Consider the following 72,089-nt stretch of genomic DNA (forward strand, 5'->3'; position numbering starts at 1 on the left):
AAGTAATGCTGGCCTGCGTGGCCAGTCACTTTTGCAAATTTCAGCCTTCCTTTTGGATTTCTCCGTCACTTTTTTTTTTCCAGTTGCCTCCCTGCCCATTTCCCCAGGCACAGCAACAGCTTTTCTCAAAAAATAAGTGGCATTGTTTAAGAAGACTCCACTTATCCTTCTCCATAGCTTTCTTTGAAGCCTTATTTTCATGTGGCACCTAGAAGAAATCTGCTAAGTCACTGCTGCTGGAAAGAGCTGACAGGGACTGTTTTACAGGGACTTTCTGTCACCTCTGTGCTCTTACACCCAGCGTGCTCACAGCTGGTCCTCTGACCTCCCTCCCGATCACCCATCAGTGGCTCACCAATTTTGATGCTTGTGATCAATACCTGCTTGTATGCATACACTACACATAAAGCAGCAAGGCCCTGCTACAGAAAGCAAAGAGAAGACACATTTAATTAATGAGTACATTATAGTGTCTTAAAACATTAGTGAGTGTTGGTTCAGCTCCTGTTGTTTGCAGTAAAAGACGGCTTACTGTGTGAGCAGCAAAGTGGTACAAATTTGTGCAGGTGGAGGTATTAGAGTTTTATAGAGTTTCCTTTGTGCTCTCTCATGTGGACCTGAAAAAAGACTTGGTGCATTGGTAGGGTTCAGAAGACTTTTTAAAACTGATCTGCCACTACAGCCTTGGACCCAGAGGGGCTTGTTAACAGGCTACATTAAATGAGATTAGATTGGGAGGCGTTTCCTTTCCATAGGGAACACTTTATCTCCAACATCAGAAGTGTTTCAGCTCTAATTTCTCAACCACTGACACACCACAACTCAGCTGTAGCAACATTTTGCTTGGTCCTTCCTGCATAAGCTCATTCCTATTTCTGGAAAAGCTGTATGTACCAGGTAGACATCCTTGCAGACAGTTATCCTGGGCTGGTGAGACAGCAGGGAGAGCACATTTTTCTGTCAGCAAGCATGTGTTTGTTTCTGCCAACACCATATGCTATATTCCTTTTTTCAGTGCAAGAGAATGTATTTGTAGATCCTCTGCCTTAATTTGCATTTTAGAGTACTTTCTAAGAACTCTTTGTATTTGTGGTGACTGGGAAGTGACTTCTTACCAGATCTGTTCCCTTCTTACATGACAGTTGCAGTCCCAACCTTACCAGAATCTCTCCTGGGGGTTTAACAAATTCATGAACAGTTGCTACTAATAAATTCAAACACATAATAAAGACAAATAATAATCTACCTAAATCAAAGGCAAATATTCTCTGCTCTAGCAGGACTAGCAGGCAATTGAGGTTTCACAATACTTTGCAGGGTGGGGAAAGCCTAAGAATCAGTTCTAAATCATATTAATTAAAATGAATTGATTAAGTAGCCGGAAGGACCCTAGAGTAATTCCCTGTAAAAACATCCTTATCCACATTTGACCAGCTCTGAATGAGAGTGCAGCTAATCCTCCTAATATAAATATAATATGGAAAAGAAGCTTCATTAGCTCCATTGCCTGGTAAGAGTCTCTAAGCCTGTGGCAGAAAATTTAATAAAAACCAATAATCTGAGGAACTACTAGGTGGAGACTTAAAGTATTTTCTTAATGAATATCTTAATAAATCTCTAAGTCTGTGGTAGGAAACATCAAAGAAATATATTTCCCCAGTAGAGAGTCTGCAAGATCTCCCACACAAACGGAAATACGTGTGAACTGATAACTAATGTTAACATCAGACACCAGGCAGCAGGAACAAAGAAAAGCACAGAAAAGTGGGCAGGGACAGAAGTTCTGCCCTGGAACATTTCTGCTATCTGAAAGTAATGTAAGGCAGCATAAGGCGATTCTCTTCATGTATTGTATGACAAAGCTGTTCAAGATTTGCTAATGCATGCTACCATACAAAGGTACAAAACTTTCCTAAGGCTAATCGATAACCAATTTAGTATAATTTTAGAATAGATGATCTGGCATTAATATCAAATGTCCCATTTACATTTTAAATTTATGCTGATAATTTCTCATAGTCCAGAATTTTTAGAAGTATCAGTAGATGACCAGATTTCTTTAAAAATCCCAGTCTTAAAAGCTATGCAAAGACACTAATTATTTTACTCTTTCACGTGCACAATTCATGAGATCACTGACGTGCCAGCACAATTCATACTAGCCTCATCTGCCTGAGGAGAAAGAAACCAGACTGCAGACATGTAGAATTTGCAGTCTTCAGGCACTTCATCATGTGCAGTGCTATGAGAGTTCTTACAGCACTTCTCCACGCTACAGGTTTTCCAAGGAGCAGCAGGGACTTTCCAATTTGTGCAAAGTGCTACACTAAAAAAAAAAAAAAAAAAAAAAAAAAAAAAGGAGATTATTAAACTCCATACCTTTTCACGTGAAATTCACAGTGAAAAGTCTGTTTTGATACCCACACTGTCTGTAAAATACCTACTCAAATGCAGCATTCTGCTTATTTCATGGTGTTTATTATTATAACACACAGATCATTTGCACAAAAAGGCAATATAAGAAGAACTTTTGTGTAATAATATACAACAGAACTGTAACCAACAGGACAGAAAAAGGAATTCAAGCTTTAAATGGTGGATAACACAAACATGTAAAGAGAACCTCTCCAATAAACAGTCCTTTGTCAGTTGCCTATATTGTTTAAGCTTTAAATAATATTATTAATAGTAAGTCAAATATGGAGCAAAGTGTAAGCAGCAATGTAAATCTGCATCAAAAAAATGCCGAACAGAAAAAAACTAAAGTATGAAAGACTCAAAGAAACAGCACCTCTTAGTGTGACATTCTGTCTCCTGCAGCAGTCCTACGTGCCTAATTTCAGCATCCAGCTCATGTTTTTTGTAAGGAGGATGGAGAAAGTGTTAAAGGCTTGGTGGAACGGGTTGATGACCTCAAGTGCAATAATGCTCAACAAAAGCATCATCTCCTTCAAGCTTCGAGGTACAATTGGTCCTTGGTGGGCCAAAACTGTTGTGTAGCAGATGTTCAAAGTGACACAGATGCTAAAGCAAAGGCTACTCACAGTTTCTTTCCAGTAGCCAGACACAAAGCCCAATGATGCCAAGATAGCATAGGAGAGCTTCCATAACATGGTTTTGTATTTTTCCTTTAATTAATCAACCTAATGCAGCTGAGTTTCACAGCCAATAATTGTTAGGCACATTCAATTATTCTAACACAATTGCTCTGAGCCTTTTGTTTTCACACGCAACATCAACTGCAGCTTTTCATTGCTCTCTCTGGCTGTGGCCTTCTCTGTCCTCAGCTCCATCTGCAGCCCCTTTGCACTGCATCTGCATCTCCATTGCTGCTGCACATTAATGGGGGCAGAAATGGGAGTACTAAAAATTTTAAAAATCCTCACTAAGTCCTTAGGGTCTACACATCTGTTATCAGTCTAACGGTACCCACAGGAGAAAACTGGATCAGGGATAAGGGCTGTCAGCAGGAAAAGAGAATTTCTCAGTTTTTTTGATGACACTGCCTCTGCTGTTGTGTGTTTGGTTTCAGGAAGATAGCTCTTTCTAATGCTTGAAAATTGACACAAAAGCAAGTGAATAAAAATGCTTATGAAACTTGTTATTTTTTCTAACTAAAAAGCAACAAAAGCCTTCATATTTTGTCTATCATGCTTTATTAGCTGTAAGCCTTGTGTAATCCAATATTTACTTTTTGATAGTGTGTTCAGTTTGAGTGCTTATTTCTGTAGAGGCCACTCATGAGCATTTTTAAAAACATGGTGTATAAAATTAGAAAATATAACCAAAGGCAAAGAAAAAACTCCAAATGAGAACACATGCTTTCACTTTTTGAATTTTTTTCTTCTAAATTTCCTTCTAAATGTTATTTCAAGGGAGCTGGGACATTAACATTTATGCAAATTTTCATCTGATAAGGAAATTACTTTTCAGTGGTTTTCATACTAGATTACACAGCCTCTGGAAAAGAGAAAGCAAAGCATGTTTCAAGTAAAATAAACTGCATTGCCTCTATACAAAGCAATTCAAGACATTTGCATTCTATACAGATGGCTGAACGCACACATACATTACAAAGCAATAAGTTATATTCATAGGAGATATTAAATTTATGCATACTTTATGAAATATGTGCAGTCTTGTAGTTCATAACTAAGCTTTTTGCCCACATGCATTCGGAAACTGATATGAAGTGGGTCATGTCTTCAGCTGTGTTCAGAGTGCCCTATGGTAAAGCCTATGATATGTAACTCTCTCTGTCATAGTTTTTATAAAAAGCAAATACTGTGTGGTCTTTTTAAGATATTTTTAAAGTGTGTGACATGGTAATAGATCACCACGCTTCCTGTATCAATTCCTGGCTTGTTCTAGACTACCAGCAACTGGCCCTGAATGCACATTCAGAACAATTAGAAGTGCACAATGATTTTTTCTCCAGGAGCAACCAACTGAACTGGAAATGCCCTTCTGGAGTTCAGTGCTCACCTATCTTTCATAGGGCACTCCTTGGAAATGAGATGGGTCCACTTGGAGACTCCTAACAGCCGAGTGAAGGAAGTGTTTCACTGTTGTAAAATTGGAATTTTTTTCCCTCACATCATTCAGCACAGCCTACCTCTTCCCTGAAACGCAACACAACACTTACAGGGAGAAACACACCCAACTTTCCCTAAGAGCAACACATTTCCTTCTGGACATCAATAAATTATGTTGTTCCTACAGGTTGCCCCTTTCATGGCAGATACAACACCAGTGAATATCAGACCAATGGCCATGACTAACCATTGCTCTTTCTCTATACCTTCAACCTCTGGCATAGATAGCAAAAGTATAAGCACTTTAGGCATGAGATTGGTCTGAGAATTATCTGGATTTCCTATTATCTTCTCCTGAATGAGTCTATGGCAATAAGACATTTTTCTTCTGAGTTTTCCTCTTATTCAGTCTGCTACATGAGTAATCACATGGCACAGGGGAGACAGGCCACTTCTCTGTTAGACTTATGGTCTAACAAAACTTGAGCAAGATGTTTAGAGTCATCTCAAAGGATGACTGTGGCCATTAAGAGTGTATCCACAGCAGGTTCCCTCTATCATGGCAGCAAGGAGCTAGACAACCACAGAGGGCCAGCCAAATGAGCAAAGGCTTGGACCACCACCTGAAGAGGTGTCCTATGTGCCTAATCAAGGTTACTTATGAGGAGTAGAAGCCCCTTTCTCCTTGTTACACCATCTTAACAGCCTGCCTAATGTGGCACCAGATGATGCTGACAGGTCTGAGGCAACAGTTAGTAAGAACAGAAGAATGGGGCATCATGTGCACCCTTCTGCTGGCCAGCCTGGAGGCAGGGCAGGCCACTGAGGGGCCCTGGGCTGAGGCTCAGGTGCGGTGGGACTTGGCCGGACAGACATCAGCCATTTAAAATTTAGTCATCTAGCCTATGCTGGTCATCTAGAGTTGGTCTGAGTGGTGAGAGATGGGGCACCGTGTCTCATGCAAAAGAAGGTGTCCGAAACAGGAGGTATGGTGTGCACTGGATGTGGTGCCATCTCCGTGGATGGTGGAGGGAAGATGGCAGCTCACTGAGGCTGGGCGCCTGTTTTTTCAGGGCAACAGCTAGGAGAGAGGCACCCCACCCCTGGGGACTATGCTCGACTTTGTTGGTGACCTCCAGGGCCCGTAGGCCATCCATTTCTACCTGCTTTGGCTTGGTTTTAAACCAGTCATAAAACACAAATATAAACATCACTTTTTTTTTTTTTTTTTTTTTTGTAAAATTCCTTGAACCCTTTGGACAAGAAGGCTTGTTCAATGGACAGGTGTTAGAATCATCCTTCTCTGCCTCGCAGTGCGGAGACTGGTGTCAGATCTGCCACTGACTGCAAAGCAGCGGCAGGGTGGTGGTGAGCAGCAGTGATACACCCACCGCCTGGCTGCAGACCTGGGAGGGCTGACACAGAGCACAGGTCCACCCGCGCCAAAGCAACATACTGGAGAGACCTGAGGGACTGACTTGCCTTGAAAACACAGAGCAGCACTTGCAATGAGATGTTTAGCATTAGGCAGGCATTTTACCACTGAGCATAATTAATTTACATTAAGATAGATTAAAACTTTTATTTAAAAAGAATTCTATGATCAATTCTCTTTAATTTGTATTCACTTATGGTAAAACAGTCACGCTAATCACAGAAATCATCTGAAGTAGCTATTTCTGTAAACAAGCAATTAGGCACTTCCGAAATGTTTTGGATGTGATTTTAGTATAAAATTAGATATACTCTTCACTGATAATTTTAGCATTAAGCAGAGTTCTATTCAGTCTCTATTCTTAAAAGATTTTTACAATTGCAGTGATCAATTATTATGAAGTGCTAAGTAGACATAAATACTCATCCAGTCGGCCAGAAGTGATGGACTTTCCAGGAAGGCACTCTTCCCAGAGGGAGCTCTTCCATCCCTTTTGTGGCATGACCTACACAGATGCCCTACCTGAGTGAGGACTCATAGGTTAAGTGTGAATCTGCATCCAGCTCCAAAAATTTTGAAGTATCGAGCTGTTCAAAGCAGCCTGGCAAATAAACTTCAGGCTTCCTAGGGAAATTATTACAGAGGAGAAATAAGTCATAGGAGATCTGTAACCTGGACCCAAGTTAACAGCACTTGGGGTGCCTGAAGTGACATTTGGAGATGTAGAGTGCCTCTCTTTCCAGCGGTCCAGCAGGATTCCACACATCCCAGCACCCCTCCCACCCAGCTGCTTATAACCCCAGCTGCAGGCAGGATGGCAGGAGTAAACCCTGCCAGCTCTTTTGGGAAGAGAGAGAGAATAGGGACAATTCGGTCTCTCCAGAAGAGATGCGCAGGCACACAGCTGGTGCAGGGCTACTGGCTTTGGGGAACAGTCAGGCTGCAGCCTGTATGTAGTGGAATGAAGCTGGGTTAATTAGCACGGATAATATACAACTGTGGGCTGGCTTCAGGGGCGGTGGGTTGGCCGATGTAGATAAGGCGCAGCTGTGGCTGGTGCTGTTCAGTGGTTGAGAGCCAATGAAGGGAGAGCAGCTGAGGGAGAGGAAGCAGAGAGAATGTATGCCTGGGAGGAGGAGAAGGCAGCAGAGGGACTGGTATTAAGAGTATGTTGGTATGAGATGGTAAAAAGACCTTGTTGCAGCTTGATAGTTTGGAGAGTGCTGTGACATCTGTGTATGCGAGCTGTATAGCTCATGTGCAAGAAATGCTGTGTGCAAGGGAGGGCTGCAGCAAGAGCAGCTTGTCCGGCTCATCATCTATCTCGGAGACCCAGCTGCAGGCTGGCTGAACTCTGGTGAGAGGTGACTGTACCTACCCAAGGTAAAATACATTTTATAGCCCAACAGCAAATTTTCTATTCCTAAATAAGTATCACTTTACAGAAGACCCAAATCAGCTATCTCTTTACATGCATGTTTTTCAGGCTTAAAAGTTAGTATCATGTATAAAGATGGTGTCATAAAAATAAATAAAAAAAGTTAAAATGGAGTAGGAATAGCACAAATATTTCAATAAAGGTGCAGAAAACTTTCAGGTTTGAATAATACCATCTAAATATTTCGTTGCCTCCTTGAACTTCTGCCGCCTTCCTCTTGGAATGGGCAATATAAGAAATCTCTAAAGGTTTATTGTAAATGATACAGGCCCATCACTTGCTGTGGTTTCCCAGGACAGAGAGGATAAGCTACCCTGTTACCATCATGGTACCCAGCACTACCACTGAGCCAAGCAATTAATGCTCGGGGGATTGCTTACTGCTCAGATAAGTAATACTGAATTCCTTGCCTTTAAAGAAGGCTGAAAGACATTTTTTTTTCCCCAACTGAATACACACAGATAGTTTTCTGCTATAAAAAAATATTGTATTTTGTCAGAAAAATGAGCCAGAAGGTATATTATTTCTACCAAACCGTGCATAAACCTGTGATCTCTCTGGTTTTTAACTATAGCATTCATTCCATATAAATCAAGCTCATTGGGAGAATCAGGATTACACACACCAATAACAGATTTCTTGTTTTCTTGCTGGGTAAATAGACCTTTTGATTTTTTTTTGTTTGTTTGTTTAAAACAAATTAAAAATTCATTACCTTATATATTATTTTGTGGGGTTTTCTACTAAAATAACTATTTGTGTTCAACAAATATTTCTATACATATTTGTGTTCAACAATATAACCCTTCCTTTCCACCATGTGGCATTTATTCTAGCTCACAGGTATTGTTGCCATGCAGCAGAATCACATACCTTTGATTTTTCATATTTAAACATTTCCTAAAAGGCAATATTTAGAAACACTGCAACACAAATTCTCCTCATAGCCAGAGCTGAGGAACTCTGGATTCTTTACCTGGTGTCAGTCTTAGAAAGTTTCCATACTTTTTGATTCTTTGCAGTGATTTTCCAAAGCTTATGAGAAATCATTTTAGAGCCAAACTGCCCTGAATAATCCTGAATAAAGCAAGAACAGCTGAAAACTGTGATTTATTCAGCATCTTCATCTCCCACCACATTCAATGGGAGCAAAGGGAATTCAAGGATCTCAAAAAATTCAAATTCCTAACGAAGAACAACATTTTGACCTATTTAATTTCTTCGGAGAAAAGCATGGACATAACTCAATATGTTCCTGTTTGATATTAGTTTTTTATTTCACACCAATTCATCTAATGGCAGCTACATATTTTTACAAACCCTCTGACCTGTAGTACTTCTGACCCAGGATGAAGGCATAGCTGCACTGTAGTAAACAGCAATACTCCCTTGGTGCGGAACATACAGCATCCTGACCCAGAGGCCATTTTCCCCCCACCCACACCCTGCAGCTAGTTGAACATGACAAAACTGCCACGTTTTGGGCGAGACAGAGGAGACTGAACCCAAAGGGCTATTTGGTTCAAGGGGAATTTCACGTGTTTCCAGTTTTAGAGGTGTCTGTGTGACCCCAGGGTCACAGCCAGGGGCGCTCCCCATTGAGGACTGCAAAGCTTCCCAGGACTGAGCAGTACCCAAGCACATGGCGCTGGAGTCACCTGCCAGGGCAGGGGTTTTATCTTGGCCACTTTGAAAATTTATCAAACACATGAAACACTGTGGGCAATGCTTCAGGTTGAAAGAATCAACGCTGTGGTTGTGCCAGCAAACACCGAGATATCTCTAGATAAGGGATTAGACTGCTGCAGCAGTGTAAAGTACATCATGTTTCTGAAACTAAGGTAATGAGACAAGAAGCGGGAAACAAAAAAACAATTACAGCTACAAATATTTCAATTACATGCTGGGATATTTCAGAAAACTTTCTTGAATCTTCTTCCCCTGACCTCCACTACTGTGTTGATTTTTTTCATTATTTTAATACAAGGATGAAATAGAAACAATGCCAACCTCAGATTTGCTCTTTCTATGGTATTAAAAATTGAGTGCATTTTTGTGAAACAGATTCCAAAATATTTTTTGCAGGTAACCTTTTGCTAGTAGATCTTTTTTTTTTCTTCACAGAACTGTATATTTGTCTTAAAGATATTATATGGGAGGGCAGTGATCTGAATAAAATGAAGAATGTTAATGAACATTTACATCTCATGTGAAAAGGCTTTGTCTAAGTTGCTAAAAATTAAAAGAAGTTGTTAGATATCTTAGATTCTGATGAAAGGATTACATTTTGCATGGAACTCCCCTCTAAATTTTTGCCTACCTGCTCCAAAAATAAAGAGAAAAGGAATACTGAGCAAATTAAGCAACAGTGAGGCTGTGACATATGTAGACACCTGCAGCTGCATTTCTGGAAAGCACTTTCCAGACCAGAGCCAACCATCTTTTCTGTCCTTGGAGGGTTCACTAGCTCTGTTAGGAAGAAGAGAGTAAAATCAATAGCACTTATTTAATTCTGTGGTGGTGTATCTTCGTAACTCCCTTGTATCTTTCTCAGGGGGCAGGGTCTGGATTCAGCTTAGCCCTGAGCAAGATATAGCAATACTCTTTTCCCCGTATTTATGATTTTCTTACATCATAGCTGTGCTTTTCCCTTTCCCTCAGAAACAAAAATTCAGTAACTATTGGAGCCTTTTGTAGAACAACAGTAACCTTACCAGGCAGGAGGACACATCATGTACAGATGGTGTGGCTGCTGTTGAAGCATGTAATTTCTGCTTGCCTTGATTAAATTCTTACAAGGCAGAAGAAAACATTTTGTTAAAATGTCTCAGGCCAGATAATTTTTTCTCATTCTGAAATGCCATAAACAGCTCAAAACTTGACCAAACTCTCTGAAACGGTCACAGACTACGCTTCTGGTACAGTATGTGGTTTTAATGTTAAAGATCAGGGAAAGCACTGTCCTGCTGAAAAGTTTAGTAAATGAGGACCTCAGATAGCCCAGTAAATTGAAATTAACACCATATCTACACAGACAGCAAAGCAAGGCAATTGACTTAGCTGTAAAAAAACACCATGACATTAGTTTTCATCCTGATTGGGGTGTGGGGACACTCATGACTGCAGGTGGGTGGTGCCCAGGGATGGTGGGGGACAGGGCAGGACTGGCCTCAGCAGCACATCAGCATGGTGGTGTGGCCACATCCTGAGCTCACGTACCTGCATGTTGAACCTCAACCAGAGGGCACTGCTCTCAAAGGCAAAATCAGTCCAAGTTTTCAGAGCTCCACCTTTGGCATCACAGCCCTTTTGCAGCCCCTGGAGACAGCAGCTCCCACCAGCACCCTTGGGCAGCCGCACATACAGGGCTGAGTGGTTTCACACTGCACACATGACTTTGTCTACATTCACAGAGTGAGCTCAACGCAACGTTTTACTAGCTTTCATTTTTCTTTTGCCGTGGTAAGGACAAGGGTCATCATCAAAGAGGATGAGGGCCATTGAAAACTCAATATTCCACTACAGCGTTTGGTTTATGGTCTCATTTTGCAGCAGCTTTCTTTGTTAGGTGTGCAGCTTCATTGCCTGTCCTATAGTCCACACACTTGTTACCTGTGGGACACCATGCTCCTATTTCCAGAATAGCTGGTACTTGGCACAGGAACTGCTCTGGAGTAAACGTTACAGAAGACCTGAGTCTCCAATCTGTTAGCCAGTTTTGGCACTCTGTCTTCACAGATTTCTGTGAAGATAGATGGAAAAAGCCTGTCGGTTGGAGATCAGACCTTGCATTGCTGCTAGCTTTTACTGAAAGACTAGAGTGTTTTTTACAAAACACCACTGCATGAAAAATAGCTGTGCTTCATTTTCTGTTAATTGCCTGACATTAGACAAACCCAACTAAAATTTTGTGGTATCCCTTAGGTGATGAAACATTTACTATCTCACACCTTGAAGACAGGAAGAGGAAAATAGTAATGCTTGGAGGATGCCCTGCTGTCTCCTCCACAACATGGCAAAAGCTCACACACTGGAAAACTGTAAACGTATTCCAACTCACATTTATTCATGTTACTGCTTTCACATTGATGTGGTGCAAGATACCGCTCATTTCAGATGCGGCTACCGACATGCCCCAGTAAACTCTTGACATCTTTTATACCATGAATTAACACTGTACTCAGATCATTAATAAATACTTGGAAAGTCTCTAAATGACCTACACTGAACTCTTTTTTTTAAAGTATTTACCTTATTTAAGTGAATTTATTTTGGTATCAATATATATTATACCATGAACTGCTGGATGCAACTGTTCTGACAGATTTTGTGCACCTGATACTGTCTTTGTCCCTGCTGTAAGTCTGCCGAGTTTGGGATTGCGCAGAAAGTGATGAAGAACCTGCAGAGCCAAACTAGTTTTGATCTTAAGATGCTCACTTTGCTCTCATTAAAAGCAGCAGGTCTTGAAGCAGCGCAGCGCTTCCCAGGGAGCTCCTGTGGGCTGGTGCTCAATGGTCTGCTGCTCTGGCAGTGCCTCAGTCCAGGATGAAATGGGTTGGATGCTTCAGCCTCAGCCCAGGATGAAACACTGGATGCTTCAAGCTCCTCAGAGTTCTCTGAGCACATCGGGCTTCCTCGCACGCGCGTGCGCGCGTGTGTGTGTGTGCGCGCGCGTGCGTGTGCGTGTGTGTGTGTGGCGCTACTCATCATCCCCATGGAGCAAAACCAAGCGGCCATGCTGAGTACCTGATGCATTGGTCCCTGACTGTGCCCTTTAGACATAGCCTTCATGGCAGACATGATTGCCGTTGATAAGACTGAAGGTAGCCAGGGAATGGTTGGTGCTCTTGAGGGAGGTCATTCGTGTGGTGCTCCTGGCCATGCTCTGGGACCGCATGAGGAGACGAGCTCTGCAGCAGAGTAGCTGGTTGTTGAACTGTTTCCGAAAGCTCTTGCTGAGCAAGTAGAGAGCAAATGGGTTGACACAAGAGTTAGTGAATGCCAGGATCCGAGCGCAGATGCTGGCAATGAAATGCAGCACTGAGGTGTCCACCTCTGAGTAGTGGTAGGACCGGTATAAATAGATGATGTGAGTGGGAAGCCAGCAGAAGGCAAAGAGGCACACAAAGACCAATACTGTCCTGGCCAGGCGCTTACGGGACTCAATCTGGAAGAAGAAAAAGAAATTCAGATTAGCAGCTAGTCCTAGCTCCGATCAGTAACTATTTTTCCCAGTGCTGCAGCTTTGGGGCTAGCACGTGGCAGGCAGCACAGCTGGAGCAGGGCAACCAGGACTGCAGGAGAACACAGAGTCAAGAACCCTCCGTGTTTCTCCTCAATCCCCTTCCCCTAAAAGCAAATAATCATGAAAAATTATTACAAAAGTAGTCATTCCTGTCCTGTTTAGAGATAAAATTCCAAAGGCTTGTCACTTTGTAAAACCCCAGCTCAGCCAACAAAAGTGCGGACATCTGCATTAGTTATCCACATAAAATATATACAAACTTAGATAATTTATATGTATTATCTTGTTGTTATTACTATTATTATTATTAATTATGGTGTAGGGCTCTGGGATATTTCACAGAGTCCAGAGGCAGGACTTTCTGCCTTGGGGCCATGTGGTATATGTACACAAAAATGCTGCCAATAGCTCATGGCCCTTGGAGACCACGTGCAGCACTCAGAGGCCAAAGGAACCGGAGAAACGGAGAGAGGAAATTCTGTACTTGGAGAAACATCAAGGCAGCGGTGAGGTGAACCCTTCAGCTGAAAGAGCTGGGGTTACGAGGAAAAGACAGATCTAGGTGGTGAATAGATGAATGACCACCTCTCCTAACATAGCTTGAGCTTTGTCACGGAAGGGTGCTTTTACAATGTCAGCTAGCATGCAGTATAACCTTCATGTGGACAAGCCACATTTGTATTTTACTTATGTGTACGGGCTTGGAGTCAACCCAAGGGTATTACTCAACTGAGGGGAGCTGAGGTAAATCATACCTTGTATTTTGTCCACCAGTGCCGCACACTAAGATAACAATGCCAGTGAAAGCCACATCTTTCTTCCTAACAAACACAAGAGCCATGACAGAGGTCACCCAAAAGGAGAGGACAGACAGGGTTGCCCAGAAAGACCTGCTAAAATATGCTGCTCTCTGGGAGAGGCTGCACAGTCAGAAGTTTGCAGGTACAAAAAGTGTAGCACTGTTGGCTTTTTAGGGCTTTGTAATGTTCTTCTCTGTGGTAATCCCTGCACCTCTTCCCAGCCCCCACTATGGAATTTGTTGCATCCCATTCCCTGTATTTGAGCAGGACCTGAACGGCCTGAAACTGCCTCTAGCTCCTAGCTCCCTGCTGCCCTCGCTCCTGCCCCCGTGTCTGGCCACGCTCCTGGGACACTTCCCCATCCTCACTCCCCTTCCAAGCTGCACAGGTAAAGCAGAAACCGAGCATCTTACACAGGCTGATCTTTCCTCTGGACAGCTGCAAGCAGGGAGTAGGCAGGAGAGACCGCACAAACCCATTCTGACTTTATTTTGTGCCTCTTTACCAGCCCCACTGAAAATCAGCCACCGAGCTCAGGGATTGACATGTACCAGATGATGATGTCTCCAGAGAGCGGGCTGAAAATTAAATCCTTTAAGAAAGGGCTCTCCTTTGCTGAACGATATATTCTTTTTAAATGTATCCTTAATTTGATAGAGGGCTATTGAGGCCACATCTGCACTATAAAGAAAGGAAGCAACACAGTAAAGAAATCGATACCAGTTATCTCAGATAGAGACCTATAGCTCCTGAATGCACTGCAGGACAGGAATGATGGACTGATGGTGCTAGACTGCAGCCCTGCCTTTGGCTTTCTTTGGAGCTCTCTCCCCAAAACCAAAGGGGGAAAGGGCTGCTTTGACTACTCGCTTTGTTGTACTAATCCAGTCATCAAATCAACAGAAAAATGGCCTGCAGGGGAGAAAGATTTACACACATTCAGAAGGGGAAAAGGGTAAGGATTTCAGGGATGGCACATCATTTAATGGGCAGAAAACACAGCTTTCCAGCCCTACTGTTTCACCTTAGCAGCCGAAGGCTGCATGAGATGATTGTGTTAGGTCAGCCCAAGGTGATGGCAGCTGGGTGCATTATACGGGCAATCATTCAGCTGAAGAACAGCTGTGTTAGTTTAGCTTAGGTTGAAGCACACCTCAGCTGAAAGGATGAGGTAAGATAAATAAGGTAAATATGTCAAGGTAAATAAATTGTTTAGAAACAAGTTACCCTGCTGTTGCTTTGTTACTTGGACAACCCAAGGCTCAGATGCATTCAGATTTAAGCACTGACCTGAAATACCCAGTTTCCCCCTGGAGATGACTTTTTCTCTCCACTTGCTGACAACAGGAGCAGTCAAGAGGAAGCAGCCTCCATTTGAAAGCTTGGAGTTAGGTGGGCCAAATCCTGGCTAAATCCCCTCACTTGGTTCAGGACTCTCACATTTTCAGCCACACATTGTCAACCAGGGCGTGAAACTCACTTGAAATACATGGGTCCCAGCTGAGCCAGCCCATCTGTGAGCTCTGCAGTGGGATGGTTTGGGGTTTTTTATAAAACCACCCACTCACAAGTGACAGTAACAGAGGTAATTCTGCATAGTAATAAAGGAAGTTTAATAATATATATAATAATATTAATATTTATATTAATTATTAATGATAATAATAAAGGGAAGGTTAAAAGGCTGCATTATGCCAGAGCAAATGGCCTGTTTATATAAATCGAAGAAAATTGAAATCTGAGGCTACAGCTATTGGACCAGAAGATTGACCAGTCTGGCTTATTAGAGGGCAAATAACAGGTGGACAGGTCATTCTGTCCAGCACCACTCCCCTCCAGAGACCCTAGGAAAGAGGCGTTTTTAGAGAGACAATTATAATGACCAAAGAGTTTAAGGGGAGAAGCCAGGACTCTCATCTTCTGGGATACCACACTGCAAAGATCACATCACCCACAAGGCACATAACTTCAGTGCATCTGTGAAGACCCTATACTGTCCTGCTCCATCCTCCCTTCTGGACACCCTGCATCCACCACCATCTGTCCTGATCTCCACTCCCTCAGTCCCTCTCTAGCCCCTACTGGTTTCTCAACATGGTACAGCACCAGCGGAGAAGGGCTGGATCCATGGTGAGCGCAGCAGGCATCACTGCTCTTGTGGAGCAGCCACGCACCTCCCTGACACACCAGTGCTCCTGGCCCAGGGGAGCTTTGCAGAAGGGGCTTCCCTCACCTCCACTCCCTATTGCTGTGTCCTATTTGCCTTTCTAGTCCAGAGGACTGAATTACAGAGCCAGCATTTCCCTCTGTGTGAAAAGGGACTGCTCCACAGAGCAAGGCTTTATCCCAAGTCCTCTCTCTGACGAAGCAGCTGTGAGAAGTTTTGATTTTCTGCCATGTCACACCTCAGCTTCAATCTCCAAACACCATAGCAAGCTCTGCCTCTTTCCCTGCATCCTAGTCAATACCTTCCAGGGCTTTGGCATGGGTTTCCTGCTGTGTTTGCCATGGTAACCACCCTGCCAAAATCTCTGAACTTAGAAACAGGAGAAGATGCTTTAACTGCTCATTCCTGTGTCATGGCTTTTTTCAACCATTTAAAATCTTTTACCCCACCTAACCAATTAAATTAGCACAACAGATGCAGTCTGCTCCTGTATAAATTTCCCTGTATTTCCTCTTTACTCCCAGATTCACAGGGAATGTGGATTTTTTAAGAAAGTTAAGTCTCTACCTGTTTCCTCACGTGCATGTTTCCTTCCACGGGGATGTTGTAAGCGCTTCGGATCAAATTCTTAGCAATAAAATAATAATATACTGAAATGACAGATAGCGGAATGACATAAAAGATGAGAAATGATGCCATAGAGTGAATTTTGGGATGCAGCCCATCCGAATGAGGGTAAGGAGCACAGCTGACGAAGGTTTTATTAGTCACTTTGTCATGGAAAGGGTGCAGATCTGAAAACACTGCTTCAGGTATGGCAAGCAGCATGGATACAATCCAGATTATAGCAGCTCTCACACAAATCTTCATCAGTGCATGGGATACTTGGATCTCCATTGGCCTTACTATAGCTTTATACCTAAAAAAAAAAAAAAAAATAATTAAATATTATATTGACCTCAACACTCGGGCATCGTATTGTTGCTTCTCATTTCCATTTAGAAAAAAAAAAAAACCCAAACAAAACCAAACCAAATCCTTCTTTACTCAAGACTGTGATTTTTTCCCTGGTGTTTTAAATTTTGATGCTTTCAATAGATTTCTCATTTTAAACTGAAGCCACTTGTCTTGGGTCCATTCAGTTTCATATGTATTGATTCTGCATTCATTTAATTTGTAACTGACCCAACAAAGCAGGGTGCTGCCTGTATGTATGTGTCCAAATAGCATTAAGATAGGAAGTGCAATCATAGACTCCTCTTCAGAAGCAAGCAGTGTTTTACATCCCTTCACAGAATAGTGTTGAAGGAAACTGGATTGAAATTTTGCCACACATTTCGAGCTGTGGGTACGCTAGCCTCTGGCAAGCCAAATCTTATGTTTTCTCAAGCTACGAAGAGCATGTTGCCTGCTGTAATTGCTATTTGGTGGTGCAGCTGGCAACTAAGAGTTGTCCATAACTCAGTGCACCCAGGCTAAGTAGCCAGAGATGCTAAGTGACTTTCTTGAAGAAAAAAAACCTATTGCTTGCTATGCTAGATATGTAGAAGACTTTTTTTGATTTGCAATTTTGTCTTTCATGATTTCAGCCTTTCAGAAAATTGTACTTTAGAATCCAAGAAAATGAAAGAATCCAATTTATTTTGACTTGATGTGTATAATGAGAGGACCAGAAAACAGAAGAGCTTCATAATTGCTGGGGCCCTGCTCCAGCAGGAATCCACACTCTGAGTAAATCACAATTCACATAAGTGTTTAAGGAACACAGTAGAAGAAAAAAAGATAATTAGGAAGGAATATCTACAGGTTTCATAAATAAGTATTTAGGGTCATCAACATAACAATTGCGATCTGTTAGATGTTTCTTTCAGGATCTATCCCACATTGCCCATGGCCCATTTGGTCCCCTCTTGGTCACTATCAGCTCTCCGGGGATGGATGGGTGCCTGGGTGCTAGGCTGTCCCAGACACTTTTGGCATGGTGGGGTCCTTCCCCATGTGGGTGCTCTGGAGTCCATTTCTAAGCTCCTACCAGGATCCTGGCTTTTTCAGCTGGCTGAATTGGGCACTGGGGTGGGAGCAGAGGTAGTAAGCATAACACTCTGCCTGAGTCCAGGCAGCACACAGCAGGTTCCATCTGCCTGGCAGCCCAAACCCCTGCTTTAGGGATGCCTAATGTATGCAACTGATGCTGCATGTACAATAGCCTGCATTACCTTAAAGCTCAGCATTTGAGAGAGGAGTCTCTCAGTCCTGCACTGTTTTAACTGGGTAATCTCCTTATTTGCAGGATAAGCATTCCATTTCTAATTCTAAGCAATATCCTGCTCATCATACCTACTCTTTCCCTCTATGTATGAATATACGTGTATAAGTGTCTACATCTCTGTGTGTGTTTTATATACATACACACATTTAGATGCATATATTTTATACATATGCATGTATATATGTGTATACATAAGTACATACATGCTCACATTTATTTATATTTACTTTTATAAAGACTGTTCCTGGACATCTCATAATTTGCAGATGTTTCTTCATACAGGTGTCTTTTGTAAATTATTTTTCCTTTCATGGACTGCAAACACTTTGCTCAATAGTTTTCTGTTTAATCACTTATTCTCCAGCCTCTCCAGCTCCCCTTTGTTTCAGCTATACAGATGCAGGAGCCAGACATAGTATTTTTAAGGCTTGCTTAGCACCTCTTTAACTTGCACTCTGAAACTGGGAATTAAGTGGTGTTATTCCAGAAAGCAAAATCTAGTGCAAGATCATAATCTCAGGTGAAGAAAATCACAGCACTTCAGCAAATATGATGTTATGACTATTGCAGTAATAAAATGGAAGAGATAGGCAGATTACTAAAACAAAGTAGCTGAAACAGCTCAATTTATGATATGATTCACCAGTCATAGATTATTGACGGAACACTAGCTAACTGAACATCTTCAGTAAAATCTAAGGAAGACAAATGCAAAAGAATATTAACTACATATCAAGGTATCCATAAATCTAGCTAATGCAAAGTTATTTCTGCAGATGTTTATTGTATGCTTATCAACATGGCATGTTAGCATAATTATTTCAGGGATTTTCTTACACAATATAGCCAGCTGAGCGAATATTTTCCTATATTAATTACCAGTAACATGAATGAGTTAAAGAACACAGAGAAAGACAGATTCTGTTTAGTTTTTATTAACATTAATGGCGTAGGGAGAGTCAGAATATTAATCTGTTTCAAGTTATTGGTACATTTTAATTAGAGATGGCATTTCCAAACAATATAATTCTGAAATAACATAATTAGAAAGGGCTAGGAATGCTGGCATTGATTATTAGGCATTTAGTTTGTTTTTAAAGCCTACTACAGCAGACACAAAAGAAGATCTGAGAGATGCTTTGCTTGCAAGGGGCTCAATGTAGACCAAAAGCACCAGGTTGAAAGCACAAAAACATAAACCAGCAAAAACAAACATAAAAAATATGTTTTGAAATGTAGATTCTCAGATGTGGGAACACAGGTTGATATTTTCTTAAGAACCTGATAATTGAATCAAATTATTTTGCTGACTATCTCTATGACTTCTTTGATGGTGGGCTCACTCACTCAGAAATCTTCGGTAATCTATGTTATCCTCTGAGTACTAATGCTTAACTGATCAGCATGATCTGGTAGGAGTCTCCATTTCCAGCCACCTTGCTGATGCGTTGAGTCTCTCACCAGCTTGCATCTCAGCAGCTCTGCTCTCCCACACCAGCCTGGGTTCTGGACAGCAGCTGCGAGGGCTGCTCTGTGTATGGGCAGTGGGGGGATGCACAAGCGATCGGATCCCTGGGTTGGGGCTTGGTCTGGGAAACCACTGGAAGATTTGCCTGTGGTTGGTGCTCAGGGAGTGGAAAAGCTGCAGCTCCTGATTGGTTTCTGAGTGGGACTCAGAAACCTCTTTACCCCTTTTCCACATCATTTTCCAGATAGGGTCAACCCTGGATTTTATAATTTATTTGACATTTCTTAAGAACTTCAGCAAGGTAGACTGGATTTGAGCAGCAGTTGGTTCTGTTTTTCAGCATCTATATTTCCAGCTTGTGTCTGAAATATTGTTTCAAGCTTTCCACAGCTTTGTCCTCTGCAATGTTTTTTGGATGAGTGAGCCTGAGGCACATCACTTCCCAACACTTAACATCCAGCATCGGAATCACCCAAACTACTTTTAAGGGGACGTTGATGAATGCGCTTATATACCTCAGTGGAGCCGTGGACCTAGGTGGCCAGGCAAGTGAGCTCTCACGCAAAGGTCTTACAGCAGTGCTATTGTTAACCCATGCAGCAGCACGGGCTCTGAGAGTACGTGTCACATTGCATGCTCAGCTTGTCTGCAATAGATCTAGGCATGGCCCTGGCTTTATCACCTCTGCTGCTCTCACATTGTCTCTAATTACTGTTTGACACCACTTTTTTTCAGCTGAACTCCTTTCTCAACCCACTTTCAAAGAAATGTTTGAAAAATATTAAAAACCAGAGGTATGACTCATGCCCTACAACAAAGGCCAAAATTTTAAAAGAAAAATATGCCTTCCGAAGATTGAGTTGAATAAAAAATAGTACAGTCAAGAACTTGTATCAGCGCCAGTCTCTCTCCAGTTGTCAAACGGCCCAGATGAAAATGACTGGGTTGCCAATCTGATAGGAAATATGAAAGAAAGAGATGTTGACCTTTTCTACTGCTCAGTCTTTGAATGTGTCCGCTCCCACTGCGCTTGTGAAGCAGCAACCTTGCTTTATGCACAGCAGCTGCCAATGACCTTCTGACCAGGATGGATGCCAGTGCTCTCTCTACTTTGCAGTCTTGTTCAAAGAAGCCTGCACAAATAAATTACACGTGGGGCTGTCTTAAGTGCAAATAATATAATCACAGTTCATTAGGCACTGTGAGGATTTGCCCTGTAAGGCACTCCTCCCCTGCACCAGCCACAGTGACCTCACTGCCATCCTTCTTCTCCAGGTCAGTCACCAGGCCTCCAGGAGCTTGGTGAGAGGGTTGCTTCAACCCAGAACATCCAAATTCAATAACTTATAATGTATGGTCACTTCTCAACCTAATTCCCAAAATTCTTTTGGGATTGGTAGAAGCTCACGGAGGCATGCCTCTCCATTGAATCCTGGAAAATGTCTTCTACATGTCTTTTAGGATTGCTGTCATGCTCACTGCGTAATCGTTTCTCACAACCGAAACTACTGAAATGACCATAAACTGCTAAAATGTGACACACACACACTATTTTTTTTTTTGGTAAATACTTTTCCCACTGAAGTTAATGTACCAGGGAAACTGGAAAACTGTGCCATTACCCTCATGCTAATAATAATGTAACTAATGATAACACCACCTAATGTACTCTAAAACTTCGACTATGCAAACATTGGTTAATACCCTACACTTAGCCCCAAAGCTGCAACTTCAAATATAAACACAGAGGTAGCTTTATCATGAAAAAGACAATTACAGGTATATTCTCCAAAGACACAGATCAAAATAACGCCCCAAATGGAATTTCCTGGATGCAGCTTCTCTGCTGGTGCAAAATATTTTAGCCACCTTTGTGGCCCTCAGCTGAGCCAAGAAAATGCACACTAGCTGAGGTATAAACATGCTTTGCCTTCAAAGCCATATTGCCTATATGTTCCTAAGCAGAGAGATATGAAGGGTGGCAATTTTTCTCTCACACTGGGGAAGAAATAACCTTATCCCTAAGGCTGCAGCTTCAGTGCCTCCTTTATGTTTTTCTTCCTGTCACCTTCATCCACTTACTTGTGCTTGCTATAATAGCCACAAAAAATAAATTAAAACAACTAAAGCATAGGAGGAAAATCAGATCTTTCCCTTGGATTATAAATTAACTTTGCTCCATATATCTCACTGTCTTTTTTTTGGTGTTTTTTTGTTTGGGTTTTTTTTTAGGGAGGTAACTTTATGCTGTGTGGGGAAGCTGGTGCTGTAGGCAGCCTTAGTTTGCTTTCCTCTTTTATGATTGCTTTGTATTAATCCTTTTCCCCTTCCCTTATGTCAGCTATTAAAGCTAATAGAGACGGCACATAAATCAGCCCTCATTGTATACCTGGTAGGTATGGACTACAAAAAAAGAGGCTTTTTTAAGCTGGGAGATACCACCTTCTGCAGCGTCTTTACAATTGGAAGGTCAGTAGATCCTAATTTCAGCTGCAATAATCTGTGTCCTCTGTAATAACTGCAGTTGCTGCCATTGGCAATGGGAAAGAAACATCCTTCCCTCATGGCAGCGAAGGCAGCTGGTCACACAGGTAGGTGGCTGTCAGAGATGTTTCTGGTGACTGAATATGACAGCAAGGATTGTACAGCAGCTATGTGCCAGCCACTACATCCCTCTCATCTATTGAATCTGGCTTTAAAAGAGGCACTAAGTTGCTTTCATAACTTTTTCTTCCTTACTTTTTTCAGCAGGAGTATAACAAGAGAAAACGGCTGAGAGAGGCTCTGCCACAGAGTACTGCCCTTTATTTATCTCAATCCTTCCAAGCATGCCCATCTCCCTGCAGCTGAACCTCATGCTTGCAAGAAATATAAGAGAAAAAAAAAACCCTCACCATCCTTCCTACAGGCAAATGGGACACTGCCTCTCAAAAATGAATTTGTAGGAGTACTTAAGTTTCAAGTAAAGTTTCCTCCCAATAGTATCATCCATTATGATGTCCTACGCTGTTTACATAAAAAGATCCTGGGCTCCACTCCTGAATTTGTACAATGATTTTAAAAAACAAGTGCATTAAAACCTGTTCAAACACAGTTTTAGAAGGCTTGCCCGTCCTTCCTTCATTACCATTCCCAGTGTTTAGACTGCATCGGGCTGGCGGAAAGATTTGCCATATTGCCGCTTTCTGTTTTTTTCTCTGAAGTGAGAAATCCACTTACAAACTTTGAATCTGTTTAAACTAAGATCTATTTTGAGATGTTGCACTAATGTGAACCTGAAACTTAAATAAAAAAGCAGAGATCAGTGGGAATGGACTGATGTCTTACAAAACCAGTCACCTAAATTGTTGTGAAGTGAAAACGCTGGGTTCTTCCCATCTCTAGTAAATGAGCTCCTGAAATTGCCACGACTTCCTGTTGCAATGACAGAAGAACTGCCTCTCAGTTAGCATGTCCCCATATTTCTTCTGTTCCTACCTGTAACTGAAAGAGGGAGGAAAGATGTGCAATTCACAGTTCCTCTGATTCCCATCCATCTCTTCCCATCTGTAAGCTGAATGTGCCCACATTGATCTGATCTTGGCCCATCAATAGACTGAAGGAGAATCTTTTCATTAAGATTTTGTAATTATGTTCTACTAGCATCACATTATTGTTTTGCCCACATAATATGAAGGACTGGCTCAATTACCATACAAAAAAGCCTCAGGCAACAGAGACAAAGTTGATGCTATGCAAAAACTGCATAAATGAAGCATTTGGAGCCTTGTTGAGTGTGAAGCTCCACTTTGAAAGCAAAGAAAAAGTCTCACTAAATATCCCAAGAAATTTATGAGAAATGCAATGCCCCAAACTTTCTTTATATTGTTTCCACCATGAATGTTATGAATATTTATAGCTCTGAAGACAATTCAATAAATCCACACAATTGCTAGACTGTCTAACGCATCAACACACTACGACAATCTATTCTGAGTCTATGTGCTTTCTGCGTACTTAGTTGAGATTATCATTATTAAGCATGATTCTTGGGTGAACATCTGTTATTAAAATCTTTACTTCAGTAAATTGCATATGGGCACAAAGACATCTCTAATGGGCTAGTCTTACATACATTGGCAGGTACTGCCTACTTTCTTTTTTTATTAATTAACATTTAAATGAAAAGGAAAAGGAGGCACTGATGGAAGTGACATAGTTCTCACTTTTTGAAGTGTGCATTCACATTTCAGTCTATACCTGCATACTGCTACATCATCCTGGAATATAGACAAATGGGAATTTCAGGCCAGGAATGACTAAGGTCAAAATTGAAACAGACTGTTTTAGAGGTCATTGAACTGCACTACACACTGGGGAAGGACAGCTTAAATAGTAAGCATTTGGTAGTGAACGTTCTATTCCTAATCATGACCATCCAGAGCATAAAATATTTCAGAATTAACTATACATATGGAAAACAACGGATGTAAACATTACTGCATGAAACAGTAGGAGTCCCATGGATAGTGCTTTCCTTATTAGAAAGATCCCCTTTGCACCTAGAGTATTTATTCGCTGTAGGTGATCTTCAGCCAAGCCTCTGAATGAAACCTTGATCCCAAGTCAAAGATTTCAATGGGCCAGCCTCGCAGTTTGTCACTGTCCTGGCAAATGGTTGTAAGACCTGCTGTTTGAAGGAGGGGTGGGACCCATTCATTGAAAAACATCCTTTGATTTCAAAACCAGCAAGCTCACACACACAGCCAGTGCCCCAGCTCCTCAATACCAGCTAATTGCTGTGCACATTTCTACATGCTCAGCGCTCAGCACAGTCAGAGAGATGTGCCCTGCTCAGCAGAGGGACGTACCTGTTCGTGCCACACGGCAACAGATCACACGCTGGTGGAGTAGCTTGCTGGTGCCAGGGTTGCAATGTGATGTATGCCCAGAGCAGAGCTGGGAGGGCTGGCACTGGCACCTGGGCCACCAGGCATAGGAAGGAACAAGCCCCAGTGATGCTTTCCATCCAAGGCTTTTCTGTCTCAGCACAAGTCTCCGGCATTCAGTGGGATGGGACCAGGGGCTCTGCATGCCTGAGGACTGAACTCTTACCAGGGCAACTAAAGCTGCAGCTTCAGACAGGGACTCCTCATCTCACTAGAGAATCAACCTTATTTCTCCTGAAAATATCACCTTTGGTACATAAAACCAGCATCACTGAGTAACCTAACAAGTGGCATAATTGCTGGGTGTCTCACAGAGCCAGTTACAGAAATTCATTGGGGTTTCTAAAAATGGAAGTATTTCAACCCAAAAAGTCCTGCCTGTGATGTACAATAAATCAATATTGTACCTTGTTCTGACAGAAAAATAATCCATCATTGACCTTAAAATTAGCAGTTCAAGTTATAGCAGCTGTGGTGTGGTTACCTTAATTTTGTGGAAAGATAATAAAAAGTTATATACAGACACACACACATATATATATATATATATGTACGTATGAAACTTTAGAGAAACAGTTTTCCTGAAGTGAAAAGCAGCTCTCAGATCAACTGACTGGGAATATAAATATAAAAGGGGCAATGCTAACTATACATTAGCAGCTGACACCCAGTCTCCACCTTTGTCTCCCACACCTTGCCCTGAAAAAACCATGCAGGACAAAAAGCTGCCCTGAATAAAAGAAAATGAGGATCCATGCTACAATCTCAAAGAAGTAATTAAAAAAATCAATATACAACAGATGGGAAAAAAGGCAAAAGTAAATGACAGCAAATATCAGAGTTTAAAAATGTTGGTGACTGATAAGGGAAGCTGGAGGAGCCAACAAATTATCAAAGGTCGCTGTGTAACAGACAAACGTGCATTTTTAAATAAATCAGGAGCAAAAATAACCAGTAAGTCAGGCATCCATGTAAATGGTGGAGATACGAACAATGATGAAACAAGGCGAAAACGACTACTACATATTTGTTTTCAAGACCAAATGTGGAGGAGGGATCTATACCATATGTGTAGTACTATAGATGTAGCAGAAAATTGTCAGCTCTATTAAAAAAGATGTGAGCCAACATTTGCTAACACAAACCAGTTTCACACCATCAGGCCTAAATAATTTACACCTAGGAGTATTAAAGGAACCAGACAGGGAACAACCGGTGTTAATTTTTTTACAAATCTTGAAAAAGTGGAGAACTTCATCAGAAGTGGAGAACTGGCTCCAAAGTTGTGAAGTTTGGAAAGCTGGAAGGTGTGACCAAGAAAACTGCAAGAATTTGGGTAACCCAAGGCCAGTTGTAGACAGAATAATGGTGAGATTAATCCTGCTAACAGATGATAATTAGTATAAGCCTGTCTTGTTTAATACATGGCAAATTTAGGATTTTTTTTTATATTGTCACAACATTATAGGTGATGTAAAAAGGGTGTGGGCCATGCTGGTGTACAAGGGAGGCACAGCCTGCATGGGCACATTGGCACAAGTGACCATGCATGTAAATACATGCACGTGTGTGTGCCAGGGCATGCGTGGTCCATCCTCCCCTAATCACATCCATGCAATCCCTTCCTCTCTCCTATGGGACAAGGGTTAAAATCCCTAGGAGGACCTCAAACATGCTGGTGGAAAGGTAGCAGTGTGTGGAGCCACTTCTAGCCTGGGTCCTGGGAACCTGCTCTAGCTGCAGTGTTATTTATTGTGTATATCAGCTGCCTTCAGCAGGCTATAAAACCTTTGCTGGGAAAATTTGCAGATGACACTGTAAAAATATTGTAGAATCATGGGGGTAAATGACCATCATCTAACAGAAGCCATTTTAACTCAGCCAGGTGTAAAACAGTAAATCTAAGACACAAGTGAGCAGACTATGCCAAAGAACTAGCGATTTTTCAAGGCAAGAGGAAACCGAGAGAAGATATTGGAACATCTCTTCCGCACCTGACAAAATGAGATATCCTGTGCCATTCTCACTGTGTCATGGCTTTAGTGTGATCAGTACCTGAGCTAGCTAGTATAGAGTAAGTCAGTTATATGACGCTTAAGTCCTTTCTGTGGCTTCAGTAAACAGGCAAAAGAGACCATCACCTCCATATGAACTTTCAGCTGCATGTTGGGGCTGAACAATCTAGTGCCATCTTTGACTGTTTTTGTCATAGAATCATAGAATAGTTTGGGCTGAAAGAGACCTTTAAAGGTTATCTAGTCCAGCCCCCCTGGACATCTACTAGAACAAGTTGCTTAGAGCCCCGTCCAACCTGGCCTTGAACACTTCCAGGGATGGGGCATCCACAACTCCTCTGGGAAACCTCTTCCAGTGTATCAGCACCCTCATTGTAAAAAATTTCTTCCTTATGTTCAACCTAAACCTACCTCTTTCAATTTAAATCTGTTGTCCCTTGTCCTATTCCTACATACCTTGGTAAGAAGTCCCTCTCCATCTTTCTTATAAGCTCCTCTAAGTATTGAAAAGCCACAGTAAGGTTTCCCTAGAGCCTTCTCTTCTCCAGGCTGAACAACCCCAACTCTCTCAGCCTTTCAATTATGCTCTTAGTTAGATTATTATGCAGTGGTTAGAGGTCAGATGAATTTCAATTTGAATACGACACAAGTTTTAAGCAGTGAGGATAACAGGATGCACATGAAGGGGACAGGGTGATATGTGTACCTTTAGTCTGAACGTTCAGAAAGTTGCCTAGAGTCACTGAAAAGATCTTTTTTAATCCAAACGCTGTGAGTTATTCAGCAGCCTCGGTGTATGGGTACAGGCAAGAAATGCTGCTGAAGTGGATGGCTAGTGCAGTCAGTGCTAGTCCAGCATTTGCATTTCTTGATCTTGGGAGAACAGAGACGGTCATTTGACTGTACATGTCTAAATTTCATGCTTCAGGGCTCTCTTCAGCTGGGAACAGATAGTTTTTCCTCTCGGGGTGTCGTGGTGCTGTTTTCTGTCCTGCCTTCCCACAGAGCTGCAGAGACTGGCCGTAGCCAGAGAGCAGACAAAGACAGGATGGGCAGAACTCTGGCAAGACTTCACTTTTGGTGTTCCACAGTCTTCCGCCATCTGGTTAAACTGGTCACTGGCCTGGTGTCAGGAGGAGAGTTTTCTGCAAGGGACTCCAGCTTTCTGCCTTTCTTCACAGCACAGCAATTGGCTTGCTGCTAGGATGCCCTCTGGTGCCTCAGCAATGTGGGGGACCCAGGCACTGCCCTCGCTTTCTGCCCCAGGGCACAGGCTGGGCTTCTGGACACCACCCCCCCTGCTCTGCCTGAGGTCCTATGCAGGCAGTGTGGGGGGAATCAAAGAGCCTGCTGGGAGCAGGAGCTCAGGCAGGATCTCATGGCCTATGGTGTCCTACATGGTATGGGGTGAAGTGGGCATGTGGGTGCAGAACTGGTGAGAAACAAGGTGAGGGGGCTCCACCGGGCTAGCGGTGCACTCTTTTTTTCAAAACAGGAGGAAAACAGGTTATTGCAAGGGCTGTCTGTGAGCAAGGCAGCTACTGAATGTTTCACAGCATATACAGGGCAGGCTGTGCCTGCTTCTCTTTTTCAGCTCAACTCCCTGCTGCTCTTCTCAGTAAGGCTGTCGTCCACATCTGAACACCAAGTAGTACCACATGAATTGATAGGACCACTGTAAGCTTGTCTCCCTGCAGCGATGCTGACGTCCCAGCTCACCACGTTCAGTCTGACACACAGCCGGCAAATTCTCCGTGGCCAGTCGCTCTACTTATTAACAGTGTGTACAGCACTTCATACCATGAGACCATGACAACTGATTGGGGTTTTCACGTTTTGCTGAAATGTAAACAACAGGTAATCTAACATTTCTTCCTTTTGATTGCTTAAATATTGACAGTCTCCAGCACATTAGCACTGACTCTAACCTTGGATTTGTGCACTGGTCCCACTGATATAAATGGAAGCTCTAATGTTCCTGGTTATAGAAGTGCATCTACTGTGTTTTGCCCATCTGCTCCAGCTAATCAAGATATTCAGACAGTTTGTGCTGTTTGATCTGTTTCTCTTGGTGCAGATGGATGCAGGGATGGAGGAAATGAGAGCTAAACCCAAGGGTTCTAAAAGTGTTTATATTATATTGACACAGTGGCCAGCAACACAGGATCTAAGACTCTGTACAGTGGCTGAAAGAGGTCTGTGTATCTCTCTCCTCACACACCCTGTGCCATCAGCACAAGAAGAGCAGAGGCATGGACACCGTGCCAGCAGCAAGGGTCGAGGAGGGGCTGCGCAATGCTTCAGTGGGAGGGAAGGCTTTGGGCTGGGGTCCAACACGCCTCTGGTTTTCTTCCCTGGCTTGGGAAGACCGATGTTCCAGCTGAGATCGCATCGGTGGATTCAAAGTACACATTGGGGTATCATTCTGCCAAAGCACATCGGCTGGGTTAGAGGCTGTCTCAGTAGTTCAGAGAGTAGCTTTTTCTCCGTCACCCTTTCAAAACTTTCCTGAGGCTGCACAGTAAATTACAGCGCAAGTAAATTGCTCCAACATAGTGTTTTAGCGACCTGAAGGGATTTCATGAATGCTGTGACTAGACTGCCCAGAATAAACTCATAACCACTATGGACCTGACACTTTACAACTGACGGTATTAAAAAAAAAAAAAAAAAAAAAAAGAAGTGTCTCTCTGTAAATCAACTTGATGGAAATCCAGTTTGGCTTTCCATAGCTTTATTTTAGGGTGGGTGGCACATTTCCCTTAATCCTCTTGTGGAGACATAACCCAGTGACTGTAAAATAAAATACATGAACTGACATGTAGATATTACTTTTCCTTTGGTATTGTATCTAATATTTATAGTAGGGGATGAAGACACCAAATCACAGAAGAGATGAGTGCACTAAACAAAGATTGTTGCATATTTAAAAGTACGTTTCTAGAGATTCTGGATTTGTTTCTTTCCTTCCACCACTGTGTTTTTAGAAGAGAGGGTTGCTTAAAGTTTTTATCTCTTAGATAAACAAACTGTCACATGAGTTCAGAGTAACATCAAAAGCTCTGGCTGTGACCCACTCCAAGGGACCCAGCACAGATGGAAGCACTGCAGCATCCCTGCAACCAACCTTGCACCCAAGCACTGGGGCCAACATTTCCAAAGGTAACATCCTCATTTCAGGTCTCTCACATGACTGCAATTCCTGCTGTCTGCAGCTGGTCCTACCAAAGTAAGCCACCTAACCTCACGTGTGATGTCACCCGATGTGTCTCACTACCCTGTCACTCCCTTCCACTACAGGACAGCAGATAGCTCTGGCTGGCAGGCATTGCTGCAGTTTTCTGGTGCTAAAATCCAGATAGTCCAAGGTGCTTCAAGCAAAGATGCTGCTCGTAAACTCCAGTTACGCTTTACGCTTACCCTGCTGTGTGCTTGCAAAGCCAGCATTACTTCAGGAAGGTTTCACTGCATGAGCACCAGGGCATTTTGATTTTTTACTGTCAGCAGAACAGTGGGGAAGTATGATCAGTGCTTGACAGCTTGGGTAATTCAAATGCAAATGTATAAACCCTGTCAGTCATGGGAGAAACAGTCAATTAAATGAAGACATCTCCCATGACAAGGGCAATTAAGAGGGCTGCTTTTCCTCTTACTGTGCAAAGATTTTCCTTCATTTCCTGCCACTTGCTGAGCCAGCCTTGGCTTTTCTGCCTGGGCTAGTGGCCCAGGTGTCACTGCTCTCACAGGCACCTCTGTACCCCTTCCCTTTGCACCGAGGAGGAGGAGGAGGGCAGGCTGTTGGGCGAACCCAAACTCCCTCTTTGCTGGGATGAGCTGAGCAGTAGCTGAAGAAATGTGCTGCCTCGACAGAGCAGAGCAGCAGGGCAGACAGATGTCCTTCCTCTGTCAACCTCATTCACAGTCCTTCTAAAACACACAAACACACATACACAGGCATCGACTGCTTGATTTCTTGCTCTTGTATACTGGCCCTGGCGCCTTATCACTCATGGGGGGTGGCTGTAAGCACACCGCAGGCCTTAACCCTCTCCTGCCCGCTCTGTAAATTCACCAAGCTCACAGGGAAACAGGTCTAGCCCACAGGTCCCACTGCTCCTGCAAATGCAGCTGGAGAGATGCAGACACCACACAGCCAGCTGAGTAGTACCACAAAAAACACATTTCTAATATTAACATTTTTTTTTTAATTTTCTCCCTTTCTTGCACACTGTCTCAAATACTTTAACTTTAGCCTGATACAATCTCATGATTGTACCCAGAGCCAACCTAAGCACCCGGGGATCCTTTGGCTATGCCCTACCTAACCCAACCTCTGCAGGCATCCTCTTCTGCCTCCGTGCACGCAGAGCACCTGGCAGGCTGGGAGGCTCCCGCTACAGTAAAAGCTGAGATCAGCAGTTTGTCCCTCTGTTTCTCCTTGAGAAAAGTTTGCAAGTGAGCAGCCAATCCTCTGGACAACCACTACGTCTTGGCAGCTCAAACCGCTGAGCAGCTTTAGGTGCTTGCTCTGTGTGGGAGATTGGCACTTAGCTGAGTGTTTGCAGTCACCAACAGAGGATCGATTCAGTACGATTAACCCTGCCTAAAACACGGGAAAGTGGCAATGGAGAGAGGAAAAGTGTGCCTTGGGGAGGCATGCCTTTGTGCCCCTGATGTGGGCTGTGCAAAAATCTATTAAAACTGAGTCCCTCATTTTCAGAAGGTGATCCAAAGCAACTGACATTATTTGTACAATTGTCATAACACGTAGCATGTGTCTCACCGCTCGCTCATGTACTGTATCTGCCATCACACCTACCCGCTGCCTTTCATCTTGTGTTTCAAGGGTCACAACTTTTGAAATGACCCTGTTGTATCACACTGCAATGCTTTTCTTTACACAGCAGATTTCTGACTCCTGCAATGCCAGGTCTCTCTAGGCATCACCACAATTCCTTCAGTAATGCCAGCAGTTGCTCTCAGTTGCTTTTGTCAATGGAAGGGAGCTGGAACTGAGGGTGGTTTATTGTTAGTTTTTGCAGAAGATAAATTATAGACAAAAGGCCTGTGGTGGACTGACAGGTCTCCCCTTCCTTGAAGACAGTGCCATGTGATGCTATTCACAGCAGATGGTTTAGGGAGTTTTTTTCTCTGCCATGGTCTATGGCTTTGATTCATGAGAACAGGGACATTCACATGCCTCATGCGAGCAGCTCAGATCGGGTTCACATCACTGATCATTAGCCATCTCAAATACGGGCATCTGATCTGTGCTAAATCACAAGGTTTCCTCTATACCCAAGGAGGGAGCTAGGTATCCTGACATGGTGATTTGTCCTGTCTCCTCTGGAGGTGTCTCTTTCCATGGATTAGGGGACACCTTGCTGACTATCCTGGAATGGCTCCTCACCTCAGACAGCAAAAGCCAAGTGAGATGAGCTGTGCCTGAGCAGTGTTGCCTGCTGGACTTCTGGGTTCTTGTGTTACCCTGGTCTCACCACCATGGCCCTGACTTCTGCAGGTGTTTCCCTGCAGTGCTGAGCTGCCACTCATCCTTCATGCAACACCGTGTCTGACCTTGGAAATGGTTATCCACGAAACCAACCCCAAGTGCCAGGGTCAGCATCTCCCTGCCCCAGGGGCCACAGCAAGGTACAGGCAGACCCATGCAGGCATCACGATGCTGGTCACAGTCAACTTGCATCTCAGAAGTTTTCCCTGTACATTTTAAGTTTATTTTCCTAATTATTCTGATGTGGTTAATACTGGGGCCTAGAATTCAGGGTGACAGTTTTAAGAAAATAAAGATAGACTAATGGGCTGTAAGCTGACAAAATATAGATTGGATTATTTTGTAACAAAATTATCCCAGCACTGCTGTTAATATACTATAACAAAAACTTCAGCAAACATAGTAGATAAGGGCCATTTGTGGTTCAATGCACAGCATTTCAGATTCATATAGCTAAGAAAGGTAAAAGTTTCATTATTGTTTCCTTCTGCAGCGGACAATAGATGCATTATAAGAGGGTAAACTGATCTCTTGGAAATGGGAATATAAAGTCTTCTCCCACATGCATGCCCCTCTCCCTTATAGCCAAGTGGCATTGAAATGTGTGGTAAAGTTTGCTCACCAGTGCAGCACAATGGTTAACAGGATCCAGATAAAGCTGAGATTCAGAATTTAAAGTCACCAAACCCCAAGCTTGCCACAGCTGCTCTTTTCTGTTCTGCTCGCCCACTTCAGGCAAAAATGGTATTGATGTGCTGCTCAGTAAAAGCATTTGCGATATTTACTTTATGTGGCACATGATTGGAGAGCAATAAATCTCTCTAACATAATCTTCCGTATGATGTATTTTTCTTTTCCTTACACTCCTTAAAACAACTTACATTACAGCTTTGGAAAGATGAATTTCCTGGATAAAGATTTATTATTTTCCTAACATTTTCTTCAGAGCAGGCAGAGGGGCTCCAGCCACTGCACAAAACTCAGAGTAGTCCTTTCCTAGGGAATTTGTGCAGTTGTCCTATTTCCCCAACACTTCTAGAGAAAAGTGCTTAAAGACTTTTGTCTACACATAGTCCTGTTTGTCACCTGCTATTGGGACTGAGAGCGTTATTTTTATATGTACCCCAGCATGGAGGAGTTAATAAACATATTGGCTGTTCTATCTGTGAAGCACTATGGAGTCACCTGCTTTCATTGAGGTCATGTACTGTATATTGAAATATATATGAACTACCCTGAAAACTGAACAAAAATAGTCTGCTGATTTGTATTAGGTTAGGAGGAGAGACACAGAGTGGCATGCAAGGGGCTACCAAAAGCAAACCTAATGTCACTTCTTTGTGACCAAGAAATACAATCCCCGGGGGGTTTTTTTGAGCAAACCAAAACCAAAATGATTTTTCTCATTGGAAATCTTCATACTTCTGTGAGATTTTCTAATTTTAGCACAGTGGCAATATATTCCTTAATCTCCTTCTGAAGCATCCAAATTAGAAACAAAATATCCTGGCTCCTCTGATGTGCACAGGAGTTTCTATAAAAGCCAACAGTCTAATAAATTCTTTCCAGAAGGGTAGGCTTCATCCTTCCAAATAACATACAAATTAAAATATCTTCTGAATTTAAATCTGAGTGCTCCGAGACAGTTTTCAAAAGCCTCACAGAAACCTAAAATAGATTAGAAGCATATCATTTGTTAAAGTCAAACTTGTTTTCAGATACTCTAAAATAGCTATCACATGTTATTTTTACCAAACTTTACTGGAAGACAAAGTTTCCGAACCAACAGCACAGATCAGTTTCGATTGGATAAGGGGCAAATGGTTTAATCAAGGAAAGTACACTGGCAACAGTGAACTGAGATTCCTGGATTCAGACATCCTCATTTGAATATTTGAAACATATTTCATGAAATACTGCCTCACATGTAATTAGCCTTAAGAAAGCAAGCCACTAGAAAGAATTGGTTCTAACTGCACTTTAAATTGCTGCTCCAGCACCTTCACACTTCATGAAATATGGATCAACTACCTTTTTGGCAAATGTGGACATGATGTCTTTTAACAGGGCTTCATTAATGGCATTTTCTCTCTCTGGTCTTTGGCTTCATCTGCTTTTGTTTTCCTTATAATTAAGCTAGACTCTTTGCTAAACTGCACAAACATTTAGTTTAGCCTAGAAAAAAGTTGCTTTCTTCAGTCTGTGTCCTCTCCAAGTTGTGTGTTCTGTGAACTAGAAATTAACTGAAGTTGCTCCTTTTCCCTCATTAGTTAAAAAACGTACTTGTTACCTGAAAATATACATTCAGAATCATGCATTTCAAGGAGTCATGATTATGCAGACTTCTTTTCAAGCCTACAGCAGCTGGCTTACCTGTCAGCTGAGAGAGCAGTGAGGGTGAAGACAGACACCCCTACCGAGGTGAGCTGTATGAAGGGGATAAGTTTGCATCCAGTTCTGCCAAACAGCCACTCATCAGCAAGGTACCTGCTGGCGTCCACGGGCACGCAAGTCACTAAAAGCAGCAGGTCTCCCAGAGCCAAGCTGGAGATGAACAAATTAGGGACATTTCTCATGGATTTCACAGTACAGAAGATCTTAATCAAAGTGATATTGCCAATAAGGCCTATCAAAATGATGATCCCGTAGATCGTGGGGATGGCGTAAAAGAACGCTGGGTAGAACCAGTCATCACCGAGGAGGGAGAGGTTTGTACTGTGGTTGACAGAGATGTTGTAGAGAATGAAGTTATCTGTTTCCAGGTCTAGCAGGAGGCACTCTCCAGATGCCATTGTCCTACTTAGCTCTTCTCGGAAGACAGCTTTCTTCTTTGAAAATCCTCAAGTAAATTTCTTGCTTTAATTTTGCTGCTGCTTGCTGGCTTTGAACAGTCAGAAGAGTTTAAAAGTCACATCACTTTGTGACATATCTTGGCGATAAACAAACCAAAAAGCAACTGCAGCTTGCTCGACAGCACTGTTCCCATAAGGTGAAGGGAGAACATCTTTTAGTGTAGTTTGGATCCTGAAACTTGCATTTTTTTCATTGACTTGTCTCGCTGTTAGGTATTCCTCAGCTCTGGAAGGCCATTGATCAAATTCAAAGACCGGTAAGCGGGAGGCATTTTCAAAACCGAGGCTTGTTAAATTCCCAGCTGCAGGTCTGCTGAGCAGAACCAAGTCCGGAACAAGGGAGCTATTACTACAAAAAGCGAGAACTTTTGGTAGTTGCTGTCGCTCTGCATTGCCAGCCTCCCCCCCCTCCCCCCCCCCCCGCCCCAATTTCTCCCCCTCCCACCCCCCCGCTTTCAGCACTTGCCGGCGGGATGCGGGGCGAGGCGGCCGCGGGGCTGGATGCGGCGGGACGCGCCGGGCAGCGGCTGCCGGACGCCAACGCTCCCGTCCCCGGCGGCTTCCCAGGGCGCCCGCGGCGCCGCCCGCGCCCGCCCCCTGCTGGACAAGCTGCTCACTGCCGGGGGGGGGGGGGGGGGGAGACCCCCACACCAGTCACCCTTAGTTCTTTAGCTGGAAAAAACACCGACAGCAACAACAATCTGCTCATTTATACCTGGTGAGATGGGCTGCAGAGCCTCGCCAAAAGAAATTAAAAAAAAAAAAAAAGAGAGAAAAAAAATGTACTTTTGTTTCCTACTGCAAATAATGTGATCAGGAAAGCAATCATACCTCCTTAAATAAGACACACACACACACACACACACTTTGTTTGCACGCTGGTATTCAATTGTTCCGATGAAGGAGGATAACGATACAAAGCCAAATTCAATCCCCCCGGGGCAAATGAACTGAATAAAGACAATTAAGATAAAATCAACATTATACTTAAGGTAAGCAAAGGAGTATTAGCTCTATTTCACCAGTAGTTAACCAGGGAAGCCTGAACTCTGCACATTTTTTGTTAATGTTTTAATTTAGAGGTAGCAATAACATTGGACAAAGCTTACCGGTCAATGTCATCATTTCTGTTTAGGAGGTGTCCATCACACTGGCATCTATAGGTAATGCGTGTTTAGACGCAGAAGAGAGAAACTTCCTTGGCTTATAACAGTCTAAAAATGCTCTTTCTTAGAGCTTAATCAAGATATAACTATTACTGATGCCTCACTGCTTTACAACAGGCTATTTATGATTATATGCAAGGGCTTTCTGGATTGTGGAGAAATGCAGTTAATTTGGAAACCAGCCTGCAGAATTAAATGGAGCTGTAATTTACATTCTGTCTTGCAACAGCTCATTTTTGTAGGCAAAGGAATGTTTTACCAACTATTAGAATTACTCAGAAGCGAGGGAGGCGATCCAAGTCAGGCACTAGGGTGTGATCACTGGTTTCTAGATAAAGGAAGCATTTCAGGACACAATCTGGAAAATCTCCAGGTGCTCAGGAGCCATGTCCCACAGTGGGACTCGAAGCAGGAGACTTCAGTAGCTGTTTTTCTGCCTCACTCTTGTGACCCAGGTCAGTGTTTTCAGCTGCTTTGCCACTGTTCACTCTTAAGTCAACAAAAGACTTATGTGTACCCTTAACTTTAAGTAGGGCTACTTACATACTTTTTTCAAGCCAAATACCCAAGAGAGTGCTGTGCTGAGAGCTCGAGGGAACAGAAAGGAAGCCAAATTTTCTGGTATTCCTTTCAGAAGAAAGCCTGTTTTTAAAAATAGACCTGAAGTCGCTGCTGTTAAAAGCAGAGGATGCAGAGTGACTGCTCAGTCTGATCAGGGCTTGCAGGCGAAACCACCTCTGTGGGTCAGGACCGGCTCTGTGCAAGGCTGCCAGGCTGGGTAGAGGCCATCCAGAGGCAGCACCATGCTCGGCACAGCAGGATCTGCCGAAGGCACGGGGAGGTACCATGGGAGCTACTGAAGCAGCTGAGCCACAGCACGTGGTGGAACATATCTCCCAGAACTTCCTCCAGGATATTTGAGAGTCTGGTCAGAGGGGCTGCATGACAAAGGGGTGCATGCTTCCCCCTCTTTGCTTTCTGAGCTTTGGGATAAAGTGGAAAGGGCATTGCTCGGAAGCAAGAGGAAGGAGTGGCCACTCAGTGTAATCCTGATAGGCCCCGGTGCCCAGCAGCCTGGTCAGCAATTGACTGTGGCCTGCTCTGAGTAGGAGGTGGGACCAGAGACCTCCTGTGGTCCTTTCCCATTCAAATAACTTGAGACTCTGGGATTTGTAAACCCACCACCCAGCGACATAACAATTCTAGCTCCCATCATGAGCCTTTATTTTTCCAGACGGACAACAGAATGGTCTGTTTGCCGAAACCCCTCTAGTAGAACCACCAAGACATCATTCATCACCACTTAAACTTCTGCACTGAAATCTCTCATATTGTTACAAAGCACGGTATGTGGCAAGGGAGGAAAAAGTATGAGCAAAGGGGAGGAAAGAGAATACGTGCTGGCACTACTTCTTATCTTCCAGCTGACCGTGGTATTCATCACTCTTCTTTTGAGGTGAGTGTGGGCAGATCACCATGTCCCAGGTGTCTCCATCAGTGACAGAAGAGGCTCTCATGACCTCTGGGAGGATTCACTTTGCCTTCATCTTTGCGAGACTGGTATTTGATTCCAGGAAGCACTTCAACTCTACAGCTACAGCTTTATCATTTTCAGTTTTGACAAACCCAGGCTTCAGGTTTTACAACAACCTCTTTTGGCCATAAAGAATAAGAAACTGAAAAGGCAAATGCAGAAAAGCTGAAACAAAAGCAAAACAGAAAACCCCAAACGAAACCATATTCTGTGAAGCTTGAAACTTAGTTTAGATTATAAAAACATACATAATTTATGTCAAATCTAATAGGCTGTTCCAGGGCCCATGGCTACTACCAACATGGACACAGGTTTTATTCACAATTGCCTAACCTGCAGAGGTTCCCCAGAAGTAAATGTTGAGTTTAGTTAGAAATGTTAGAAATGTTGAGGATGTTTCCCAGAGGTGTTTTTGTTTTGTCATAAATTGCATGTGAGAGGTTTTGTTTATTATAAATGATGTACCTTTTTCATCATGTCACTCTAGCATTTATCTTCCCTGAGCAGGCGAAGTGTCTGGACATTTGTTTGAGCATAGCCACCTCTGCTGTAGTGTTCCTTCCAAACTCCCAAGCCTCTCTCCAAAGAAAGGTAAGCATCAATACCCATATTTCACCAGTGGAGTGACCTTCATGCATACATACACACAAAAAAAGAAGTGACCGGCACAAAGTTACTTAACAGGCTGTTGGCAGAGTTGTAAATAAAATAATGCAGGTCTCCCGAGACTGGTCCTGCATTATAATGGTTTTCTGTTGGACAATGACAGATTCCACAGCTACTTTCAATACATGCTTTTTTCAGCTCTCAACCTTTAGCCAGCCTCTAAATGACAGCTGCAAAGAGACACTCTTCTTACTCTGTAATTGTGCACAATGGGGAGATTTGTGAAAGAGCTTGATGGGTAAAATTTTCAAAAGCAGTTAAACCTATTTGAAAGGTAATGACATTTAGGCTCCTACATTGCCGATGAGCTCACCACTCAGAAATGGAGCCAGAGTTTCAAACAAATGCAGTCTGCACTGAGAAAAGTACACGAGGACCTGTTTTGCAAAGGCACTTGGACAACTGCAGCCACCACAGGCTGGTTTTCAAAGAGCCCAAACATCCAGTGCGCCGAGGTCTTTTGAAAGACACTGATCATTTATTCTAAACACCTAAATGGTCTTCTTTTGAAAATCCCATGCCACAGAGGGTTTCTGAGCCCCTGTGAGGTCCCATGGGAGATGCTGTGGTGGTGGGAGTCAGAGGATGCCGCTGCAGACCCTGAGGCTGGCCGAGGCTGGCATAGCCATTGCATCACCTCAGAGGAGATGGATAAACTGTCTTCCATAGTCAGGTGTCAGAAGAGATGTCCCTGTGCTTAGGGGTCCACTGGTCCCTGATAGCTGGGTTACTGGAACTAGGAGCCAGTGAACCAGGGATTACTACTCCCTTCGGAGCTTGTGGAGTGCAACATCCACTGATTTACCAAATATCCTCCTTCTGCAAATAGTTCATCTCCCAGGTGGAACAAAGTGATGGAAAGCATCCCACCTATAATCACTTCAAGCAAATTCTTCAGTTTTATTGCTGTCACCCTTACCTGCTCATATCACAGTCCATGTCTCAGTTTGTCACCCTGTTTCAGTCAGCAAAGTTAACAGTGAATGTTCACAAAAGACTAATTTTCTAACCCAGTCCATTCTAAGGATCTGATTTATAGAAGAGCTTTACACACAGGTAATTACATTAAAATATGTATTTTTTATTTATTTTTTTTAAGCAGTGACCTGGGCTCATCCCTGCATGACTGGAGGTTAGAAGGACATGGGGAGGGAACTGAATATAAGCCACACTGTAAAAGCTCCCTGAGTGGATACTATGTGCTGGTTTCTTGCATGTGTGGAAATGGAAATGAGGCATTGTCATGTTTTCTCCTTCACCGAACAGCCTTGCAGATGCTCAGCCTGTAGTGCAAATGAAGATGCGGGCCACACAATGTGAAGCACTCCCACTGTGCCTTTGAAAATAGCTTATTCATCCTAAATTAGACAGCTCCTTCAGTTTGTTATTGAACTTCATACATCCCCTACTTACTCCCAGCATTTCTTCATGACACACAGTCATCAAAAACTGACAGAGCTGGAAGGGATGCCTGAACTGCATAACGCCTAGGATGCGTGCTCACAGGGAAGGAAGTATTTGAAGGAGAGACCGTGCAGATATTTATTTACAGTAACCTCCTGCTAGGCTTGAAGCACAACACAGCCATGACGGCATCTGAAAATGTAGCTTGAGAGAGTATGTTTGCATGGCGGGCCAGCAGGAGCAAGGACCCAGCCTTCGCTGGGCAAATGGGATATGAAAAGGAACGGGAGAATGAAAATTGCTGCCTGTGTGAGATGTCCTCAAGGAGGGGGCATTTGGAAAAGATGCACAGAGTGCTGGTGTGAGCTGATTGCAAGGAAAAGGGCCTTGGTAGCAGCTGTCTGCACAGACTGGAGGAGCAACACTGCATTTTTTGAGAGCAAAGAATGCTGTAGTAGGCAAGATGTGAGATAATGGACATCTGGTCAATAAACCTTAGCTACAAAAGGGATAGGAAAATCCACATTGCACATACTTTATACAGACCTACCTCTGCAAGACAGATAGACCTGAGGATGCAGAGAGGAACAAATGGAAAACGGGCTTGAATGATAAGCAATCAAGAAAAGTGCCACACCTTGGTGCAGAGGAAACATTAACATCTCTTTTAACCGTGCTGAGCTCCTGCTGGCAACTGATTATTCCCAAGGAAACACTGCAGGACAAAATTCCCATCCTGATAGATGTAGGCAAAGTCACAGAGATTTAAAATCAGCTGCATGAACAGGAGACATAAATCTGTGGATGGGGACAGCTCGGAGGGGCAAAGAAGGGTACAAAGGGAAGATCATCCCAATATCCCATAAGCAGATGAGGGGAGACGAAAAGAAGCCATCAAAGATCCTGAAGAAGGGAAAAAGTGGGCAGGAAAAGAGAGGGCAGCTGAGAAAAGCAGGGAAAGCCAAGATTTTGTGTTAAGTGTATAACCAAATATATCATCCTAAGTAACTGCCTGGCCAAGGAAAGTGAGGCTAGTGGCCCAGTTTAGGATAGATTAGGCTACAAAGAAAGAATTACAGACTTTGGTGCAAGAATTTTCAGTGCAGTGGAAGGGAAGGAAACCAGATTAAAAGTCTGGGCTGCAGCTAAAGAAGAAGACGTTTTTCTTCCATGCAGTTTGTTTTCCAGGGTAAGAGGAAAAAGAAAAGAAGCTGGGTGCAAGGAGGTTGGGGACAGCAACGAGGTTGGGGACAGCAACATTAGAAAGAGCAAGGAAAGTACACATACCCCATGCTTGTCCTCAGTTTCCTAGTTCTTCCTGAAGGGCACTTTATAGCCGGGCACTTTATAGCACAGCACTTTGGTCAGAAGTTCCTGGAAGGCGTACATCTCCTGTTCTCGGCTGTCAGTAGAGACAGCACTTCCCTGCAGCTGCTGGTCCTTAGCAGGGATGTGGAAGCATTTCCCTGGAGAGACAGCTGAGAGCACAGCATGGGAAGGCGTGCATGCTGTGAGGCACATAGCCTCAGGACCGTAACAACAACCTCAAGGCTACAAACCCATCTGATTAACTACATTTTTTCAAGACCATCAGAGCGTGCTGAACTCCATTGGAACCATTAAGGGTTACCTCATCACCAATTTGAAAGAAGTTACTTGGTAGGTGAAATTTGGGCAGAGTCAGGCTGAGTGTTTATTTGGCAAGGCCATAAGATCTATGTTGAGACCTCGAATTGTGCACATCAGCCCTTAGCTGGGTCACTTCACCGGCACCTGTAGGTGCTTATTTAAGAAGACTAAACCTTCCCTCCTGGCCCCTGGCATGCAGACACAGCATTCTGGACCCGCCAGCACTTGTACCTCCTTCCCTGGGCTGAGCAGTGCTGATGGTTTCACCGCCAGTTTTGCTCCACTCCCTGTTACATCACACTACCCTCCTGTGAGCTTCTGGGTTTTGAACATTTTTTTCTTTCAGTGTTGTCACTGATGAGCAGCTGGTGCAATACATTACTGCTGAACACATGTTATTTTCTCTCTTTTATAAGGAAAGGCATGCTGAAGATGTGCTTTCCCCCCCCATCTTAGTTGTCATGGGAAAGGACAATTCCCCATGCTACAGAAAAGCAGACAAAAATTGAAATGTTGTTATTATTAATAATAAAAACTATACTCTGGGAGATAGGAACAAATGAAACAACATTGCGTCAAATACATATTTTTTGGGGGGGGAAATGGTAAAACTCATTGTCAAGAAGGCTGTTTAAACTTTTTTCTGAACAAGCGATTCAAAGCTAGCTGGCCAAACTCACCAAGCAATGTACTGGAGGCACACAGCAATGTAATGTTACCATTTACCATCTTCGTATTGTACTTGAGGGATGCTTCAGAAAGAAAATCACATAATATAGAGGCATTCAATAACGGCGACTGTGAACAAGTTGTTCCTGTTTACATCTAGTATCCGATTTGCTTTCTGTTACCGTCTCTGCCATGAGAAGGAGAGCAGCGCTCGGGTGAGGGAAGCAACTTGCCTTCTGCCGGCCGGGGGGAGTGGGGATGCTCTGGACCAAGCCCTGGGTGAAGCCCAGCATCAGCCCTGCACCCCCGGCCCGGACCCGCATCCCCACGGGGGACAAACCCACGCCAACCCTTACCGCTGCGCTCGAGAAAGCCCTTTGCGATCTGCTCAGGCTGACCGGCTGGGACGGGACCGCTTCTCCCCGGGGCTGGCGGGCGGGAGGTTGCCGCCCCCGGGGGGGTGGGGGTGGGGGGGCGGCAGGGCAGCCGGGCACCCCTCCTCGCTCCCCCCGACCCAGGACAGGGCTGAGGGGCTCCCCGGGGCCGGGGGGTGCTGCCCGCTCCCCCCCGCGGCGCGCCCGCTGCCTGCGGTGGCGCGTCCCCTTACTGGGGGCGGTAGGATGGGGCTGTGTGTGTGTGTGGGGGGGTGCTCCTTGCAAGGTCCGAATTTTCGTCTCGAGGAAAAGGCCCTGCAGAGCCGGGGCCGGGTGTTCCTCACCGGGAATTCTCCCTCCCGCTCAGGACAGCAACCCCAGGACTATCTGAGCACAGGTAGCAAGAGCTGGGGGGACAGCACAAGTGGGTAGTTACAGACTGCCCCGTTTCTGCTGTCAGTGTGTCAGCAGGAGAGATAAGCCAGCAAGGAACAGGTGGCAAACCATAAAGCACACAAAAAAAGAAAATAATCTGTAAGAAGGTTACAGATAAAGCCATGAAAGTAAGAAGGCTGGAGAGCCAGCTGTGGAGGTGTTTGGAAAGCATCCTACTTGAGCACTTGACAACAAGTCCACCCTCTGGGACAGAGAAATGACTGAGGGGATGTCACTATGCTCTTGGGAGGACACAGAGAAATGGGGAAATGAGATGCCAGCAAATTACTCCACTTCACTGAACTGTGCTGGTGGTGATGGATTTGGAGGATCTTCCTACAGCAGTGAGAAGAAAAGGCAGAAGTTGGACAGAGCTTCTGCTCTTCTCTCAGTTTGATTTAACTCTGGTTTTATTTGTGTGGGCTGTACTCCCTTATCCCCACCACCCATTCGCAGGACTCATTTTAGTGGCTGTGCACATCAACAGAGCATCTGGTTGCATCCTCATCACTTAACTCCAGCTGAATTTAAGACATGAGGGTGCAGGTTAGCATGTCTGAGGAGCAAGGGAAGAATTGGGTTTTCTGGAAAGCAAAACCATCTACCAGTGTAGCTGAGTTTCTTAAAACACATCCTATGAATCTGGCAGTGCTGGGTTTTGTGCCAAGAAATGGGTTTGCTCTGGCAAAAGGTAGCAGAGGGTAAGGTGGTGCAAATGTCACACTGATGTCTAAAAAGTGGGGAGAGAGGACCAGGGTGCTGCAGGACAGACACTTTCCTTTTGGGGTGTGAAGAAGACAGTATATTAAAAATAAAACCAGTAGCTAGGTGGAGAAATAAACAGTGTTGGGGGAAAATCAACACAATGTTCATTGAAGTCATAATTCACAAACCTCATACTATTTAAGTTAGAAGTCAATGAGGTTGTAAATAAGGGTAATCAGACAATATGTGAAAGCTTGGACTCTCTGAAAGCTTTCAGAAACTTATGGTTTAATAAAGGTTACAAAATTGGAAACCAAGAGTAGGAATGAGGCACTTTTCCAAGGAGAAAGGCAATGAGGGGCAGGCTGGGGAGCCACCCTGCACTCTGTGCTGGCCAAAATATTCGGAAGTGATCTGGTAAAGGGAGTGAGCTGTGAGGGACCAAAGTCAGTTGGTGGTCCTGAGCTGCTCAAGGCAGTGACAAGGAAAGATGATTGCTAAGACTGGTAGAAAATTTGGTGTTTGGGTTGATGGGATGGACAATAAATGACAAGAAACACAGTTTCATACTCATGAGAATAAATGTCTTCGACTAATCGTATCCATATTTGACAGGATCTGAACACCCTGTTTCCAGTAAGAAAAGCAACCTTGGAATCACTGTGATTAATTCCCTGAAAATGTCAGCTCGGTGCACACAGACCTAAAGTTAAACAATGAGGAAGGAGTAATGAAGGAATAAGGAGGGAACAAGTCACTTATTTTAATGCCTGGGCTTTCTGTCCCTTGCAAAATGTAGCAATAATTGTATTAAAGAATGGGAACTGCTCTGCATGACAAGAAATGCCTTAATCTGCATTTGCAGGCAGTTATCACGTGGTAGTGTTTGAAGCTGCTGGGACATACTTATTTACAATGCAGCAGAGAACAGGACAGTGCTGAAGCACTGGCTGGTGATCTTTTAGCTTTTAGCTTTTTTGAATGGATACTTAACATTGTCTCATACTGAGAAATGAGTTATGTGCTACCAAACCCATGGATATTATTGTCCATACCCCCCGAATTCAACTGTAGGCTGACCACAAAGGCGTATAACCACGATTGACACAGATCCGCAAAAACATCTAGGAATAAAAGTCCCATTGTGATCACTGGGGATTAAGTACCAAAATGCTTTGTGAATCCAGTCATCTGCAGCCAGCTTCTTATTTGGTGGCTGTAGATCAACTGAACCAATAAAACATGGATTAAATTTTAAATTATGATCTCTGGATGCTCTTGACATTCTTGTTCTAATTAATATATTGACATATCCAAGGCTTATGTTCTCTCATAGACGCTCATATTTCATCTGTGAAGACAAGGTATGAGCCCTGGGCTCTGCCAATGTGCTAACCAATACATCACTGTCAAGAATATCCCAATATCTCAGAATCCAAGCTGAGATGAAGGTTACGGTCTATCAGTACTCATTCCTGGGGCTCAAAGGAGAGAGTTGATGTTTGATGAAATCACCACCTCAGTGGCACCTGAAAGAGCTCCACAGCTCTGCTCATCAGCAAAGTTTACATTGACTGCTAGAGGTGCCATGAGCTTAAGAAGTCAGAATATTAGGGGGAAAAAATGTAAAAGTCAGATTTTAGTTTCACCATTATCAGATCTTTTAATTAGCTAGACAGAAAGGCAATGAAAGGGAACTACAGTTTCAGACAAATAAGGATTTCTGTGGTAGCAACATGTTCTTAGTTTACATGCACATACCACGTAGGGCATTTACTTACTTCAGGGTAACTTTTGTTCACCATGCAATCTACTTATTAACATACTTATAGTGTGCTTGTGTTAATTTGGATACAATATGCTGTGCCAGAAAATGCAAAAGAACTTTTAAAGCTGTCAGTAACATTTTGCACACAAAGATTGCTTCTGGCTGAGTTAAATTGATTTGATCATATTATGCTCCTGTATGCTCAGCAGATATATGTTGTTTTTAGAAGAGCTTCACCCTTCAGCAGCCATGGGGCAGGAGCTACAATATTAATACTTATTCACACAACACAGAGCTCCTAGGTGGTATGGAATATGCATTTTTTCACCCAAATGTCAAATATCAAGTAAACCCCTTAAGGAATTTGTGATCATTGGTAGTTTCCCTGCTAGCTGAATTCCCTCTCAAACTATCCCTGACTCTTATGTTAAAAGCTGGGATGGAAGAAAGGGCAAGGAAAAAAGGGAAGAAAAAAGGGCAAGAACATCGTGATCAGGTGCTGCACCATCATGTACATGGTATCTTCCAAAAAGTCACGGGTGATTAGACTGAACAATAAAGATACAAAGTTCAGGCTGCTCTCTGCAATGTAGAATGTAAATGGACCATTTCAAGTGTGTTAAATGTGATGCAGGTAAAATGAGACCATGTCCATGGTGGTACCTAAAACAATTTCCAGACAGAAACAGGATCCAGCACAGCTGTAAAGCTTCAGCCACATCTGGAAATGCAGTACAGGATTTGTGATGCTTTTCAAACTCTCAGTAGTCAAATGGGAAGTTTTCCATTCATGCTGGTAGGCTGAACTGTGAACACTCTCTACCGATGTCTGACCACAGCCATCTTCCTGCAGTGAAAACCTTGCCTGAGCTGGACACTAAAAAGTATCGTTACCTGTGCACAGAAAGACAACCTGCATTTTCCATCTGAATGTCTCTGATTTGAGACTAAAGAACCAGAAAAGCTAGAAAATGTTATTATGAAATCTCTGTGAGGGAGCTGATAGATCAAATACCTTTCATGACAGTGAACCTCTATGTGTGTAAAAGGAATTTGAAGTGCTCTTTTTACCTGGGCTAACACAGCACATGGAGGCCCTTCACCTCACTGCCCAAGCTTTCTTTTGCTCAGAATGGTTATTAACAGTGCTTATTCAGTGCTTCATGAGCATAAAGTAACCCACATCAGTTTGTCTGTGGACATATATCAGGATTCAAAAAACTACCCCTCTCCTCGTCTCTCCCACGTCCATTGTTTGTTAGAAATAGAGGAAAGAATTTCAGATTTTTAGATTAATGCCACAGGCCCTGCCCCAGCAGCATGGGGAGAGGTGCAAGATAAAATATATCTTCCTTTATGTGATTCCTTTTTTTTTTTTTGAGGTCTAAAATGGGTTGATGCTTCCTTTTAGGTTCAGACATCACAGCCTATAAATAGAGGTAAACATGTTTGCTAATGGATTATGCCCTGAAAGTGAAGTAACTTCTCTTACAAATGTGATTCTTATCAGACAAATAATAAGAAATGTTTTGTTCTGGAATTGCTGCTATTTACTAATGATTTATAGAAACCCCAATCTCAGCCAGCTAAGCAGCTCCTTATCAGTGTAGCTGTCCAGCAATTCCAGGGCCGCTGGAGCAAAGCTGTGTGAAGTACGTGGTGACTCATTTCTTTTTCATTGAAGAGAGAAACAGACGATGAGGATGTACTGAGACACAGCTGACATCTAATCTCTCTGCCTGCAAGGCAATTAGCAGCGCTAGGTGTGTTACCTTTGGCAGAAATGCTTGCTCAGAGTATTGTCTGAGGGATTCAAAGAATGAAATAAGAGTGAAGTGCCGTTACACAGTGAGCCAAACGAAGCCATAAACGAAACTCTTAACCACCCTTTAAATAAAGATTCTTTCCCTTAAAAAACCCAAACAAACAAACAAACAAACCAAAACAAAACCCCAAACCAAACACCTGTAAAACATTATCACAAGCCCTGTCAAGGCTCTCATGTTGTCCTGCATCGTGACTCTCTGCCAGCTTTTGTGCCCAATGACATCCCCTCTCTCTGTGTTTCAGTGACTCTGTTTCAGCTCGCTGAGCACTTCTGCTCCTATTTACAAGTGCAGACACAGGTTTTTTTGGACAAGTCTTAAAGCGTATAGATCTGACTGATGTGAGACAGTATTTGAGTTGACATGTAAAATGAGAAGTATGCTTCTTAATAGCTATTTATTTCTCCTTGGAAATGCTGAATTCACTTGTGCCATGCTGGCAATGATTTATGTTTATGAAGATTTATAACTCAGTCATAGATACTCTGAAATAGCCTGAGTATCCCACAGCAAGTGTGTGACAAGAATGTGTTCAGGACCAGAGAATATTGGACTGGGAACCGTAAGACCTTTCGTACCGACATAATAATACTTTGACATTTTATTGCTTTTTCTGCTATGGCTACCATTGCAGCTGCATTATCTGTACTGGCATTGGTCAGTACCTTATTCCACAGGTGAGATTAGTGAGACTACTCATGATGTAAGATGTTGCTCCCTGTAAGTGATGGTATTATGGTCCCTAAGAGTTTAAATTATTTGAATAGTGCTCAAATTACATGTGTGGAGACTATAGTACCAAACAGGGATAATGAGTTAGATTGTATGTGTGAAAGTAAATCTTCTTCTACCTTTCTAAAGCTAAAATATTTATGAAGGGAGCTGAAATTATCAATTACCCAACTGCCCTTTGTATCAGAAGCATAATTCCTCTTTCCTCACTATTGCAGAGCAGTGTTTTTCACAGGGCAATCTATAAAATGAACAGCCTGGATATTTTTGGAAGGAATCTTTCCTTTTTCATTAACCAAACAGGGTACAAATCACAGCAGGCTTGATAGTACATTTTTCCTTATGTGAATTGAGATTAGTCAACTATTAAGTTATCTGGTATTGATTTTACATGCACTATCAACCAACTCCCAGTCAGCAGAAACTCTTGAGACTGTGAGAAGTACAGTCTTTAGCTTAATGTTGTATTTTTAAAAGGTAAATGGTAAAACATTATCTGTGGCAATTTTCACAAAAATGTTCTCCTCCTTTTTTCACCCATCTCAAAAAAATACATGGACAGCTTCCTTCCATAAGCAGTTGTTTGGCAGAAATTGTTCTACACTCAGCTGAGGAAACCTAATCCCCACATTTTCAGGCAAGCAAATAGTACATTAGTACTATTATTATTATATACATAAGTACTCTAGCTTTCCCTCATTTCTCCGTGACTGTCACTGGAACATGGTCAAGACAGTTCCCTTGTTGTGCAGGGGATGATGATTTCTCATTTAGATCTGTGAGATCTGGGAGTGCTCAGCATCTTGCAGAACAAAGCAAAAAATCTCCCCTTCAAAAGCCTGTACTAAATAATATCCCTGGGCAAACCAAAAGACAATCGTGGGGGTTTTTTTGATCCAGAACAAAATAAGCATGTGACCAATTCCACCTCAGCTGGAAGGTGAGCAGTGCTGTCCTCAGAGAAGAGGGTATCTTGCAGGCCCCACAGAACCTATGAGAACAGCCACATGCCAGTCCCAAAGAGCTAATACCTCCTTGCTTCTGGAGCTGCAGAGCTGCAAAAGGACAGAGGCATCGGCACAGAGAGCAACGACAATGCAAGTGCTGGGGTAGCAGCTTCCTGGGAAAAGCAATCGCTTTGCAAGGCCAAAGCACAGGCCAGAGGTAGCCTGAAAATAAAAGTGCCTTCGCTCCCAGCAGCAAAGCTGGGTCACAACTTCAAACACAACTGCCTAAAGACACCCAGCAGCACACGCTTGCTCCTGAATGTGTGCTCCCAGCTCTCCAGAGAGCAGAGAGCAGCGCAGCCCAGGGCAGCTGGAAACTGCCTGAAGGATCGCTTTCCCAGAGCTCTGCCAGGTCTGTGCTGGGTTTCCCCTGCCATGAATTTCAGGCAGCCCTCTTACACCAGTGTAACAGGGACTCTTCTGAGTTATCTAAGCTTCATTGAGTGTAATTTGGTTGGGACCAGAAAGCTGGATTACTATCGGAGCCTGGTACAATCGCAAGCCTTGTAACTCTCTCGCTGATTTAGCTCTCTTCCCCATCGGGGTCTCTGTGGTGAATGAGGTTGTGGTACTGCAACTGCTTTAAGCTGCAAAAAGAGGGGGACAGCTGTCAAAAGGGAGGTGCTGCCTGCCCCTCCACTAGGCCGTGCATTTTCCACATCCACCTTTGCACTCCCATGAGCACTTGTGCACCTGGGCAGCCTCAAGAAGTGGGTCCAGCTGACAACAGGAGCAGCAAAAAATGAAGAAACATTTTTTAAACCCAGATTAGCTCCCAGCCATGGCCAGAGAAGGCCAGTGGAGCCAATGGAGCTGGAAAGACTTCAGCGGGTAAGCCGCACGCTGCAGGAGTGTGCCAGACCATCCCCACCTGCTGGGTGCTGCAGAATAGAGGGCAGGATCTTTCAGCAACCTATGCCAGTTCTCAGTGTGTGTTGGAGCTACCAGGTACTCCGTAAGAGGCAACTCATATGCCAGGAAGCAGCTGCCTCCTGTGCTGATGGTACGTTGGGATACCATCAGGAGGGGACCACGAGCCCTGAGGGTGGCAGTGCAGTTGGGCTCTGCCTCCCAACACCTGCAACAGAGGAGGAGTGCCAGAAAGGCTAGAGAAGGAAAAGATACTCCCACTTTCTGAGCTGTAGGAAAACCTCCAACACCTAACCAGATGCAGTGTATTCTTTCCTCTCACCCCAGCACCACCTTGTCTTCTCCATCCCATGACCCTTGGTTTGGGGGTGGAAGTTGCCAAGGGAGATACCACGCACGAGCTCAAGCGTGGGCAGGCAGGCAGGCACCTCAGGGGCAGGCAGCCGCTACCTGACGCTAAAGGTGGATGGTGTACCCTCATCCCTGCACCACACACTACAGCACTGGGGGGAAGTGTGTTATCTTCAGTGCCTCGTGTGCACTGACTCTGGCTGCAAGGTGCTTTCCCCCTGATGCCCATCATAGGAATAGGGAAAAGGCGGCGTCAAAGCGTCCTCTCTAAGTGTACAACTCACGGCTGCTTGCAGCTTCTCCCCAGCCTTTAAACTCCCAATGTTCCTTGAAGTTTCTTTACCAACAGCAGTTATTCCTCTGATAAAAAGCAGGCTTTTTAACAACAGGTTTTTTCACTCCACTGCCTTTAAAGCAGGGCTATAAATCATACTAAATGCCTCCACATTATGTAAATTGGTTCCTTTGCAGAACATTTTTCATTCAGTATAAACAGAGCAATTACACCCTTTGACGTTTGCCCAAAATTGCTATTTCTTTTGCCCTTTCCAAAGAGGAACTTTTCATCTGTGTCATATCTCTTGTGTTATGCATTGAATGAGAATGTGTTGCAAATGCTTCGTCCCAGCCATCCTTTTCAAAAAACAGCTGTGTTTGACCCTCTGTCTCTCTAGCCCTCCTTCTGACGTGTGTCCTTTCCACTGGCCCACACAATCTCCTTCGCTGTTTGTGCATTCCGCTCGTGTGTTAGGTGATACTTTCCCTTCAATTTTCTTTCTCTCTTTTCAGAGCATATTTTATGCTTCAATACAAGGCATTCAAAGTGTCCTCTTTCACCATGTCATGGCGAAACTTCTTAGGCAGCTTCTTTTATGTCAGTTCATTCATTGGTTTGCCAAAGCTTCTGTAGGTTTCTATCTTGTTCATCCTAGGGATATCCTTGACTCAAACAGTTGGGTGCTAGAGCGCTTCTGTTTCTCTGCAGTACTGATGGTGCATTATATGCTGGCTTTGTATTTTGCATCAGTCACCTATAATAATGAGATTTTGAATCTAAAGATCCAAGAGAGCCTGAACAAAACAAGAATGACAGCAGCAATTCCAAAATATGGCTTTTAGAAAAAGGCATGGGAACCCCAAAAATACAGCAGAGCTCAAACATTCCTAAGGTATCTACAGAACGACTGAAATAGAGAGACAGAGATGGATATTCTCAATTATGAGTTTCTTTTATCTAGTTAATGACCTAATTAATTACTGAGGATTAAGATCAGCTTTGCGTGCCATTTTTATAAACTGAAGATGTAAGCTAAGGGATATCCGGCTTTGAACATCCAAGGTGATAGCCGAGTTGCTCGAAGTCAAAGCTACAGCGCAGTTAAGAAACTCTGATATACTCTTCTGTTAAAAGATGAATTTTGGTGCAGTTAAAGTCAGATAGATCTTCTTTATTGCTGTAACTATTTCAGATAGAAAAATCCATGAGAACAGTTTGCTTCTCTATATAATTTATTTTCTTAATTGTTTTCCCACAGTGTTTCTTTAGTAACAGAGACACATGGAGTCAGTCACCCTGACAAAGCGCTCTTGCAGTTAGCAGTGTTTTTCAGACTGAAGTCCCTATAGGCATAGCTAGAAACTAGCTGTTGGCTTTGTCCCCACAAGTGTCATCTTTCCTTGTCCTTCTGTCAGTGTTTTTGAACAAAAAAGTGAAGTAATTCTTCTGCAGACGTAGTTTTTTAGTCAGATTTACCTGCAATGCTGTAAACTCTTCAGCACTTCTGAAGCTAAAGCAATGAAGTGTGTCAGTTTTTCTCTTGGCCAGCATCTACAGTGCATCTTTAATTGATACAGACCTTACTGCTGTTGTCTAGAGAATGCTTTTTATTATAGTCTTAGTAGGAAGCTTGTCGCTATACAATTATTTGAATGTTTCCAGTCTCAGATGAATTGACAACACTGACTCTGCAGAATTTACGACAGAGTGAATTTTTCTTGCTACATCTAATCACTTTTATTATTTTTTAATTTATTTTCCAGCTAATTAATGTTCCAGTGGCTGGAGAATATATTCACTTTGTCAATCAACATCATAGTTCTTGATAAAAATGTTGGTACCTCTGCAATATCAGGGCTCTGCTGAAGGAGGTTTTGCTCACTTCGGAATAACTGGCTGTTGAAGTCTCAGTTGGCTTCCAAAACAACTGAACACTTCCAGCAAACCCCATTTTTTGCTTCTACATCACCAGCCCCTGACAGCTGTATCCTCTTTTTTTTTGAGGCAATGAGCTTCTCCTTCTTAATTTTCTACCAGCTAATTCTTTATCCTTAACCAGTCCATCAAACATCCCACTACTTTGTTCTTGTAAACAGCTGATTTTTTGCTTAGTAGCACACTGTCATGACAAACTGTCCACAAAAAACCCATGGAAGATATTGAATGGTTTTCATGTCATGGGTAAGGCAGACTGACGGCATGCTTAAAGCAATTAGGATCAAGACCATATTGTTTTCTTACAGATTGTCCTGTCTGTATGTTCTTTCCTTTCTGTGACCTGGAACAATTTTCTTTGAAGCTGTCTTCCCATTTGAGCTTTCGGCTTCCAAACACAGCCCAGCCCTATAAGAAGTGGAGATGAAGGGCAGGATTTTGCTTCACGCTTCTGGCAGCTGCTGTCAAAGAGTCTCACTGGAAATATTCTTAAAATCTTCAGTTGCTCTCCTTGAAGTGAAAAATTGCTTACCTTCTTATACTAAAGCTGGAGATGTTTGCAGCCACTGACCACTTCCATGTATGAGACCCTGTCTACGCTTTATCTTTGCATTTCAGGGTTTACATGATGTGTTTTCCCCGACCTCAGAGGAAGAGTGAGAAAGGAAAAATCTATGGATCTTAAACCTCTCAGGACTCTCGGCTCACAAACTGAGAAATCATCTTCTATGAGAGTCACTGTTTACTGTCTCCAGTCAGAGAAAATGCCTTGTGACCAAAATTGTAGAGTGTTTATTTAAATGCTTAAAGGCATGATGGTTCTTTCATTCCCTGTTAGAGAAGGTTTAGCATATCCTTTTATTTTATTTGAACACAGTGCAGGCAAATAATCCTCTTTTTTTTTTTTGCCTCCATGGCAACCCCTTCTCACTCTCCTTTTCAGGCCTTAGTGGGGGAAACCTTCTTTTCCTTCGGGCCTCCCAAAAGCTCACTGCCAGCCCTGGACACTTCAGTGCTGTCCCTGAGCCCTCCTGATTAATTACAGCCCCACGTGGGAGCTGTTACACGCTGTTCCTGCTGCCCATGGGCTTCAGATGCAGAAGGGGAACTGACCTGTTTACAGTAGGCCAGCACCTGCCTTCGCCGCACAGGGTGTAACGACGCAGTGACTGCACGACATCAGAGACATTATCTGTCTTGCTAAAAGCAGCGGTGTTAATTTTGCAGCAGTGGATTATGCAGGAAATAAGGGACAAATTTATGTTCACAGAAGTTTGCTCTGCAAGATGCCCCCTGAGTCAAATGCTGAGGACAGGGGGAGAGTCTTCGTGCTGAGTTGGGCTTGACCATGCTTTTGGCTGGATGATTTGAGAAGAAAGGGCCACTCATCCATGTGGAGCAGGTAGAAACATAGTTAGAAAATTGAGTAATAAGGAGATTTCCCATGGGGCTTGCTCTGCACGAGTACCATGTGAGAAATCTGCAATGGGCCAGAGCCAGCATCCCCACTGGGACTAGGACTTTTGAAAGGCCAACACAGCTGTCAACTTTATTTCCCGTGCTTGCCTTCTAAACCATGCCTGTTTCTAAAGTCCTGGCCACTAGCAACGATCCCTAGTGTTGATGTAGGCTGTATCTCCAAGGAGAGCAGGTCTTTTCAGAAGAAAACTGCACCAGGCTTTCTCACCTGGACATATCACCACTCTAATCCTGGACATATCACCACCTTTATCCAACCTTTTGGTGTATGCTGCAGTGGTGGGGAAGGGCGGCTTAGTGAGGTCTGAAATCCCACCCTAGACAGAGCCTCTAGCAGCAGCAGGAAGCATGGATATTTCATGTCTAGAGTTTAAATATTCTGGATCCGCTAGACCGTAGAGGTATTTAATCTTGGCTCATTACTGTGAGTGATCTGTGAATATTCTGAGGAATAAAAGCGGGGATTTAGTTTTCATTTATTTTCATAACAATATTTGTCATTTATAGTAACTATGACAGCTTCCTGAATTTTGGGAAAGCCTTAATGAATTCTTACCTAATTTAATGAATCACCATGGAGCCCACATTGCATTTCAAACACTTGGAGTGTGCCAGTCATTATTCACCTGCCTCCAACTTCAAATCAACAGCTCTGGGAGGCAGAAAAATGAAAAAAAACCCATCTGTTGAAATATACTCAGAGAAAACATTTGCTATTGCTTACAGAAATTAAACGTCTTTGCAGAAAATGGAATGATTCTGTAAATGCTTCGCAACAGGAGTAAATTTACCACCAGTTTGATTTGTAATGATTCAGTCAGCAAATAATAGAAGTAAGCATTTGATGATAAAAATTACTGTTATTTAGAAATATGAATTTGAGACTGATGCAAAGACAGTCTTGATAGAATGGCTTGAGTGTTTTGCATTTTAAATGGGGGAAGATAATTGGAGACCAAGATTTCTTGGATACATGACTTCATGATTGCATCATATATTGAGAAAGGGAAGCTTACTACAAAGGTTTGTGAAAAGGATCTTGCAAGCTGAAATTGCAGACCAAAGCCAGCAAACACGTATGCTTCATAGCATAACTTTACCTCAAAATCCCATATAAAATTAATTACATCCTCCCAAACTGCTCAACACCACTAAGTCAAATTGATACTATGTAAGATGAGAACGAGTGTATTAACCAAATACAATTTATTTTCTTCCCTTCTTTCTCATTCCCAGGTGGAAGATGGCAAATATGGAAATAAAATCTCCACATAAATCAGAGGCAGGTGGAGTTTCTTGTTTGATGTTCTGAATATTTTAATTTCTTTTCTGAAGTGTTTCTTTCCCAGTTCTTTCTACTAAATGTAAATGAAACTAATGAAACTTGTGCTGAAAAAAGTGTGAAAAAGTATGCTGATGGATACTGTGACAGTCTGAAAAAAATATTGGATAGTTCAAAAAGTCATTAGTGTCTGCTGGGAAATCTTTTCAGTGCAGAATGGGACTGGCTGTACTTGCCTTTGCAGAAACTTATGTCACATTAACTTCTGGTAGGAGAATACATAGGTGGCTGACGGCTGTATGACATGTAAGGGCATGCAGAAGAATTAATTTCAAAAGACTTAAGTAGACAGAAACTTGGACTGTGCCATTTCATGCTTCTTTTCTGTCCTGATTTTCCTATGGAAAATCCTCGACAGATTGTACTTGACTGCCCAGTAACACCCTTTGTCTGGACTCTCAATGATTAAACAGATTTTGAAGTACCAGCCACTTACTATAGTCATGATGTTAGGTGAGGACGTTCTGAATAGGCAGAGTATGGCGGAGCTAAATTTTCACTACACCCTTGCAAGGGAGATCAGCTTCCTTGTGCTTTCGTGCTAGATTTCACCGCTTCAGCAAAACATCGCTTTGGGCTGTTTAATGACATATCTTCTGTCAGCAAGGGTGTTTATATTTTAGTTACGAGGCAGTAATCTCTTTTTGTGTCTGCTATAGCTTTGCTCCACTAAAAGCAATCATTTTCAAGGGAGGAATGTCTTATTATTTGATAGTAAATTCAGTATTTGTTAGGTCTTAACGGGTTTTGCTAGGATAATGCTTTCAGGTCTACAGGAAGAGTGTGCAGATGCCTTGGGCTACCTTTCCCCCTGCTGGGGTTTGCACTGTGGGAAAGCCCAGCCCTGGGTAGGCAAGGGGCCATGGCTCAGGTCCCAGGGAAAATGCTGGGAGAGGGCAAGCCCAGGGGCGGGGGAGCTGAGCTGCGCAGCGCGATGGGAGAGAGGCAATGTTGCCGCTGCACCTCTCCTTGCTCCTCCCAAGGCAGCCCACCTTCCTCTCACACGCTTGTCTTCAGCAACTGTGGCCACAGCACTGGGTGCTTGCACCCCTGCACCTAAACCTGGGCTGGCAGCCTCGCCTGCTGTGCTGCTGCTGCACTGGCAAACCGGCAGCTGCGCCTGGCCACGTTGACGTTTTCATGAGATTTCTGTCTTCTTGCTGTTATTGGCTGGTGCTGGGGCAAGCCAGGGGTGCACTGAGGTAACTGTGTGTGACATGAGGAGACACAGATCTCCTTCACCTTGACTGTTAATAACATTTTGGCTTTTCACTCTACTCCCTCCATACTTAGGATGTGCGAGGCTTTGTTTATCAGTGTCTTTTGAAGAGTCCTCCTCTGAAGCCAATTTATGAAGCGACCATTCTTAAGGTTGTTAATGAATCTTAGCGAAGGAGTGCCACTTACAGCTAGCCATTATGTGTTACTGCCTTAGCATGAAACACTAAAGGAGTATCAACAGGGATGATGTGTGACTGGATGTAAAATTCCCTAAGGGCTCAGTATGGAGCCCATGAAAGCCTCTGAATCACACACAAATCGGGCTTACAAACACCTTCCCCTCCCTCCCAGTTTCAGTGGTTGTATATCTTGAAAGAAATGTTGAAAAACATTTTCCATGATAGTGTACAAAGAACATACAGATATGTACTCAGTCTTCTGCCAGGCTGTCTCTTCAGACTTGTGTAAATGTGTAAATGCATATATATATTTGAGATGCGTATTTACCACCAATTAAGCTCTCTGTGAATGTACCAAGTCACCTCCAAGGGCAGACTAAATGGAGTAGGTCCATGCTATGCTGGAAATTATTCTCTCCGTCTCTGTCTCTCTCTCTCTCAGCAGTATCTGTTAGTCCCGAGCACTGCAACAGGCTAGTCTATCTAGAGCAGTAATTAAGGGCAGGGGTCTGTCTGTAATTAAGAGCAGGGGTCTGTTTGTAATTAAGAGCAGGAGTCTGCCTGCACTCCACAGTGCAACCTGCTCCCATTACTGCTGTGAGTTCTCATAAGAATGATCTTCAGCATTAAAGCAGGATTAAAATTCAGAAGACATTGCACAGAATAACATACAAAATCTGGCAAAAAATTACTTTCCAAAGAATACCCTCTTCATCAAAACTTTGCTATCAGTCTCTAGAACACAACAGAACCTCTATTAAGCTTTGTAAGACGTAGTCTGCTGAAGCAACTAAGAAACATCTTCCAGACTTTGAGATGTTCTTATACTAATCAGGGAATTCTCTGTTCTCTTTGTTATATTGTCAGATTTTTTTTGTTTATTTGTTTTGATGCAGTTCTCCAGAAGGATGTAGAGACTAGGCATGCTATTACAGATTTAAATCCAGATTCAATTTGCAGGTCTAGAGGAGCAGTTCTTCATACCATGCAGTGAAACACTGAGGAGTTCAGCCTGAGAGAGGGAGAAATGTAAGTAAACAGGAGCCTGGCACTGATGAGCGTGCATGCTCATTTCAATCTACATATGCAAAAGTTACTCTGCAACTGACTGGTTTATACATCTGAGAAGAGAAGGGAGCAATACTGAAAAAAATAACTAATTCAGAAGATGACATGACCACTTAAATTCAGTTTTACATTCATGCCTATTTTTGGAGCTGTAAGAGAGACACTTCAAATATAAGTCACTGCCACTTGAAAACAGCTCACGAGAAATACTGAGCAATTGGCTCTCTCTCAAAGAGGCTGAAAGAAAAAAGTGATTTTTTAATTTTCTTTGTGATTATGAGGTTTCTTACTCTACTCATTCACCATGAGAGCAGATGAAATTTCAGTTTTTGTGAAAAGATACAGATTTTGCAGGATCGTTCTGATACTCCATGATGTTTGAAAGGCTTGTTATTTACCAAATCTGTTTTCGTGTTATGATTTCAAAGTATTCATTACATATTAATAAAAGTATTAATAGAATAGTTTGCGGTATGTTATTAACTCATGTTTTTCTTTGTGCAGGGCTGGTTCTGGGATGTATTTCCAAAGTAACACTGCTAATTTGTACTTTCAGTTTGAAGGCCTTTGCATGATGTTAGCGCACAATGAGGGATAGAGTGTGGGTCTACATATTCCTATCACATCTTACAATAAAACATGCTACTTTTCTTTCAAACTACCCTAAGGGAGGAGTCTTATTTTCAGTCTGCAAGTGTATAAGCTTTTACTAGGTACTGACATCAGGCTGTAATATCAAGCAGAGATGGAGATGGAGGAGGAGGAAGACCTGCTGATACAATGCATGCGAACACCAGTCTCAATTTCTACACACATTTATGTCTATACATATAAATCAAATTGGTGTGAAGCAGCCACATATAAATCAAACTGGTGTGAAACAATGAATAATTCTTTGCTCTCTGGAGCAGTCACGGACACCACATCTGAACCTGTTCCAGTGGTATTGCTACCCAAGGCTATCTCTGACCTTGGAATGCAGCTAAGTGACAAGAATGGGAATTGGTAATAAGGGCATGATGCTGTTACAACTTTGGGACCACAGTGTGCATCTCTAGAGCTGTTGCACCTCATAGTCATCTGTTTTAATGAGCATTTCCACTGTTCTCATCATGTAAAGCTGTCTTAAGCTGCTTAAAATGTAGTTGATATTAGGATGCTTTGTGGACTTCATCCAAACGTGCAAAAGGACAGTTTCTAATTCTTAAGCCTGGCAGAACACCAGCTACTTGAAACTGGCAGGGCAATGCAAGATGCTTCTAATGTCCGTGAGAGCCAGGCTGAATGATTTTGTTTTACCATTAACTCCCTGAGCGGAGACACAGACCATACTGTGTTTATTTTAAAATCACAGAACCCTCATAGGAATCATTACATAATTTATTTAAATTGTGGTCTAAACAAAATACTGTTTGTTATATTGCTTCAAGCAAAAATTGTTTCCAGGGAAATTACCTTAATGAAAATACTTCCCTTATTTCTGTTATTATTCATACATTTCTCTTATTATTCACATCCTCCTGTGGATTTGCTGACACTAGCACAGTTGTACACATCTGATTTTTTGGGGGGCATTGATTTGTCAGTTTTATCCCATCTTTTAAATAGCAATGAAACAATAAAAATAAGCAGAAAGTAGGCATTACACCTACAATTTCAAAGATGACAGCTCATTATGGAAATGATGGCAAAGAGCTGAAATAGCAAAGACCTTCCTACGTCCCAAAGCTGAGTCAACCTGCATGAGAGGATGAGATTGTAGGCATGTAGGGAACTTTTGCACTTTAACAGCTTCTCCTTAGATAAACTGTCAAACATCCACCTATATTTTCACCCCACCCCAGAGAGTGCAGCACACACTTTCAGTCTGATGTGATGAAATGCCATCTGACCGGCTACTGCATGGCCCCAGCATCTCTTCAGGAACTTTGACCATTTCAGAGCTCTGGGCCAGCTGGCCTCAGATGCAGGGACTGTTTCTCAGTCTTATCTTCCTTGGTGTTGACATATCCAAGGGGGCTCCAGAGGCAGGTGATCCTGTATCACAGACATTTCCTGGGAAGCAAGAAGAATGCTGTCTGTAGTTAAATGGCATAGCTGTGTTTTCAGCATATTTTCATTATCATTATAAAAGGTATGACAATAATATGCTTGGCAGCTTCTCATCTGCCATAAAAAGTGTAGTTTTAAATGCCAGCATTAGTTGGGCAGAGATAGCCAGCATTAAAATCTTGTGTGATAGACTAATCTGGGAGCTACGACTTTCCCATTGTTGTTGGTGGTGGAGAAGCTCTCTCCAGAAGCTGACTTTCACCTTGTAAAAGGCTATAGACTCCATATAGTTACGCAGTTATGTGCAAAGCTTACGCTGACGCAGAACAGTTCAAATCCAGGTTACTGTATCATACAGTAAACAAAACCAAAGCAAACCTCTGTAGCTAAGCATAACCTAAGATGCTTCTTCTAAGCAGGCTGGTGGAACAGTGCTAACCATCTGTGAACCTGGACCATTTGGCACTTCCAAAGCTTGTCAGACTGTAGTGAAAATACCCAGGCACTTTACCATATGCAGTAAGAATAAAAAAACCCAACAAGCTGTGGTGTCTAGCAGCTGGTATGTCACAGATAAGTAAAACCAACCGAACTAAAACTGTAACTATTGACATAAGAGACATAATAACTGCCTTAGGCCAGATGGTGAATGCAGACTAGCATAGTTTTACTGAGGTGAGTGATTTTGTGCTGGTTGATGCCAGCTGATGTGCTGATCTTGAAGCATTACTGACTGAACTGGGGTAGCGTGGCTGCAAGTCATGCAAAATTAGAAGTAGCAGCAATGCGTCTTGTGGTAACGTGCAGATTCATCAGAAGTGACATAACAGCATGGTTTTCTCTATGGGCTTCTTGATGCATCCGTGAAAGACTGTTTTTATCAGGATTTTCAGTGCATACAAAATGGCTGTATTGGGAAATGACATCTGAGCTGCCCAGTGGGGCACTGGGCAGCATTTCTGCTTTGTTCCTTTTTGTGAAGACACCTGAGCCTTTACAAACTGAGTCCCAAACCTGTTTTCACTTGTATTGCTCTAAATCACAGGCAACACAACTGAGATTAATGCACCTACAGCGCTGCAAACTGATAAAAGCTGATGTCTGCTAAAGAACCAGCATATGGTGGGCAAAAGCAAACAAAATAATTGCTTTCATTGAAGATAGTTTCCAATAATGCTAGAAGTACTTGAGCAACCCTGAGTAGCTGGAAGTCTGGTGAAGGGTGCAGGAGTGCCAGTCCTCGGCAGGGACAAGGTGCCCGTCACCGGCTCCCTGGGTGGCTTTGCCACCTCCCTCACCCAGTTGTGCACAGCTACCACCCGTGTTGCCTCCTGCCTGCCCTGCCCATGGCGGCCATCTTTGGGCTGGCACGTGTGTGTCTCTCTGCAGAAATCCACTGAGAAAAATGAAGGGGACATGACCTGAAGTTCACTTCTGAACAGCAAACAAGCCAAGTTAAATCATGCTTACAGGCAAGCAGCTGAGGCAGCACAGCAAAGCTGCATGGCATCGGCAGCTACCGTCCTGGGAGCCCCCGCTTTTAGGTTTCACTGCTTGCAGTTCAGAGGCCACCCCACAGACCAGAAACTCTTCACAGCACAGCCAGATCCCTCCTCCGAGACAAGGCGGCTTCCCAGCTGCTCTCAGAGCTTTCAAAGTCATTGCAATCCATTTGGTTCAGTTCTCTATATCTCAGCTCTATCCGTCCATATGTGATAGATCTGGCCTTAGTGGTCTCCTCTGTGCCTGTTCATTCCTGCTGCATAAATGAACCTTATTGCTCCCTTCCACCCCTTGTTTCTGTACAAAACAGTACACTGGAAAAATTTGGGTTAATAATATCCATGCAAAAAAATACACTTGGTGTCTGTTATTTTTAGCCAAGATGATTTCCCTTTGTGTAATGCACACTGCAGCCTCACAAACATGTGAACTGCCTGAGTTGAAAGGGCAGCAAGTTAATCCATAGTAGGACAGCTAAATGGTCAGAGATGAGAACCTCTTCAGCTGGGAGACAGGACCTCAGGAAAAACTGAAATATACCCATCATCTCGCATGTTTCTGCAACTGAAAAGGAAAACTCTCACTTGTTTTCCCACTGGTGTCACTTTAGCATCAGATAATTATCCTTGACTGCTGTTCATGATAGGTTAGAAAGAAAATTAAGATTTTTACAGAATCTCTCCCACTTATAAAATTAAACATCTGTCTTTTCCAATGATTTAATACACCTTACATGTATAGAGAGATGTACACTCATGCATACACAGATACAAATATATGTATATATACACACATATATATGCATACATAGTCACACACATAGAAGTCTAGCAGTTGCCAGAAATACTTACCATGTATATATAATGTCCTGCTCAGTCCCATTGCCTGTGAATTCCACCCCCCCCACCACCACCACCCCCAAAATATTTTGAAAAGAACCTTTTCTTCTTTTAGGCAGTATTAGCACTGTAAGTTAATTCTGTATCCTTTTTCCTCCAGATATTTTGGATCACCTACTTAGAATGAGAAACTTCAGTATAATTCAAGTTTTTATAATTTTATCGGCTTTACTGCCAAATAAAGAAAATAGCAAGTAATTTAGACAGGAGGGCGAGACGAGCTAACATGAAGTTGCCGAATATCAGATTGCACCAGTCCTCTCCCAGTTTATCTGGCTTTCCAGCTGCTTCTCTCTGATTTTTTCTCTCAGCAGTGAAGTGGTACCCATACTGCTGGTGCTTACGTAGCTGTGCAGAAGCTTTTTGTAGTCTCAGCATCCTTGCTGCATTTACTCAGTGTTGCTTCAGTGAATCGAATTACTACACTGATTATTCAGTACAGGGAAAAAAAAACCACCACCACCACCAAACCTAAAACCCCACAGTAAGGATGGATAAGGCAAATTACTTGCTTTTTGGAACAGGTTGGTAGATTCTGTCACTGAAAAAAACCCTGATAACCTCTAATGACCCTATAAAACGAACAACTTTTTTTCCTCTGAGTGCCTTTAAATTATTAGTTTGTGGAATTCTGACCATTCTTTTGCAGTTTCAGTGCTGTCACCAGCTGACTCTTCATTTCCAGGTGCTCAGGTGACTTTACTGGGGGTTGTAGCAAGCACACAGATACAGCACTCACTGGTTCTGCTTGCTACAGCCTGTTTGCTTGTCCTGTCAAAATCAGGAGTGGCATGAATTTCTGGTCCAGAGAAGGAGATCTTTTCCACTAGACTATGTAACCCTCTGCCTCAACAGCTGGAGAAACAGAGGCTTTGATAGAAACATGAACTGTTCTGATTCTATCACTTTTTGATCCATATCACACCCAGGGAAATGGTTGAGTCACCACCCCTGCAGGTATTTGAAAGGTGTGTAGATGTGGCATCTGGGGACACGGTTTAGTGGTGGACTTGGCAGTGCCAGGTTAATGATTGGCCTTGATGATCTTAAAGGTCTTTTCCAAATTCCACAGTTTTATGTTTCTATAAGCCCGATAAATCTAAAACAAAATAAAAATCCCAGATATGTAAAGCTATTTATGCTCTCTCATTTGTTTGTGGGATTTTGCTGTTTTGTGGGGGTTTTTTTTTGGGGGGGGCAGGTGGTGATTTTATTTTTTTTTTTAATCTGATGAAAATAATAAAGTGATACTTTGGTAATATTTGTAAAATTTATATCTAACCTGAGTTGTACACAAGTTTTCATTTTGAAGGTCACCAAAACACTGAGATATTCTAATAAAAGAAACTCATTATTCAGATTACTTCCAGCCCAGCTGGAATTGCTGAATCAAGACTAATTGAAACTAATCCACAAACCAACCATTAATTTGAAGAATAAGACTATCAGTGGCCACTGTTAGCTGCAGTTAGAGGTTTACCAGACAAAGAAAATGATATGCAAAAACGCATATAGCACAATTTGATAACGGTGAGTGATTACTCACTCACAGCTAGTGTGTGATAAGCTGTTGTGGTTCAAAGGGAATGTATTCTGCTTATACAAGGCCCATCATTACCCAGATACAATGAACCATGTAGCTAAAGGATAACTTTTAAACAAAATGCCTGTACATTTTCATCATATCAGCCTAGGCAGGTTGAACAGCTTCTAAGGGACATAATAGTTTTTGTTTTATTACTAGTCAACTGTAGCACTGATAACAATGTTCAGTAGCAATTTAGGTAAGTGGCAGCAAATATGTGGGGGCAAGTTGGCAATTAAAGAGTGCGCTGCCCTTAGATGTTTGCTGTGAAAGGTGGTTTTCACTTTTCTTCCTTTGAAATGTATTCTGTTATACAATGACTATGGAATAGGGCATATGGTACAATTTAAAATCATTGGGGAGATAGTGATCAATAAAACAGGTTATACTTTAAATAAATAGCCGTAGTTTCAATTTTTTCCCTGGAACACTGAATGTTGATGTTAAAGCTGTAATTATTTCATTTATGAGAGTATCTAAAGTCACAAACATAAATGTTTCATCATTTAGACAGAGCAACTCATGCCCCTTTAAATTGCTTGTAAATTGAAAAAAAGCCACCAGCCACCCAGCAGTGTCTGACAAAGACAAAAGGTTTATCCAAATAGGGGGAAATGATACAATTAAAAGGGCAAGATTTCTTATCATGGTTCTTGGAATTGCCTTTCTGGATCTGACAAATAGATTGTTCAGGTCTGCATAAATAGACAGGTAGGTCAGAATACTTCACAATGAAAATACATTCAACAATAATGCTGAATGCTTTGGAGGACCAGATCTGATACTGACAGTGGCCAGATAGCCTGTAAGGGAAGGTTCTTCTTCAGGCAGTTAGCACTTGCCACATGCCCTCGAGCATGCAGAAAAATGTTCTCTGTAACTGTGTCCTATCAAATCAGATGTTCTCATTACGTGGAACCGACTCTTCTGTGAATTGCTAAATTCTTGTTCTCAGCATTATCCTGTGGCAGTGAATTTCATGCACTGCATGCTATGTGAGAAATATTTCCCTTTAGCCTTTCCATTTCATTTAATGTCACCTTATACATGTCTTCTGAGAAAGGGTAAATGAGAGTCCTTTGAATTACCTTCTCTGGATCATTCATTACAATGGGCAGAAGTGGTGCAGCTTCCTATCACTGTTGGGTATTTCCTCTTATGACACCCTGTTTTCAGTTGCTTCTAACCTTGTCAGACATGAGCGCTTCAGGCTGAAAATGTCAGTGCTACATGCCTGTTTTGAGCTGAATTTTTTTTCGGAGGTTTCAGGCAAAGCGGATTACCCACTTCTGGGAATGAAGAAAACAACTCAGAGAGGGGGGCCTGGAGGGAGCAGCTCATTTTCAGTGTTATGAAAACCCCCATGATCTCATTTTGTGAGAGCGCTAAAACCCAAGCCCTCTGGCTTAGGGTCTTGGGAACTGTGGGCTTTCCATCAGAAATCTATCTGTTGCCATGGTGGGGAAATCTGTGCATATCTATCCTCAGTCTGAGGAACCTCCACTCCCTCCTCCTTCAGTAAAGGTCTGGGAGCTTAACGGGTTCCTCCCCATTGAGCATCCATCCACCCTGTGAGGACTGCTCTGTGCAGCCAGGTGTCCAGGTCTCTGGGTGTCCTTTTCTGTGGAGCAGTGGAGACGTTCACTGCCTCACGATGTCCAGTTCAGCCTGGGAGAGGCAGGCATGGGAAACTTCAGTGTGGGGACGCCGAGGCTGAAAGGGGAAGAAAGGAGGAGAAAGTCAGGTCAGGCAGAAACTGGAACTAAGTGGGTAAGGAGACTGGGCACTGGGGGGAATCAGACTCCCCCACCACATGTGGAAAGGCTGAAGACTTCAGCTGCATCCACCCTGTGCTTCCAACCGGCAGATGAGGGACAATGGCCAGGGTGTCCTAGCCTGGTCATGGTGACCCACATAGAGCAGGAGTCCAGGAGACCTGAGTTGCCTACAGGTGATCCAACCCCAGCACCCTACCATGATGGAACCATTACCATGTGAATGAATGAAATGAAAAAATGGAAATGAAGCACTTCAGAGCTAAGAAATAATAGATTTGAGTTTGTCAGTGTGAAGTGATTCCATCTTTCTTCGGCACTTTATTTTGAAGTCTTCGATTATATGATCACTTATTATTTTGCCCAAATGTCACATCCTCAGTCAAAACACAGAATTAAACTTCCTAAGGGATAAAGATCAAACAAGCAGTAGAGGGGACAGGTCCTTGTAAGGTCTCTGTACCATTTACTAAAGACAATGGAAGGATTTGCAGGAGCCAGTCGGGGGAAAAGGGATGGTTATGTGCTGCTGTGGAGGATCAGCTACAATAATTGCCTCTGCCACCATCCTCCTGTGCAAGACCAGGAAGGCATAATGGTGAGCTTTCCATACACGGTCAGAAATGGTACATTCTTCATTTTCTGTGATATGTGATTTGAGACCCTGGGATCAGGTCTATCGAAGCACTGAACGCTCAGATCTGCTGCTTGAGTTCAAATGAGTTACATAATGCTCTGAAAAAATAAAGTCCAAAGTATACTAATTGGGTACTCAAAATTGGTGGGGTTTTTGATTATTTTTTTTACTCCTAATTGCTGTGTCTCAGCTCCCTTTTTGCAAAATGGATCCGTACTTAATAGCTGGGTAACAAAAATACAAGTCATTAACAGATCGAGCATCAATAGATATCATGGGAACAAATGAATAATTCTGCCTCCAGTGTGTGGTTTCAACAGCCTGCAGGAGGTAAAACATGGAGCCAAAGCAGTGAGAAAGGAGAGCAAAACTCAGCAACAAAGAGCTGCTATATCTTTATTAAAAAAAGCTAAGGTGTCTAGCAAAAAACCAGTATCATGTATTTACCAGTGGTGGGTAAGCCTACACTGGGACTGGTGCTGTAAAAGCAGTCAAAGAGACATGTCCCTGAGTTAATTTTAGAGAAGTTAACTCAGCTACCCAAAGCAGCCCAGCCACAGCCCCAGACGCCTCAGGGATGGCTGCAGAGCTGCAGCAGGTAGCTGCAGAAATACGTGATGAGTGCTGGGACCTCCCAGCTGCAAGGACTGGGCTGACACAAGGACATGCTCCGACTGATGCATGGCCACATCTGTGCAGCAGGCAGGGCAGGCAGGCCTGTGGGCAGGCTGGAAACACTCATGGAACCAGATTCAGCTTGTGCCTCCTGAATTTTGAGCATTTGGCACTGCATCCCCAAGGTCATTCTTTTTAATTTAACCCACTGTGGGTAGCTTTCTACAGCTGTGGCACAGTGCTCTTCTATTACCTCTCCAAAAATAAGAGGGTCAGTCTCCTCAGTCTCTGTAGTTTTTCCTTAACTGTAAATCTCACCATGGTGATTTAATGACCCATTCTTGAATGACTTTGGTTTCTGACCTACCTTTTGAAACAGAATCACCAAAGTGAATATTCCAGAAAAAGCAGCACTGCTCATTTATAGCCCTAACTAGCTTGCTGTGGCATTGATGCTCACTGAGCTGCTCTGTACTCTGTTCCCTCTTCTCCTCTTCTGAGAAATCCATCTATACTGAAACATTAAAAAACTGTGACCTGATAGACATAAATTTTCATATCCATTTTTTCTTCCATTAACATACCAAGACAAATAACTGAATACTCCTTTGAGTTGAAAAATTGAAGGCGAGGGAGGAGGCGGAGTTAATTTAAGCATGCTCTTCCAGTTGATCTTCAGATTGGAAACCTGCATTAAAAACCTGGAGTGAAAATACTACTTATTTTTTGAGGTCTTTGACTGTACTGTTCTTGTGAGGAAAGGAGGATGGTTCTCAGAAAAAGAAAACTAGAAAGCTATCATCTATAAACAAAATTCGTAACAGTCTCTCTGTTTTAGAAACAGTTTCTTTGCTAGCACAGCATCAAAGTGCGTTGCAAGTTCATTTTGCTGAGGCAGGTCATGAAATCTCAATCATACAATAAACTGCATCTGATCACATCTCAGAACACATCTGTAGATGTGAAGGACACAAAATAGTGCCAGCACTGCACTCATACCGGAAGAGTTCCCGCTTCCATGAAACTTACTGAAATCAGTCTAGTTAATATATTCCAAAAAGAATCTTAAGGAGGTGGACATAGTACCGGCTGGGCTTTTTCAGCACAACATGGAAAGTACGGTACCTTTTGGCAATGATGTTTGGTGGCTCCTGACTTCTCCAGTCACAGGGGCAGAATGCCTCTAGACATGCCCAAGGCTTATAGCTCAGGGGGACTGAGCTCTGAACAACTTTGCCCGTTTCTGGGACAGGATGACTTGCAAACGCTGCACACAATAGATAAGGCATGCAGGAGATGGGAATTCAAAATGCAAACTGTCAACAAAATTTGCTTCTCACCTAAAATGCAGGCAGTGACTGCCTTTCTCCATCCAAAACTGGGCAGCTCTTCATACAACATTTCTTCAGCAAGAATGAGATGGATGGGGTTCCCCAGCTGAAAGGATGAAAAGGCTGACATCTTTATAATTTTCAGTCACAAAAGATGTTGTTTCTTAGCTTGATGAAGAACTCCTATTTGGAGTGGCTTAATGCAGGCTAAGTAGTTATGATAATGGGGAGAAAATCAGGAAGTGAATAATAATTGCACTTGTCTGCTCATGATTAAAAGTGATACATTAAAAATGATGCCATGCTTGAAAGATAATTTAAGAGGGTATTCATTTTGGTGGTGTGAATCATGTAAGTCCCAATAAACCTATTCTAAACCCATTCCTAGTAAATCAAACCTATTTCTAGTAAATAAACCTACTTCTAATTTGAAAAACGTATTTTCTGAACCATTTAAGACAGCAGTAGGAGCACAATAGAAACATTAATTGGAATGAAAAACCTTCACAGTGTCAATTCAGAGGTGCTCAATGACAGCATACAGTCATTGCAAAGAATCTCCCATCCATATATAAAAACAGTGAAGTGCTACTATAGCTGAATCAATGTTCTCTTGAAGTGGATGGGGCAATTTGTGTTCTTAAAACCAAGAACACATTTAAGAGTTACAACTCCATCTAGAGATGCACTAGTACTCTGTGAGTACCTCCAGTCAGCATGGAAGACAGAGGCTTAACGGGGCATTGTTAGCGTTAATGTGTTATGAAGAAGTGGGTAAGTTTTTTAACCTGTGAGACATTTATAGGAAGAGGACTCTGAGTCCTGAGTATCTTCTGTGGGCTGCAGACCATAAAAGGTGAAAGCAAGGGCAAACGTAAGATGAGGCTGGGAAACATCTGCATGTGCTTTCAGCAAGTAAGAAGATCCTTGGGGTAAAACTTCAATGGATAGAAATGTGGACAGCAAAGAAATGGGAAGTACTAAAATTTTAAAAGCACTTGAGTCAAGGAAGTGACGGTGTTAGCAACAGCTCTTCAGCTCATAAAATAAATAACCTTAGAGACAACCCAAAATGTATTTTGTAAATTAACACAAGGACTCTGAGAAAAAAATGGGCACAAGTGTGATTTCTACTGTAAAGGATGAAAAAAGGTTTTATAGGATGAAAAGGCCTAGAAGGAGCCTGGTGGAGTAGGACTGAATGCATCAATCAAGTGATCAAATGACCAGAAAATAAATTTTAGGCTTTCCAAGATATATGAATACAGACTGCGACTCTGGTATGGGCAAGGAAGTCCATTGCATAGCCCCCACCAGGCAGCCTTGGCAGGCTCCTGGAATGCACCTGGTACATGGTCACATGCAATACCTCTCAGTGCAGGGTCTATACTAACGGAGTCATAAAAACTGTTCCTTACTCCAAAGACTATGAAAGGAGGATACTCGAATATAACGTATACATATGGGATATCACAGGCTGATAATAAAATTTGCTACATTGTTTAGGAGACAATTATGTCACAGGGAAGGAAAAAGGAAAATAATAAGCAAACTGAGAGTTGTACTTGGAGGGAGATAGGAAATGAGACTGAAGGGCTAAAGTATACTAAAGTGACAAAATCAAATACCGTGTTTCAATCTGAAGGAAAAATAACAAACTCACTTCCCAGCTTCTCCAGATGTGCATCCAGTATGCAACTGCCATCAGCATCCTCCGTGGGGTGATCAGCTCAAGCAGACAAGGCCTTCCAAGTCCTTTGGGCACCCCTGCATGCTGACTGAGCTCTGGTGCTCTTCAGGGCAGATGGATGCTGGCGTTGGGTGAATCTAACCCTTCCTTCTCCTTGTGACAACTTTGATGTCTATGTGAAGTTAAGCTGAGGTATTAAAAGAACTGTCTGTTCTATCCAACATTGCAGCAATATTACACTTCAGTACATGAGTTTAATAGAATAATTAAGTTCCTGACTTAGTAAAATGCAAGAATTTTAATTACACAATAAATTTAATTAGCATTAAAAGTTAACCTGCACTATTTAATATTCTCTCACTTCCTATGTTCGCCATTTTAATATCAATATAAATGTTTTAATATTAATAATGATTATATTAATAATTTAATACTTAATATAATTTAAAGTGTAGCAGTGAAGCAAGGCAGGTGCAAAGAAAAACATTTAGACTTTAGCCTTACTACTGATAAAGCCTAGAAAATACATCTACTTTGACATAGGGAATTAGGCTAGGGAATAAATTCAAACTGTGAATCCAAGTTATGAATTTAGAAATGTTGTTTGGGGTTTTATATATGTATATATACACTCACACACCCACAGAGTCATACATCACTTCAATATTGGTAAGGTTTAAATGGAAATTTTGGGTCTAAGATTGACAGATTATGAAAAGCAAATATAACTTGGGATTTTTTTTTTATATGAGCTGAAAGAATGATGTTACATGCGTGGAATGCTGATTAAAATGCAGAATTGGGAGAAAAAAAATCATGGCAATCAATGCAGATAGTTTAACAGCAATATAATGCAGCGATCAGCGATCAGCATGACCTCTGATGAATCGAGAGAGATGTAACTAAATACATTAAAGGACATGGCCGAAAGTGTGACTGCATGATAACCCACATGAAAAGTGGTGCTTATGAGCAGAAGAAAGATCTCTGTCTCAGGGAGGTGGTCAGCCAGAACATGCATAGACCCAACCAAAACTGACATGGTTAAAAATATTTGCCTAGATAACAAAATGCACAACTATATCGTTTAACATTTATCTTTGCTTTGTAGGTTGACTTTATTACTTATAATAAAATGTCACATTTTATAAATTTCAGAGCCTGTTTGCAGTTCTGCTTTTTATCCTTTATTCTCTCCCCTTTTCAACAAAGCCTTTGGACAAATTGAAGTAGGGCTATCAGTCAGGGGAAGGAGGTCTTTTCTGATCTAGTACCCTTAGTTAGTGGCTAATTCACTGAACAAAACAGGCAACAAATTCACAACTGTATATGCAACACATAACATTAGGCAGTAGCAAATTTCCAACTGTTGCCTTAATATTTCGCATTTAAAACTGTAAATATTTGTCTGAATGAAGGCCATCTATGTTACGTTCACAAAAGGGACAGTTGCCAAAGGGATCAGTTTTCAGATTGTAGTTCTTTGGTGAGTGTTACAGGGCTGATGGGTGCTTTCCTTGCGGGAGACTGGCCTCCTTCCCAGAGAGCTAAATCACAGCCAGGTGGCAGCTTGCGACTTGTAAGAAATCCTTAATTGCGCCTTGATCAGCTGCAATAGAAAAGATGAATCCAGCTTTCAGCGTCTTACTGATGGCAAGATTTCCGTGGGCAGCAAATCATGCCATTCTGCTCTGGAGTCTAGTTCACTGCATTGGAAAGGTGCTGCAAGAACAGTCCCTCAAATCTAATGGGAAGCTGTGTCAGATTTATACCAGGGTCCCTGAAATGATGCTCTTTCCTAGGTGAGGAAGTCCATTGTCAAGGAATAAATCACAAGAGTGTTTTATGCTATCTTGTAATGATACCCTTAATTCAACTCTGAACTACTCAACCTCAGATTAATAGGACAAAATATAAAAAGTGGTTATGGCAGAGGGTTAAATAAACATTCTGGCTTTTCCGACTGCAGCTGGAAGGATGATTCATAAGGGGAACAAAGCAATCATGAGAACTGACACCAGTGTTACTGGGCATGCGTCTTTGCTTTTTCCATTCCTGAAGACGGACCCAGCTCAGCCTTGCCGAGTCTTCCACATCTGACGTAATGACCATCCCTTCACATCACAGGACATTCAGGAATATTTGAAATTCTAGTTTAGAATAAACAACCTCAAAATACCAAATTATTAATATGGAGTGGTTTTTTTCCCCACTCATTCAGTCATAGTTGATTCCAAATAGGAGCACTGCTAACATCAAATACTTTCAAGTGGTGAGCTGATTTCCCCCAGATCAGGAGATTTTTAAAAACAATTTCATTTTCTTTCTTTCCTGCTCTCTAGTATCCTTCAGATACACTCAATCTTTACAGATCTTTTCCAGCAGCTATGAAACTTGGAACCTATTTTTTAGGTGCTGAAACCTGAGATTCTGACACAGGAACTGGTGGCTGAGAGTTCGGCATCTGAGAGGAACACCTTGTCTCACACAGTCAATTTACGATAAAAACCATAAACTGAAATTATTGCATGCCCAAATCTTGCACTTCTTGTTCTCTACAAATTTAGGTCCATCTAGATTTCTGGAGCTTTTGGGCTATGTTTATTCTAGTAAAGCAAATACATACATACATATATATATAAAACCTAAATTAAAGTAATAGCTAGTAATGTAACTATCAACACCCAGATCATTTATA

The 72,089-nt window shown here is 42.7% G+C and overlaps 1 protein-coding gene across 1 annotated transcript; it reads right to left on the minus strand.

The window, feature by feature from the left end:
- Positions 1-12,133: 12,133 nt before the first annotated feature.
- Positions 12,134-34,989, minus strand: GRPR (gastrin releasing peptide receptor). Its single transcript, XM_056329126.1, has 3 exons — positions 34,189-34,989; positions 16,191-16,542; positions 12,134-12,578 (listed from the first exon to the last, which is right to left on the minus strand). The coding sequence occupies exons 1-3, from the start codon at positions 34,605-34,607 to the stop codon at positions 12,186-12,188; spliced, it is 1,164 nt and encodes a 387-aa protein (XP_056185101.1). The 5' UTR covers positions 34,608-34,989; the 3' UTR covers positions 12,134-12,185.
- Positions 34,990-72,089: the final 37,100 nt, after the last annotated feature.

This window comes from Falco biarmicus, chromosome 2, assembly GCF_023638135.1.
Source record: "Falco biarmicus isolate bFalBia1 chromosome 2, bFalBia1.pri, whole genome shotgun sequence".
Lineage (NCBI taxonomy): Eukaryota > Metazoa > Chordata > Aves > Falconiformes > Falconidae > Falco > Falco biarmicus.

What these genes read in the sequence shown, in the direction of transcription:
- GRPR (XM_056329126.1), bottom strand. Translation starts at nt 34,607, where the DNA reads ATGGCATCTGGAGAGTGCCTCCTGCTAGACCTGGAAACAGATAACTTC. An exon ending in ACTGCTCTCTCAGCTGACAG is followed by an intron (nt 16,543 to 34,188) that starts GTAAGCCAGCTG and finishes TTTTTTTTTTAG; the next exon opens with GTATAAAGCTATAGTAAGGC. An exon ending in ACATGCACGTGAGGAAACAG is followed by an intron (nt 12,579 to 16,190) that starts GTAGAGACTTAA and finishes TTCTTCTTCCAG; the next exon opens with ATTGAGTCCCGTAAGCGCCT.